The 72,089-nt window shown below is 36.8% G+C and overlaps 1 protein-coding gene across 1 annotated transcript; it reads right to left on the reverse strand.

Annotated features, from left to right (window-relative positions):
- Positions 1-13,227: 13,227 nt before the first annotated feature.
- On the reverse strand, positions 13,228-31,563 carry LOC131220026 (condensin-1 complex subunit CAP-D2-like). The gene is made up of 3 exons (XM_058215003.1): positions 31,225-31,563; positions 30,938-31,129; positions 13,228-13,485 (listed from the first exon to the last, which is right to left on the reverse strand). The coding sequence occupies exons 1-3, from the start codon at positions 31,561-31,563 to the stop codon at positions 13,228-13,230; spliced, it is 789 nt and encodes a 262-aa protein (XP_058070986.1).
- Positions 31,564-72,089: the final 40,526 nt, after the last annotated feature.

Raw genomic sequence — 72,089 nt, forward strand, 5'->3', positions numbered from 1 at the left:
CATCTCCGTTGGATCGCGCAATTTAGAAAGATTAACAATCCATATTGAAAAATGACGATCAAAGAGTTCCAACATGCTTTTTGGATATCGAACAGTCTCTGAATTAAGCAATTTTTGTCCCATTTGGGAGCTTGAGAAGTTACTATTCCAATGACCTGAAATAGTCTAAATTTGACCTCTGAAGGGAGAGTTATGAGGGTTACTATTGGATAAGGAGATGAAGGAAACATTCAAGACCAACGACTGCGATCCCACTTACGGATGCCAAAATGGTCTCGGAATATGACGATTCTAATCGAGAATGAAAGAGCACTAAAGTACCATTCAGATGACCAAAAATTGACCCAATCCGACATCAAATGATGCAGTTATAGGCGTCTCCGTTGGATCTCACAATTTGGAAAGATTAAAAACCCATATTGAAAAATGAGGATCGAAGAGTTCAAACGTGCTTTTGGGATATCGAACGGTCTCTAAATTAGGCAATTTTGGTCTCATTTGGAAGCTTGACAAGTTACCCTTCCAATGACCTAAAATAGTCTAAATTTGACCTCTGAAGAGAGAGTTATGAGGGTTACTATTGGATAAGAAGATGAAGGAAACATTCAGGACCAACGACTGCGATCCCACTTACGGATGCCCAAATGGTCTTGAAATACGACGATTCCAGTCAGGAATGAAAGAGCACTAAAGTACCATTCAGATGACCAAAAATCTAGCCAATATGATATCAAAGGATGGTGTTATATGCGTCTCCGTTGGATCACGCAATTTGGAAAGTTTAACAATCCATATTGAAAAATGACAATTGAAGAGTTTCAACGTGCTTTAGGGATATCGAACGGTCTCTAAATTAGGTAATTTTGGTTCCATTTGGAAGCTTGACAAGTTACCATTCCAATGACTTGAAATAATCAAAATTTGACCTCTGAACAGAGAGTCATGAGGGTTACTATTAGACAAAGAGATGAAGGAAACATTCAGGACCGATGATTGCGATCCCACTTACGGATGCCCAAATGGTCTCAAAATATGACGATTCCAGTTATGAATTAAAGAGCACTAAAGTACCATTCAGATGATCAAAAATTGTGTCAATCTAACATCATAGGATGGAGTTTTACAAGTCTCCGTTGGATCGCGCAATCAAGACAGATTAACAATCCATATCGAAAAATGACAATCGAAGACTTCTAACGTACTTTTTGGATATCGAACGGTCTCTGAATTAGGCAAATTTGCTCCCATTTGGAAGCTTGACAAGTTACCCTTCCAATGACCAAAAATAGTCTAAATTTGACCTCTGAAGAGAGAGTTATGAGGGTTACTATTGGACAAGAAAATGAAGGAAACATTCAGGTCCGACGACTGCGATCCAACTTAAGGATGCCCAAATGGTCTCGGAATACAACGATTCTAATCAAAGAATGAAAGAGTACTAAAGTACCATTCAAATGAGCAAAATATCGACCGAATCCGACATCTAATGATGGAGTTATAGGCATCTCTGTTAGATCTCACAATTTGGAAAGATTAACAATCCATATTGAAAAATGACGGTCGAAGAGTTCCAACGTGCTTTTGGGATATCGAACAGTCTCTGAATTAGGCAATTTTGGTCTCATTTGGAAGTTTGACAAGTTACCATTCCAATGACCTGAAATAGTCTAAATTCGACCTCTGAAGAGTGAGTTATGAGGGTTACTATTGGGCAAGGAGATGAAGGAAACATTTAGGACCGACTACTACAATCCCACTTTTAGATGCGCAAATGATCTGGGAATGCGACGATTCCATTCAGGAATGAAAGAGCACTAAATTACCATTCAGATGACCAAAAATCCACCCAATCCGACATCAAAGTATAGAGTTATAGGCGTCTCCGTTGGATTGTGAAATTTGGAAAGATTAACAATCCACATTGATAAGTGACGATCGACGAGTTCCAATGTTCTTTTGGGATATCGAACGGTCTATGAACTAGGTAATTTTAGTTGGATTTGGAAGCTTGACAAGTAATTGGACAAAAACATGAAGGAAACATTCAGGACTGATGACTGTGATCTAACTTAAAGATGCCCAAATGGTCTCGCAATATGACGATACCAATCAAGAATAAAAGAGCACTAAAGTACCATTCAGATGACTAAAAATTGACCTAATCCGACATCAAATGATGGAGTTATAGGCCTCTCCATTGGATCGCATAATTTGGAAAGTTTAATAATCCATATTGAAAAATGACAATCGAAGAGTTCCAACGTGCTTTTGGGATATCAAAGGTCTCTGACTTAGGCAATTGGAAGCTTGAGAAGTTACCATTCCAATGACCTGAAATAGTCTAACTTTGTCCTCTGAAGAGAGAGTTATGACAGTTACTATTGGACAAGAAGATGAAGGAAACATTCAGGACTGACGACTGCAATCTAACTTAAAGATGTCGGGCTTCTAAAGCAGCTCGATCACCATCGCGCACCTGTGTAGTAAGAGGAGAGCCCTCGTCAGTGTCCTAGGCCTCCTCTTCCTCCTCCTGCTCTCCTTCTTCCTCTATCTCATTTTCTTCCTCTTCTCCATCACTCTTCTCTTCCTCACTCCCTTCATCTTCTTCACTGCCTTCCTCATCCTCAAACGCATCACGTTATGGTCGCGGCCCAATCTTCATGTTGGCGAGTGTGGTGTCATTGATAAAGTAAATCGACGCCACCGCATCAGGGCAAAATCTGTAGCTGAACTCATGAGCAAGCTTGCATATGAGTCAGCCAAAGGGAAGTGTAGTAGCCGTCCTAGTAGAACGGGCGGTTAGGACTATCTCGCATAGGACGAAGGTAGGCAAGCACAAGTTATCTCCCTGCCCGATACGGTACAAGAAGTCTACCATCAAGCGCATGCAGTCAGTGCGGTTGCTCCACCTGGGATACACATTGTATGTGAATATATAGTGGAGAAGTTGGAAGTCAGAAGTCATCTTGATCGCTAGGAGGCAAGTGCCTCGATTGCTCTAGTGGACTAAGAAGCCTCAGAGGTATCGCCTGCGGCTATCTCTTTCATGCGCACTCTTGAAATACTTCTCATCAGCATGCACCTCACCATGCTATATCCTTATGACCCGAGCTCTCAAACCGACATCGATGACTGCTTCCCGCCTTGCCACGGGAATCTTGAACTGCAGAGGCTCCAGCGATGGGTCCCATATATGGGCATAGAAGGCTCGGACAGCGTCCACAGTCACACGTGACTTGCCTTCGAATACGGGCCCCCATCCTGCGTCTGAGAGATGGTCCATCTGCGGATAAAGCCTAAATAGCTTCTCGTCCGCATGCACTTCGAAGAGGACCCTATGGCCTTGAAATCTTCCATGCGACAGGTCCGTTAGTAGAGCTCTTCCGAGAGGAGCCTGGGGATCGAGGTCCCGTTTTGTCCTTAGCTCATGTGCGGCGCTCGAACTTGGCTCTGTGCCCGATATCTTCTTTGGACAGGTTGGACGGTTAGGCCCGGCTTCATCCGCGGGAACCCTCTTCTTTCCCATGAGGGAAAGAATTGTGGAGAGAGAGAAAATGGTGACCACAAGCTCAAAAAGAGCCATGGAAACCAAATAGCCTTATAATGAAGGTGGATTTGGAGGGTTCTTGAAAGATGAGACACAAAGCTATGAACTTCGTGTCCAAACATGTAGGGAATAGAGAAAATGGGAGTTGTAGATGATAGGTTTTTGTTTTCCTTCGAAGAGGATGATGGAAAGAGAGTAAGTGGTGAAGGAAATGAAGAAGATGGTGGAATTGAGGGGGGATTTGAGGGAGAAGGACAAGGTTTTGAGGGATTTGGAGAGCTTGGAGTGGTGTGAGGGAGGGAAATGAAGCATAAAGGGGAAATGGAAGAGGTCCCACATGATTTCATGGGCCCCACAGCCACCCACACACGTCAGCCCGCCCGGACCAGTGCTGCCCGGCAGGCCCGCTGGCCAAAATCGGGGATGCATCCCCGATTCAGGGATGCCATCCCCGGTCGCTGGACAGTTGGGGATGCCTCCCCAATTCGGGGATGTTATCCCCCCTGGGGACACCGGATGTGCATGGGACCCACCTCGGATCCCTCTGATTTGCGTCGTTTAGGCCCCCGAGTCTGTTCAAAGCATTTTCGGGTCACACCTAAAGTTCCTCCTATATTCACACCTATTAGGTTCTTTAAGTGCAAAATGCACCAAATCCTCATCTAAAGTTATTGGTTAACGGTCTAAGAAAGGATTTGAAGCCATCTCTCATGATCACCGTGGCCTATGGGCCTGGTTTCAATGGTCAATTTTGGTCACTTCCTTTGATTGGCGAAACTTTACATCCTATGATTGTTTCTACATTTCATCACACCCTCCTAAGTCAAAGTTCGTCAGTGTGCATCATGTTACCATAACTCAGGTCCAGTTTAATCCAAATCATGCTTTGATACCAACTTGTAATGCCCTGAAAATCGGGGATCGATCAGAAGCTCAACTCCCGAGTTCCAACGCATCACTTATACAACATAGATGATGATGATTAAATATTGTCTGTATTAGTGCATTAAACATGAGTGGGAGTATACCAAAACAACATATCATACTTCAAAGACAATTTACGTAAGCAGAAGACTGTGATATGTATATAAAGCATATAAGTGATTGTAAGTCCTCAGAGTATGAACGTCACCAGGTTAAATAGTTACATGTATAGTTCCAAAATATACAAAATGGTGAAGTGTAATGTCCTCTATCCATATCCCTGTACCCCCGATATGCAACTCCAAGTCTACATAGACCCTCCAGAGAGTTGCATGTAAGAGAACTCCCCCTCGTCATCATAAAAGTCAGGCTCCACTTCGTAAGTATCGCCACCATCTGTAACTAAAACAGTGTCTAGTTGGTGTTTTAAAACACCATCCCAGAATGTGGGAGTGAGTGATCAACTCAGTGGAGCTATAAAGCAAAGGTTAACATGTTAACAATTCAATCAAGCAGTAATGATAAAGCAATACAACAAGCATTCCTAAGTACTCTGGTTAATGCAAGGATGATATGTGTTTATGATGCATGCCCTCGCCTACACTCCCTCTACAACATCATCTCACGATCGCGGCATGCACCCCTTCCTCTGTGCTCAACTCCAATGCCAAAGGCACATGCAAATGCAGTGCATGTACGTGATTAGCCAACTTCTTAATTAGACTTATTCATACAGCAGGTTTGGAAATCTAAGGCACCTATCTTATATCATTACCGAAACAATGATCCATCTAGGGTCGTCAATCCTAGTCAATCACATACGATAGGCAAGTTCAGGTTACTATGGGAGGCTCGTCACCATCCACGTAGGCCTGTTTATACTTGAGGTCACTATGGAAAGGCTTGTCACCTTACGGTAGTCCTAGTGTATACTTGAGATTACTCCACCGATGCCCTACCAACTAGCAGTATATTTTCAAAGGCTCGTCACCAACCCGACTGGGGACCACAGCCAGGCTGCGCCGAGGTAGGCCGACAGCTCGAATACAGTGTCCCATAGCACCATATTCGGCTCACTAGTTTGGGTTACTCACTAGACACTATGGGGAGGCTCACCGCCCCAGCGTAGGCCGACAACTCGACCACAGTGTCCCATACCACCATGCCCGGCTCATGAGTTTTAGCAGATCGTGGTACCAAGGTTAAATTGGCTTTGCACTAGTAAGTTGGCACCTTAGATTCAAGCAGTAGTATCCATACATGGTAAACACACAATAGGCCAATCGAGTTACTTGACAAGTTCGATTGGTATGAGCGTACACGGAATTAGTCGACATGGTACCACTGTCGACAATCATCGTACGACTCAGATTCATCGAACTTATCCAATGTGGCAAAACTAGTTCGATCACTCATTCCGAAATCATTACCAATTGTCTGGACTACGTAGTAGTCCCAATCACATTCAAATGCAGCATATGGAGACATGTGATAATCATATATGCATTTAACAAACATTCCCAACACGAATCTCATTCAAGCATTTCATCGTATACATTGCACATATTGTCATATATTGCATTTCATCCATAAATTGCATAATTGGAATTTAGGTTACATGAAGGAAAATATGCATATAGATAAGGTGGTTGAGAATTCTATCTCAACACCCTTATTAAATGCAGTTCATCAAACGATATCTCATTCAGACATTTTATCAACCACATAGAACATGTCATTATACATATGCACTTTATACATAAATCACATAGTTGAAATTAAGACTACATGGAGGAAATTATATATCTAGATAAGGTAGTTGAGAATCCTATCTCAACGCCCTAAATACATACAATTCATCGGACAATTTCTCATTCAAACATTTTATCGAACACTTAGTCTACACATTCCATCATACATGAAATAAATTAGTTATAACCTATATTATAGCAAATCCTTTCACAAAGGAGTTACCACACATACGACAATCATGTATTCTCAACCAATACCCATGGCGGGCACAAATCATAATTCCATGTTCATTCAGACATTTCAACAAACACATAGAATACATTATTTCTAACATCGTTCATATATATATGCATAATACATGAAAATCATCGCATCTAAGCACATGTGACAGCAATCAAGTCAGTCATAAATCATTAACTGACTTTGAAAGCCTTGAAAACCATAACCTAAACATTAATAGTCTGCATCTTTCGCTGGTAAACCCGTACTGAGCTCAGTTCGAACACTACATCTTTGTCCACAACACAATGGCAACCTATAGCATGAAATAGGTTAGCTATTTACCAGTTACTCTATTTGAATTCCTAAAACAGATTAGGGTTAGGATTCCTCACCCAAAAATGGAATCGAAATCACCGGTATAGCGACACGGAAGCGGTGGTTAAGCACGTGGAGTGGTGGGATCGAATCCCGGGAACGATCTCCCACTTTCTCTCTCTTCTCCTCTCTCTTCTCTTCTCTTTCTTCTCTCCTCTCTCCTAGGGTTTGAAATTCGTATGGAATGAGAGAGAGATGGGTTAAGGCCCTTTTATAGGCCCAGAACTGATGGAAATGGCCCCAGGGTCATGGTATACTTAGGTTATAGCCAAATGGTGGCCGTTTCGGTCCAACGGAGCACATCTGGAGGCCCCTTTTCTGCATACAATCCGGGGGAAGTTCTCTGACATTGGATCTAGGTTAGGCTAACCTTTCGGTCCGATCGGATTCACAGATCGACTGCGGAGGACCAGTTTCGGTTCAACGGTCACCAATACTCGATCAGGGTCACAAGTACACTGACATGTGCTGGAAATTTTTCCTGATCTGAGGGTGTAATTGGGTTAGATTATGATGGTCTGAATCCTTAGATTTGGCCTGCAAGCGAACAATTCAATTTACTTAAGTTTTAGTTCATTTTCTAAAGATATTCGCGTTTCTCACACACTTCGCTCCGAGCTCAAGTTGTGCGCTTCTGGATACTATTAGGACTTGATTTCTTAGATGATTGTCAAGCCCATTAAGGCGGTCATAACCGTATAATTTCACGGTAATCGGACTTTCGACGCCCGGTCCAGGTCCGATACGGAGTTTCAATGCGCCCCTGAGGGCAACTGGGTTTTGAGATCGATCCTAAGTTTTTAGATAATGTAGCATTAGCGATCCTACTAGTTTTGGGCTTTATAGTTAATATTAAAAGCAGTTCAATCTAATTCCATTTATTATTTCGTTTAGCACTTAATAATTTTCGTCTAATTTCTAAAGGATTCGGTCCTTAGTGATTTCTGCCTGAGGTGGTACTCGGGTCTTTGTACGGATTTTTCCGGGATGTTACAATAGACCTAATAGCTTGGCTCGAAGCTTCTTTTAGCCAGGCTTTGCTTTACCCATGGCTAGGGTCGAGATTCATAACGACGCTGATTACGTCGGGATGGAAGAAAGCACAACATTTTCCGTGGCACGGATCTTATGTGAGCCCCATAATGTATGTGTTAGATTCACACCGCCCATCCATGTTTCCAGATCATTTTATTGCATGACACAAAAAATGAGACAAATTTGTAGGTCAAGTGGACCACACCGCTTTACTTCTTGGGACCACAAAAAGGCTTAGATCATTTGGTTTCTTTAGTGTGGCCCACCTGAATCACAAGTCAGCTTGAGGGGCCTAGGTAGGACGATGTGTATCTAACACGTACATCATGGGGCTCACTTAATGAATGGTTTCGATGATGTGTACAATATATAGTACAATGGGTCTCTTATAGAAACCAAGGACAAGCTAAATGACAACCATACATGGTAATCCAATTGTTTTCTTTGGAGTGGCCCACCTGAATCACAAGTTAGCTGATTTTTTGGCCTTGGGCTTAAACTAGGATTAGGCATCTAATGATGGGAGTGGATTTTTCATACACATCATGGACCCTACCAAAATTCAAGTCTCCAACCATAAAGTTCGTTTAGAAAAAAAGGGAATTGCAGGCACAAATCTTGATTTTGATGGGTCCCAGCATGATGTTAATGTAAGATCCACTCAGACCATTAGATATTTAGTCCCATATTAAAAACTCACAACAATTGGATGGTCGAAGCCTTGAATCACCGGGATTTTTGGTAGAGTTGATCCACACCATGGCCCACTAGATCAACAGTCTTGATCAGCCCATGTTTGCCACTTGCACCATGCAGTCCCTATGCATCGCACCACATACAAGCATTCTTCAAGGAAAATAGAACTGAACTCGGATCATGTGTTGCGTGTGTATAACCAAATTGGTTTAAAAAATGGGTGGTTGCAGGCACGACACATGCATGCCTATGACGGAATGTGGTTGTGCATACCTCTCTTGTGCATGTTAGAAGTGTTCCATAGCAAAGGAGAAAAGATCACCATTTTCTTCCCCACACTGTTAAAAACAAAGTTGAGCAGAATCTATGACTCTAAAGGAACACTGCAATCCAAGGATAAAAATTAAGCAGAATCTATGACTCTAAAGGAAGACTAGTAGTACTGTTAAAAACAAAGTTGATAAGGCAATAAAACCAAACTGCATTTTATCCGTAGAATATTACTGAAAGGCCAATTTCATTGTGCTGGAAATAGCCACATTGGTTGTAAAAATCAAGACAACTTACTAGATAAGATCTGAAAACAAAATCATGCACTCACCAGTAAACATATTAAGCTCTTTTGTGTTATGCTTGCAATTCAAGATGAAAATATCCTTCACATTCTCAAGTTTAAAGTACTCGAGAAGAATTGTAAAAAGAAAAACCATCCTATCCATGTCTATTTGCCAGAGAACACCTTCACTGTCACTGTGCATTATGGACAAAATAAACTACTCACCAGGGCAGGACATCCATATCAAAGTTGCATAAAGATCAGCTACACACGTTAATCTTAAAAGTTTCATAACCAGAAAAGCCTGTATTGATAGATCTACAAACAAGCATACTGACCATAAAACTGAAAATAAAATCAGTTTACCCAAAATAAAATATACATTAGTTACCATTATTGTGTCAGTTTATGTTAGAGACTCAATTTACATCAAACAGAATCAGCATAATAGATCATCATAATCCATACAGTTGAAAGCTTAACCAAGTAAATAAATTTTAGTGTGTCTATCTTTTGAATCTATCTTTTAATTTTGAAAAGGCAAACTATTTATTGAGTATTTTTGAAAAGACAAACTTGTATCAGCCATCTAATCCTTAAAGAGAGAAAATATAATTATGTATCGCCATGTCTATTTTTCAGCCGTCCATTGACATTTTCTTTAGTTGCTCATATATCCATACCGACAAGCTAAAATACCTGCATAATGATAAAGGCACACCAAAAGCACAACTCTTTGCAAGTGATACCAAGAACATACATTGGTAATTTGGCAAGCTAGCATGTTTCTGATGTAGTGAACTGCATCAACAAAGAAAAAAATCTCCTCATCATTTTGACTTAGCAACTCCAACTGACTCATTTGGTCCAGATTCCAGACGAGACTTGGATGAGTCGCATGCAACTTGGGCAAGTCATCAATCATATTATTTTTTGGTACACTACCTGATGAGTGAGCCGAATGTTTTTACCTTGGTTGTTCAATAGGGTATTACACTTATTAAGCATCCACATAAGGAAAAAAAAAAAAAAAAAACAAGGTTGTGCACTCCTGTGTGGGTAGATCCAGGGTTGTGCACTCCTATGTGGGTAGATCCATTTTTGGACATGACCCCATACGAAATTTCTTGAGAATGGAAACAACAAGGCCTAGATGCTATTTCAGAAGTATACAAAAATTTGTACTTGAAGATGGTAGTGGAAATTGTTTGTGTTTAGTACCATCTGCATACGAGCATGATGTGTTAGTGGAACACAAAGCAAGGGAGAAAATGGATTGTATGACACAATAGTATAAGGTTTGCAACTTGTTCTCTAGATATTCCATTGAATTCTACTAAGTCCACACGTCTATACAACCATGCCTATCACACCAGCACACATTAATGTAGCACGCATTTGCATATCTAAGAACTTGTTCCTTTATTTATAGTTTTTGCATTAAACCCCATCTAGCTTCCCATTGCAGGAGCTTCCTGCAAAGGCTTTGGAAAGAAATTCGTTTGCAAGGCGGATTTCCTAACATGGCACCTCCATCGATACCGTGTTGATGTAACAAAGTTCTATGGGCCCCACCATAATGTTATGTGTTAGATCCATACCATTCATATTTTTTTGGGTCGTGAGCCCAAAAATTTTTGGGTCGTGAGCCCAAAAATGTGGTAGACCCAAAGTTAAAGTAGACCGCACCACGGAAATCATTGGAGATTGATCGCATACAATTGAAAACTTCTTGGGAGCCATGAAAGTTATGGATCAAGCTGATATTTGTGTTTTCCCTTCATCCAGGTCCGTGTGACCTCATGAACAGGTTGGATGGCAAGAAAACATCATGATGGGCCCTAGGAAAGTATTATCCCCACAGCTTTATGTGGTGTGGAAACTGTAGTCTACTTGAGCTTAGGGTCTGCATCCTTTTTGGCTAATGCTTTGAAATGATGTGGCAAAATGCATGGACATGGTGGATATAACACATACATCATGATGGGCCCAAAGAACTTTGCCATGTCCACACAACAACTATGCAATTACCCCTAAAAGCTTTCATGGAAAGTTACTTCGAAGAGGGCAGAGTAGTCATTTAGAAAAAAAAAATGTGTAACTTAAATTCACTTACCTCTTTCGACACATACACCACCCTTGAATTAATTCCGTGATTAATTTCCATTAAGGACTTTTACTAATTGTGTTAAACAAACACCCAAAATAGCATCTTAAGTGGCTGAAATATGATTTTAAGAGTTCGGTGACATATTAAGTGGTAAACAAACAACCCCTCTAAGCCTTACATTTTGGGTTCAGCTAGATGAATCATGTTCTATTTAGGTTAGCTATAAGAATCCTATTACACAGATAATGCAGCAATTTTGGTACACATGTCTAAGAAAAAGAAATGTCTAATGAGATCATGATAACGATACCAAACTTGGCTAGTTGGCTAGTTTGCTAAGCAAAAGGTCTGGGAGTGCAGTCTGTAGGGCAAGAAAAGCACAAGTTACAACATGATTAGCATACCTTGTAGAAAGGAGCACCAATGAAGTGAAATGCACACTGGAGTAGGAATAATTGCAAGCTGTGTAACTTGAAATGAGTGCACCCAGCTTCAAACAACTTATTCACATTAATAAAAGCATAAGGTGTAGAAAAACTATTGAAATGAACAAAAATATGTTAGAGGTATATAACTAGTACGTATAAAATGTAAAAACAAAGGCGTTTTTAAATGGGTCCAAGGATGAAACCTGGTAATCACGGATACCACCAGAAACGGAGATGACAACAAAAAGAGAGAGTGTAGGATCTGACACCCTACCTCTATGAGTTCTTTAGACCTCATAACCCTTTTCCCATTCTCTATTGACTTGTGAAAAGAAATGACCCAAAGACGGCCACAATGCTAGAGGAGGTAACCTATATAAGTTGTTCAATTTTGTTAAGCATGTAGTGACTGGAATAAGAAGAAGAAAGATTTATAACTACAATGAAGAGAGTAAAGAAGCTAACATGGCGTCAACTTAAAAGAGTGAGAACAGTCTCAACTGCTGACTTCCTTAAATGTGGGTGGACAACTGCAGCTCTGGCAACAAAACCACCCATAGAATAGCTGACCAAAGTTGCACTTCAGGCAAGTTTCCAACACTTAGCACCTTCCATGGATCGAGCATCACATGACTCTTGATATTGATCCAAAATCTTCAGACATACAAGAAGGATCAGACAACATACTTACAGTATGCATCAGAAGTGTAGAGAAAGAGAACAAAATACATGAATAGATTAGTGGAAGAAAATCTGTAACATGTACACGAGTAGATATTAATGTGGAGTGCATGCCTTCAATAACATAAGAGTCTAATACTTATACACAAAATTGTGCTCCAATAACATAAGATATTGATAGGCAAGTAAATTTCTTGTCCATGTTTAATAATATATATAATGCCATTACATTCCTCATGTAGCGTATTCATATGATAATCCGAACCGCTCTTACATCGTGACAATCATGAACTGGTCATGGGCCCAGATTTTAGGTAATTGGACAATCCTAAGTATTAAAAATGATCTGCATATCATCATATACCTCACATATGGTGTAAACAAGGAGAAATTTTCCATCCACCCAAGTGTGGACTAGATCTCCTTCCTGTTATAGGTGCATGTTCGTGATATAGTAGTGGCAGTGTCTGACAGTTTCCTAGATTCACAGTAGAGCCTGCATATATCATAACAGTCCAAGTTAGCCAGGATACCACCAGCCAGTGCAAATACTACAAGAGCTGTGCTAAGAAGGAAGACTTCTCTTTAAGAAAATTCAGTCCCTTGCTTACAAATGCAAATGAATAGTTGACATGATAGAGCCTCTGGAAGTAGATATTGCAGAGTAGATAAAATTATGTAGAAAGATGAATCCAAATAAGCTACAAGAAGTTCATGACATATTGGAATAAGAAACAGTTTGGACAGAGAACTTGAAGAAAAAGATTCCTTTTTATTTTTTATTTTTTATGTTTTGAGTAAAACTCATCAAACAAAGATCCAAAACTGAGTTTCTAGAATTCATGGAAATTAAATAAAAACAGAGTGCCAAGATTACACCCGAAACAACTGTTTTAATGCATTAAAACGAAGCAGCAGCAGCGCTCTTCCTTAGAGCTGCTTGGGCACCTTCTCTGAAATTGCTCTTGAATCTGCGAGGCAAGTGACGGAGATACCTCATCCTTCCAGTTCCAGTAGTCTTGCGCCAGATTTCCTTCACACTCCAGTTATATTTGCGGTTCCTGGCAGCAGGATAGCCACAAGCGGCGCATCTGCTCTTCTGCAGATGGTAGCTACCGCGGCCGCAGCGCATGCAGAGGTTGTGGGTCTTGTTCCTAAGCTACAAGAAGTTCATGACATATTGGAATAAGAAACAGTTTGGATAAAGAAGTTGAAGAAAAGGATTCCTTTTTAATTAAATCATATGAGCATGATGCTACCTTAGGGTGCAATTTGGGTAGATTAAGTTGGGTTGAAGTCAACCTGGGCCCATTCATACTTGAAAGGATCCAATCCACAACCCGACCCGACTAGAATTCTAACCCAAGGTGCCCAGCCTGAACCCAACTCAATTCGGCCCAAATGAATGCGAAATTCAACCCTTCCAATGGGTTGGCCTCACCATAAGGATCAACTAGTGCAAAATATTAAACCAGAAGGGCTACAACATAGGACAATGTATTAAAACTCACAACAATTAGATGGTCGAAGCCTTGATTCACTGAGATTTTTGGCAGAGTTGATCCACACCATGGCCCACTAGATCAACAGTCTTAATCAGCCCATGTTTGCCACTTCTACCATGCAGTCCCTGTGCATCACACCACATGCAAGCATTCTTCAAGGAAAATATGACTAAACTCGGATCATGTGTTGCGTGTACACAACCAAATTGGTTTTTAAAAAATGGGTGGTTGCAGGCACGGCACATGCATGACTCTTTATGCATGTGCGGGCATGTGCATGCCTGTGATGGAATGTGGTTGTGCATACATCTCTTATGCATGTTAGGAAGTGTTCCATAGCAAAGGAGAAAAGATCATCGTTTTCTTCCCCACACTGTTTGTTAAAAACAAAGTTGAGCAGAATCTATGACTCTATAGGACGACTGGAATACAAGAATAAAAATTATGCAGAATCTATGACTCTAAAGGAACACTGGAAATACTGTTAAAAACAAAGTTAATATGGGAATAAAACCAAACTGCATTGTATCCATAGAATATTACTGAAAGGCCAATTTCATTGTGCTCGAGACAGCCACATTGGTTGTAAAAATCGAAACAACTTATTAGAAAAGATCTGAAAACAAAATCATGCACTCACCAATAAACATATTAAGCTCTTTTTGTGTCATGTTTGCAATTCAAGATGAAAATATCGTTCACATTCTCAAGTTCAAAGTACTCGAGAAGAATTGTAAAAGAAAAACCAACCTAAAGAAAATATGATAATTCATTTTTAACTTGCACCAAACAGGCCTTGGACTTTCCCTAAATAATATTTTCAGGGATTGTAATAACCAAAATAGCCTTTACCTATTTTATCTAAATAGGTGGAGTCAAGCATTGTGAGGCATACCATATGTCATTCAACCCATCCACCATGTCCATCACCATGTTGATTAGACACCCAAAAAAAAAGGCATTTTTTTTATGAGTGACTTCTTAATCCAACTAGTGTCCTTATCCAAGCCTAACTTCATCTTCAGGTAAGAGTCTGACTGTTCTTATTTGTCTTGATCCTAATTAAAGATCGACATTTATTACTTTGATTCCATGGCTAATCAACCCTTGTGTAAAGTGGTGTGTGATTTTACCTATTGAAGATAGTCTAATAAAAAGTAAGTCGTGTTCACATTCATGGGACCTTACCCCATCATCTAGGACAAACCAAAACCTGAAAATGATCATGGGAAGGAGTGAAGTGATAAGAGGCAAGGCAGGATTTCTAATTCGAATGGGGGATGTAGACTGACTTTTTGGTCGAGAGAACATATTATAGGCAATAAGAGCCGATCAACTAACACCAGATGTTAAGCCATTTTGGGGGGTCAGGCAGGCTTGGCCCCTAATAAATCCACTTTGAAGAAAAAAAGAGATCTATATATTGAAGTTCGGGCTAAAGGCTTTGACAAGAAAAGCCATGTTGTTCATGTAATTCCGCTGGTCTAGGAGTAGCTCCCATGCTTTGGGAGTCACCACTACAAAATACGACGACCTAATCAAGAGAGCAATAAGCCAAGGCCGCCCGAATTGCGCTATAGTGAGCCCTACTGGATTGGGGCTCCATTTTTCAGTAGATATGACGTCCCCCTATTAGTGACAGTGTGCATCGGAACTCGCTGATAGGAAAGGAGAGAAAAATAGAGCAATGCCAACAACGGAGTCAATCCATTATTCATTGACAGACGAAGCTCTCGTTCAGTCGTTAAGCATCACTAGCGTGCATCACTAGTGTACCCCTATAAGGGCTGAATGAATATTGAAAGGAATGGTTGGGCGTAGGCTTAATAGTGAACATAGAATTGAGAGTTTTAGGAGTCTCCAGATGCGAGGATTATAAAAAAAAAAAAAAAAAACTTCCCCTATTACACCATGTGCATCGGGTAATCCACGGGAAGGGGAATCAAACTTATGTCTGTGGGGAGCAAACCCACAACCAAAGTTATTCACCCAAACTCATGACGGGTAATCCACAGGAAGGGGAATTGAACTCGTGTCTATGGGGAGGAAACCCACAACTAAAGCCATTCTCCCGAACTCGTGTCTGTGAGGAGCAAACCCATGACCAAAGACGTTCTCCCGAACTCGTGACCGATAACCCATGAAGAGGGGAAATGAACTCGTGTCTATGGGGAGCAAACCCAAGACCAGAGCCATTCGCCCAAACTCGTGACAGGTTTTGAGAAAGTTTTTTTTTTTTTTAAGACAGGGTGTCCTCGACCATTCCCTGCAAATGCACGTAATCACTCACCAACCACGAGCATCTAAAAAACCACAGGGAGGAAATTGAACTCAGTCCTTAAGCGTCATGAGCATACACCTATAGGGGCGGGATCAAGGTTGAAAGGAATGGACAAGCGTAGGCTTAATATTGAACACTGAAATTAAAAGTTTAAATTTCAAGAATATCCAAATGTGAGGATTAAAAACAAAAACTTTCCCTAATACACAACGTGTAGAACAGGGCAACGAGTCAAGTCGGAGCAAGTAAGGGTTGAAGGGCTGAAAGGCTAACCTGACTCGACCTATTTTTGAAATAGACCTAACCTGAACTTGACCCAACTCGGTACCAAGTCCAGTATGCTTGACCCGATCTGAGTCCGGGTCTGGCCTGGACTAACCAAACTAAGTCCGACCTAGTCACAGGTACGAAGTCGGGTCGAGTCAACACCAAGTCGGGTCAGGTGTGGCGGGTCTCCAGATGTGTGGCTTATATAAATTATAAAATAATAATAAAAAATAAATAATAAAAATAAAAACTTCCCCTTTTACACCACGTGCATCGAATAATCTACGAGGAGGGGAATCGAACTCGTGTCTGTGGGGAGCAAACCCACGACCAAATTCGTTCGCCCAAACTCATAACACGTAATCCACAGGGAAGGGAATTAAACTTATGTTTTTGTGGAGCAAACCCACAACTAAAGTCGTTCGCACCAACTCGTGATAGGTAATCCACGGGGAAGGGAATCACACTCGCCTCTATGGGGAGCAAACCCACGACCAAAGCCATTTGCCCAAACTCGTAATGGGTTTTGGGAAGAATTTTTTTTATAAAGACAGGGTGTCCCCGTCCATTTAAGGCGAGACCATTCCATGCAGATGCACGCATTCACCTGCCAACCACGTGCATCAAAAAATCCACGGAGAGGGAATCGAACTTAGTCATTAAGCATCATGAGCATACGCCTATTGAATGTTAAAATTTAAGGAATATCCAAATGTGAAGATTAAAAATAAAAAACTTTTCCTAATACACAACGTGTAGAACATGGCAACGAGTCGAGTCGGACCAAGTTAGGGTTGAACCGACTCAACCCGATTTTGAAATAGTCCTGACCCAAACTCGACCCAACTCGGTACCAAGTCCAGCATGTCTGACCCGATCTAAGTTCGGGTCTGGCCTGGACTAACCCAAACTGAGTCCGACTCGGTTGTAAGTACCGAGTTAGGTCGAGTTAGCACCGAGACGGGTTGGGTGTGGCGAGTTTACAAATGCGAGGATTATAAAATTTAAAAAAAAATCCCCAGTTACACCACATGCATCGAGTAATCCATGGGGAGGGGAATCGAACTCGTGTCTATGGAGAGCAAACCCACAACCAAAGTCGTTCACCCAAACTCATAACAGGTAATCCACGTGGAGGGGAATAAAACTCATGTCCGTGGGGAGCAAACCCACGACCAAAGTCGTTTACCCCAACTCTTGATAGGTAATCCACGGGGAGAGGAATCACACTCGCATCTATGGGAAGCAAACCCATGACCAAATCCATTCGCCTAAACTCGTGACGAGTTTTGGGAAGTGAAACCTCACATCTTTCTAAAATCCAAGTAAAATGAGAAAAAAGGATTGAGGTAGGCTCATCCTTGAGCATGTATTTGACTATCCTTCTATTGGAGGTGAATGATATTTAGCATATAGTGAAGTTGTGTATTGTGTGCTTAGGATGTAATTAGTTATATGTGTAAACTATCAAACCCTATTAAGATCAAGAGTATCCCAAAATAGGAAAGACCCTTAACATGAAGATTAGTTTGCCTCGAACAAAAATATCATTCAAAAGTGGTACCCTTAGCATGAAGATTAGTTTGCCTCAAACAAAAATATCATTCATAAGTGGTATTTTCAAATAATCTATTTTTTAGAGATCAAGAAGTTAATCTGTATATGGAGTTTCATTAATTGATAAAAGGTCGTTCCAACAAAAAATTTAGGGCATTTACTTTTCACATAATAGGAGATCTTGCTCAAAAAACATCTTTAGTTTAGATTCTTCATACTTTTTTACTTTTTTACATTTCTTCTTTTTTATGTCCTTCCAACTTGTTTTTCGTTTTGTATTTTTTGTCTAAGTAAAGATTAAAACCACCAACAATAGAATTTAGCTATGGCTCATTTCAAATTGCCTTCTCTTTTTTTTTTCTCTTTTTAAGAGAGCTTCATTAAAAGCCCACATAATGAGCAAAAGAAAACAACCCACCTATACAATTGAAAAACATATGAGAGATTAGCGGGATTAACTGGCTTCACATAAGAAGCCCAACCCAAAAAAAAATATATGTTTAATTTCCCTAACGACCACATCCTATTCTGAAAACATCTCCTATGAAAAATCAATCTTCACAAAGCTTTCCCCACTTTTCCCACCCCTCCTGAATACCAAGAGCACAGAAGGTCCACAATAGAATTCAGCTTTGCCTAATCTTTTTATGGAGAGCATTGAGAAAGTAGTCTCACATCTTCAAGCTAACATGGAATGAAGAAAGAGGTGATTAATTGACTCTGCATCTCCCATACACATTATACATATGTTAGGAAGGATAAGGGATCTTCTTTGCAAATTATTGATTGTCAATACCCTCATTCTTCCCACGAGTCAACCAAACCTCATCGCCCATGGTGGAGCTCTGTATGACCATATGAATAAGAATAAATGTGGTAAATGATCATCTTCCCCATAGTTTCTTTCCCATTAACAATTGAAGGGCATTATCATTGTACATATTGTATCACCTATTGGAATTTTTGGTAGACCTCGTCGATATATTCATGTATATCTTCATACATCTCGTTCATTGAAATTAACCTCCATTTAAAAACATCCACCACAATGAACAATTAAAAGGCACTATCGTTGTACATCATGTATCACCGAAAACGACCTCAATTATATTTAGAACATAGATCACTAAAAGCAACCCCAATCATATGAAGCGTTGGGTCACTAAGTATAAGCCCAATCATATTAATGGTTCAAATCAATTGAAATGGCCCAAGCATGTCAAAGGTTTGCATCACCGGAAACCAGCAAATCATAAGAAGGGTTTGGATCAACCGTGGTAGGGTTTATTAACAATTTGGATCATTGAATATAGGCTAGCCAGATGAACAATTAGTCAAGAAAAGTAACTACGCTCCACACTTAACTATAAAAGGTCAAAATATTATATGTCATGATTGCTTCACTAACAATTTTTGTCCTTACCACATCCAATGAGGGCTATTAATAATCAACGGAATTGATTGGTGAACACGAGCCTCAGCATATATTGGTTCAAATCATTAAAATGGCCTCAATTAGATGAAGGGTTTAGATCACAAAAAATGCCTCAATCATATAAAGGTTCCGATCACTTACAACAGGCCCAATCAAATGCAGATCCACTGAAATGACCCAAGCACGTCAAAGGTTTCGATCCATTGAAATGGCGTAGGCATGTTAAAGGTTTGGATCACTGGAAATGGGCCAAACCATATGAACAGTTTTGATCATTGTAAAATGAAACCATATCATTTGAATCGTTTATATAATAGAAGAGGGTCCTAAAAAATTAATGGTTTGGATAACTATGAACCAACCTCAATAATATGAATAAGATGGATCAACTAGACATATTAGCATGTGTCATGGAAGGCAACTTCAATCATATAATGGGTTTGCATCACTAAAAGCAGCATGAATCATATGATGTATTTGGATCATCGAATGAACTGAATCATATGAGCAGCTTGGATCTGCTAAAATGGCCAAAGCAGGTCAAAGGTTTTGATCCATTGAAATGGCCCAAGTGTGTAAAAGGTTTAGATCACTAGAAATGGACCAAATCATATGAACAGTTTGGATCATTTGTACAACTACAAAGGGTCCTACAAATTTTACAGCATCAATCATCTTAGCATTTCCATTGCCATGTATCATGAAAACCAACTTTAATCATATGATGAGTTTGGATCATGAAAGAAGCTTCAATCATATGAATTTCGATCACCGAATGAGCCGAATCATATGAACAATTTGGATCCATTTAATGGCCCAAGCATGTCAATGTTTTTTATTCATCGAAATGGCCCATGTCATAGGTTTGGATCACTAGAAATGGGCCAAATCATATGAATTTGGATCGTTGTAAAAAGAAACATGACCGTTTAAATTGTGTGTAGAGCTGAAGAGGGCCCTACTAAATTAACGATGGGGATCACTGAGAACCAACTTCAAATATTATGACTAGATGGATCACCTTAACATATCCATTGGGATGGGTCATGGAAAGAAGCTTCAATCATATGATCAGTTTAGATCACTAGCAGTAGCACTAATCATATGTGCATTTGGATAGCTGAATGGGCTGAATCATATAAGAAGTTCAAATCCGCTGAAATGGCCCAAGCACGTAAAAGGTTTTGATCCATGGAAATGGCCCAAGCATGTCAAAGGTTTGGATCACTAGAAATGGGCCAAATCATATGAACAGTTCAGATCATTTGTAAACCTAAAGAGGGTCCCAAAAAATTTAGCACATGGATCAACTTAACATATCAATTACCATGTACCATGAAAAGAAGCTTTAATCATACTATGAGTTTGGATGGCCGAATGAGTTGAATCTTATGGACAATTTGGATCCATTGAATGGCCCATGTAAAAGGTTTCGATCAACTAAAAATGGGCCAAATCATATGAATTCGGATCATTGTAAAAAGAAACATGATTCGTTGAATTGTGTATAGAACTGAAGAGGGTCCTACCAAATTAACGATGTGGATCACCGAGAACCAAACTCAAATATTATGAATAGATGGACCAACTTAACATATCCATTGGAATGGGTCATGGAAAGGGGCTTCAATCATATGATGATTTTATATCATTAACAGCAGCACGAATCATATAAGAATTTCAAATCCTTTGAAATGGCCCAAGCACGTCAAAGGTTTGGATCACTAGAAATGGGCCGAATCATATTAACAGTTTGGATCATTTGTAAAGCTGAAGAGGGTCTTATAAAATTTAGGGCATGGATCAACTTAACATTTCCATTGCCATGGATCAAGAAAAGCAATTTCAATTATATGATGAGTTTGGATCATGAAAAGCAACTTCAATTGTATAATGAGTTCGGATCACTAAATGATCTGAATAATATGAACAATTTGGATCCACTGAATGGCCCAAGCATGTCAATATTTTTTTATCCATCGAAATGGCCCATGTCAAAGGTTTGGATCACTAAAAATGGGCATAATCATATAAATTTGGATCGTTGCAAAAAGAAACCTAATTGTTGGAATTGTGTACAAAATTGAACAAGATCTTACAAAATTAATAGTGTGGATCGCTGAGAACCAACTTCAAATATTATGAATAGATGGATCAATTTAACATATCCATTGGGACGGGTGATGGAAAAATGCTTCAATCATATGATCAGTTTAGATCAGGAAGAGCAGCAGGAAGAGCAACACGAACCACATGATGTATTTGGATTACTGAATGGAACGAATCATATAAGAAATTCAAATCTGCTGAAATGGCCAAATCACGTCAAAGGTTTTGATTCAATGAAATGACTCAAGCATGTCAAAGGTTTGGATCCATGAAATTGGTCAAATCATATAAACAATTTGGATCATTTGTAAAGATGAAGAGGGTCCTACAAAATTTAGGGCATGAATCAACTTAGCATATCCATTGATATGGATCATTAAAAGCAGCTTCAAACATATGATGAGTTTGAATCACCGAATGAGCCGAATCATATGAACAATTTGGATCCACTGAATGGCCCATGCATGTCATTGTTTTTTATCCATCGAAATGGCCCATGTCAAAGATTTGGATCACTAGAAATGGACCACGTTATATGAATTTGGATCGCTGTAAAAAGAAACCTAATTGTTTGAATTGTGTATAGAACGAAAAAGGATCCTACAAAATTAATGATGTGGATCACTAGGAACCAACCTCAAATATTATGAACAGATGGATCAACTTAACATATCCATTGGGATGGGTAATGGAAAGAAGCTTCAACCATATGATGAGTTTTGATCACTAACAGTAGCATGAATCATAAGATGCATTTGGATCACTAAATGGGCTGAATGGGCCAAATCATTTAAGAAGTTCAAATCCGTTGAAATGGCCTAAGCACGTCAATGCTTTTGATCCATTGAAAGGGCCCAAGCATGTCAAAGGTTTGGATCACTAAAAATGGGTCAAATCATACAAACAGTTTGGATCATTTGAAAAGCTATAGAGGGTCCTATAAAATTTACAGCATGGATCAACTTAACATATCCATTGTCATGGATCATGAAAAGCAACTTCAATCATAGGATGAGATTGGATCATGAAAAGCAGCTTCAATCGTATGATGAGTTTCGATTGCCGAATGAGCCGAATCATATGAACAATTTGAATCCACTAAATGGCCCAAGCATATAGATGTTTTTTATCCAAGGAAATGGCCCATGTTAAAGGTTTGGATCACTAGAAATGGACCAAATCATATGAATTTGTATCGTTGAAAAAGGAAACCTAATTGTGTGAAGTGTGTATAGAGCTGATGAGGGTCTTACAAAATTCACAAAATGGATCATTGACAACCAACCTCAAATATCAAGAATAGATAGATCAACTTAACATATCCATTGGGATGGGTCATGGAAAGAGGCTTCAATCATATGATGAGTTTAGATCCCTAACAGCAGCACGAATCATATGATGCATTTGGATCGTTAAAAAGGCCGAATCATATAAGAAGTTCAAATCCGTTGAAATTGACCAAGCAAGTCAAAGGTTTTGATCCATTGAAATAGCACAAGCATGTCAATGGTTTGGATCACTGAAAATGGGCCAAATCATTATAACAGTTTGGATCATTTGTAAAGCAGTAGAGGGTCCTATAAAATTTGGGGCAAGGAATAACTTAACATATCCATTCTCATGGATCATGACAAGCAACTTTAATTATATGATGAGTTTGGATCATGAAAAGCAGCTTCAATCCTATAATGAGTTTAGATCAACGAATGAGCTGAATCATATGAACAATTTGGATCCACTTAATGGCCCAAGCATGACAATGTTTTTTATCCATCGAAATGGCCCATGTCAAAGGTTTGGATCACTAGAAATGGGCCAAATAATATGAATTGGATCATTGTAAAAAGAAACATGATTGTTTGAATTGTGTATAGAACTAAAGAGGGTCCTAGAAAATTAACGATGTGGAAAACTGAGAACCAACCTCAGATATTATGAATAGATGGATCAACTTAACATATCCATTAGGATGGGTCATGGAAAGAGTCTTCAATCATATGATGAGTTTAGATCACACTAACAGAAGCACAAATCATATGATGCATTTGGATTGCTGAATGGGTCGAATCATATAAGAAGTTCAAATCCATTGAAATGGATCAAGCAAGTCAAAGGTTTTGATCCATTGAAAGAACCCAAGCATGTCAAAAGGTTTGGATCACTAAAAATGGGCCAATTTATATTAACAGTTTGGATTATTTGTAAAGCTGCAGAGGGTCCTATAAAATTTAGGGCATGGAATAACTTAACATACCCATTGTCATGGATCATGAAAAGCAGCTTCAATCATATGATGAGTTTGGATCATGAAAAGCAGCTTCAATCGTATGAAGAGTTTAAATCACCGAATGCGCCGAATCATATGAACAATTTGGATCCACTTAATGGCCCAAGCATGTCAATGTTTTTTATCCAAGGAAATGGCCCAGGTCAAAGGTTTGGATCACTAGAAATGGGCCAAATCATATGAATTTGTATCATTGTAAAAAGAAACCTGATTGTCTAAAGTTTGTATAGAACTAAAGAGGGCCCTACGAAATTCATGAAGTGGATAACTGAGAACCAACCTCGTATATTATGAATAGATGGATCAACTAAACATATCCATTGGGATGGGTCATGAAAAGAGGCTTCAATCATATGATGAATTTAGATCACTAGCGGTATCACTAATCATATGATGCATTTGGATCGCTGAACGGGCTGAATCATATAAGAAGTTCAAATACTTTGAAATGGCCCAAGCACCTCAAAGGTTTTTATCCATTGAAATGGCTCAAGCATGTCAAAGGTTTAGATCACTAGAAATGGGCCAAATCATATCAATAGTTTGGATCATTTGTAAATCTGAAGAGGGATCAACAAAATTTAGGCCATGGATGAACTTATCATATCCATTGCCATGGATCATAAAAAGCGGCTTTAATCATATGATGAGTTTGGATCATGAAAAGCAACTTTAATCATATGATGAGTTTGGATCATGAAAAACAGCATCATTCGTATGATGAGTGTCGATCAACAAATTAGCAAAATCATAGGAACGACTTGAATCCACTGAATGGCCCAAGCATGTCAATGTTTTTTATCCATCGAAATGGCCCATGTCAAATATTTGGATCACTATTAATGGGCCTAATCATATGAATTTGGATCGTTGTAAAAAGAATCCTGATTATTTGAATAACGTATCTAACTGAAAGGGGTCCTACAAAATTAACGATGTGATCACTGAGAACCAACCTCAAATATTATGAATAGATGGATCTAACTTAACATATCCATTGAGATGGGTCATGGAAAGAGGCTTCAATCATATGATGAGTTTAGATCACTAAAAACAACACAAATCATATGATGCATTTGGAACGCAGAATGGGGCTGAATCATATAAGAAGTTCAAATCTGCTGAAATGGCCCAAGCACGTCAAAGGTTTTGATCCATTGAAATGGCCCAAGATGTCAAAGGTGTGGATCACTAGAAATGGGCCATATCATATGAACAGTTTGGATCACTTGTAAACCTGAAAAGGGTCCTAAAAAATTTAGCACATGGATCAACTTAACATATCCATTGCCATATATTATGAAAAGCAGCTTTAATCATATGATAAGTTTGGATCATGAAAAGGAGCTTTAATCGTATGATGAGTTTGGATCGCTAAATGTGCTGAATCATATGAACAATTTGTATCCACTAAATGGCCCAAGCATGTCAATGTTTTTTATTCATCGAAATGGCTCATGTTAAAGGTTTGGATCACTAGAAATGGGCCAAATGATATGAATTTGGATTGTTGTAAAAAGAAACATAATTGTTTAAATTGTGTGTAGAACTGAAGAGGGTCCTACAAAATTAATGATGTGGATCAACTTAACATATCCATTGCCATGAATCATTAAAAGCAGCTTTAATCATATGATAAGTTTGGATCATGAAAAGGAGCTTTAATCGTATGATGAGTTTGGATCGCCGAATGTGCCGAATCATATGAACAATTTGTATCCACTGAATGGCCCAAGCATGTCTATGTTTTTTATTCATCGAAATAGCCCATGTTAAAGGTTTGGATGACTAGAAATGGGCCAAATGATATGAATTTTGATCGTTGTAAAAAGAAACATGATTGTTTGAATTATGTGTAGAACTGAAGAGGGTCCTACAAAATTAACGATGTAGATAACTAAGAACCAACCTAAGAGATTATGAATAGATGGATCAACTTGACATATCCATTGGGATGGGTCATGGAAAGAGGCTTCAATCATATGATAAGTTAGGATCACGAAAAGTAACTTCAATCGTATGATGATTTTGGATCGCCGAATGAGATGAATCATATGAACAATTTGGATTCACTTAATGGCCCAAGCATGTCAATGTTTTTTATCCATCGAAATGGCCCATGTTAAAGGTTTGGATCACTAGAAATTGGCCAAATCATATGAATTTGGATAGTTGTAAAAAGAAACATGATTGTTTGAATTGTGTATAGAACTGAAGAGGGTCCTACAAAATTAACGATGTGGATAACTAAGAACCAACCTCATATATTATGAATAGATGGATCAACTTAACATATCCATTGGGATGGGTCATGGAAAGAGTCTTCAATCATATGATTAGTTTAGATCATTAACAGTAGCACTAATCATATGATGCATTTGGATCGCTGAATGGGCCGAATGGGCCAAATCATATAAGAAGTTCAAATCCATTGAAATGGCTCAACCACATCAAAGGCTTTGATCCATTGAAATAGCCCAAGCATATCAAAGGTTTGGATCACTAGAAATGGGTGAAATCGTATCAACAGTTTGGATCATTTGAAAAGCTGAAGAGGGTCTTACAAAATTTCGCGCATGGATCAAGTTAACATATCTCCATTACCATGTATCATGGAAAGTAGCTTTAATCATATGATAAGTTTGGATCATGAAAAGGAGCTTTAATCGTATGATGAGCTTGGATCGCCGAATGTGCCAAATCATATGAACAATTTGGATCCACTTAATGGCCCAAGCATGGCAATGTTTTTTATTCATCGAAATGGCCCATGTTAAAGGTTTGAATCACTAGAAATGGGCCAAATCATATGAATTTGGATTGTGATAAAAAGAAACAAGATTGTTTGAATTATGTGTAGAGATGAAGAGGGTCCTACAAAATTAACAATGTGGAATACTGAGAACCAACATCAAATATTATGAATAGATAGATCTAACTTAACATATCCATTGGGATGGGTCATGGAAAGAGGCTTCAATCATATAATTAGTTTAGATCATCAAGAACAGCACTAATCATATGATGCATTTCGATCACTGAATGAGACGAATCATATAAGAAGTTCAAATCTGTTGAAATGGCTCAAGCACGTCAAAGGTTTTGATCCATTGAAATGGCCCAAGCATGTCAAAGGTTTAGAATGACAGAAATGGGCGAAGTCATATGAACAGTTAGATTTTTTATAAAGCTAAAGAGGATCCTACAAATTTTAGCGCATGGATTGACTTAACATATCCATTGCCATGGATCATGAAAAGCAGCTTCAATCATATGATGAGTTGGGATCGTGAAAAGCAGCTTCAATTATATGATGAGTTTGGATCACCGAATGAGCATAATCATATGAACGATTTGGATCCACTTAATGGCCCAACCATGTCAATGTTTTTTATCCATCAAAATGGCCCATATCAAAGGTTTGGATCACTAGTAATTGGCCAAATCATATGAATTTGGATAGTTGTAAAAAGAAATATGATTGTTTGAATTATGTATAGAATTGAAGAGGGTCCTACAAAATTAACAATGTGGATAACTGCAACCTCATATATTAAGAATAGATGGATCAACTTAACATATCCATTGGGATGGGTCATAGAAAGAGGCTTCAATCATATGATTAGTTTAGATCACTAACAGCAGAATAAATTATATAATGCATTTCCATCGCTAAATGGGACGAATCATATAAGTTCAAATCCGTTGAAATGGCCCAAGCACACCAAAGGTTTTGATCCATTGAAATGGCTCAAGCATGTCAAAGGTTTGGATCGATAGAAATGGACCAAATAATATGAACAATTTGGATTATTTGTAAAGCTGAAGAAGGTCCTACAAATTTTAGGGCATTGATCAATTTAACATATCCATTGCCATGGATCATGAAAAGCAGCTTCAATCATATGATGAGTTAGGATCATGAAAAGTAGCTTCAATTAAATGATGAGTTAGGATCATGAAAAGCAGCTTCAATCGTATGATGAGTTTGGATCGCCGAATCATATAAACAATTTGGATCCACTTAATGGACCAAGTAAGTCAATGTTTTTTATCCATCGAAATGGCCCATCTAAAAGATTTGGATCACTATTAATGGGCCAAATCATATGAATTTGGATCGTGGTAAAAATAAACATGATTGTTTGAATTTTGTATAGAACTGAAGAGGGTCCTACAAAATTAATGATGTGGATAACTGAGAACCAACCTTATATAATATGAATAGATGGATCAACTTAACATATCCATTGGGATGGGTCATGGAAAGAGGCTTCAATCATATGATTAGTTTAGATCACTAACAGTAGCACAAATCATATGATGCATTTGGATCTTTGAATGGCCCGAATCACATAAGAAGTTCAAATCTGCTGAAATAGCCCAAGCACGTCAATGGTTTTGATCCATTGAAATGGCCAAGCATGTCAAAGGTTTGGATCACTAGAAATGGGTCAAATCATATGAAGAGTTTAGATCATCGAAAAAAGAAACCCAACCATATCAAGAATTTAGCTTACTAAATACGGTTCAAACATTTGAAACAGTTTGAACTTAATAAAATGAGCCCCCACATTGACAATTTCAAATTAGACCAAATTATAAAAATAGATTGGATCACTAGAAATGGTCCTACTGATACTTTATGTTTTAGACAACAAGAAAAAAAACCACTGTAGCCAACTCTTGTACCAAAGTCTCTAAAAAGAGAAAAGTCGCCATTGTACCTCCCAAGGGCCAAATCAGTTCAACTAACTAGATTAATGAATATGGGCCTGAACATATTGATGGTTTGGCATAAAAAATTGAAATTCTATAATCCTCCAACCCAAAGGGTATGGGTCATTCAAAACAAGCCACACATATGAACGGCTAGGATCACTTAAAATTGCCCAAGAACATCAATGGCTTTTCTCACTAAAAGTGAAAATGAGCCCAAACATTAGTACTACTTGAATCACTAACAACTTTGGGGCATGCAACGAACTAATTGATTTGCTAAGCACATGCCTCATTATATCAATGGTTTGGATCATGGTAACGAGGCAATCTTGTCCATGGTTTGGATCATGTTAATGAAGCAATCTTATCAATGGCTTGGATCATGGTAACGAAGCAATCTTATCAATGGTTTGGATAATAGAAAACAGGTGCAATCATTTGAATGGTTTATAAAATTGATAGGGCCTTGAAATGTTAATAGCGTAGATCATTGAGAACCAACCTCGATCATATGAATAACATGGATCAACTTAATAAATCGATTGGCTTGGTCATCAAAAATAGCCTTAATCATAAGATGAGTCGGGATCACTAACTCATATGAACAGTTCATATCCACTAAAATGGTCCCCGTGAAACAGAATTTTGGATCACAAAAAAATGGACCCATTGTAGCCGACTCTTGTATTGTTGTCTATAAAAAGAAAAGAAAAGAAAAACTCATCATTGTACATCCCCCAAGGGTCAAATCACCTCTAACTAATTTGACCATTGAATACATACTTACATATATCAATAGTATGGCATCCAATATTCAACATCTAGATTCCTCTTTCCTTAGTGAATTTTGGTGCATTTTGCATCCAATTACAACTATAAAACATCTACGTATTTCAATATCTCAATTTGTCCAACTTACTAAAAATGGCTTCTAGATCCAATCAACATATCTGATTACATCAAACTGATCTAGATCCAATCAAATGAAGGGTTTAGATCACTGAAAACAACCCCAAAATATTAAGTGTTGTATTAATGAATAGAGGTCTATGTATCAAAAGATGAACTTAATGGATTGGTGAAAAGATGCATAAGTATACCAACTGGTTTGGATCACTAAAAAAGGCCTCAACTAATGAAGGGTTTACGTCACCGAAAAAAACTCAAATCATATGAAGGGTATGGATCACATAAAACAAGACTAAGCATATGAACCTTTGAGATCACTTGAAATGGTTCAAGCACATCAAAGGTTTGTGCCACTAAAAATGAGCCCAATCATTAGCAAAATTTGAATCATTAATAACTTTTGGTTCATGCAACATTCACAGATAGATTCATTAAGTGAATGCCTTAATACAAATGGTGTGGATCACTAAAATAGCTTGAATTATAAAATGGACCAACTATAGCCGACTCTTGAACCAAAGTCTCTAAAAATGGAAAATTCATCAGTGTACATCCCCCAAGAGTCGAATCACCTCAACCAATTATGTTGGATCCAATAAGATGAAGGATTGACGAAATCAAGCCCGATCATTTCAATTGTCTGTAAAGTTAAAGAGGGCTCTACAACACTAACAGTATGGATCACTGAGAATTGATCTCTATAATATGTATAATAAATTAATATAGATCAACTTAACATATCTATTGGCATGGGTCATTGAAAATAGCCTCAATCATATGATGATTTTGGATCAATAAAGAAGTGAAAATAAGATAAAGGATTGAATCACCTCAATTAACTAAACTAGAAGCAATAATGAAGGATCAACAAAAATAGGCCCAATCATTAAAATTGTTTGTAAAGTTAAAGAGGGCTCTACAAAATTAGCAACGTTGATCACTAAGAATTGATCTTAATAATATGAATAATATAGATTAACTTAACATATCCATTGGCATTGGTCATTGAAAGTAGCCTTAATCATATGATGAGTTTGGATCACTTAAAAAGCACAACTCAAGCATTTAGATCACCAAATGAGCTAAATCATATGAACGGTTCGGATCCACTAAAATGGCCCAATCATGTCAACGGTTTCTATCCATTGAAATGATCCCAATCAATATGTAATTACTATAAAAATTTCGAATCCAAACAGCAACATCAGTGTATTTTGGTGGCGATTTGACATTCAGGCAATGTAAAAATGCCATCATTTCAATTTACCACAGCAATCAGTGATCAAATGCAGATGTTGTCAGGAGGCAGGTAAAGCAATTTGTAATTATTGCACATTTTCTTTACATTACCATGGTAATTGGTGAAAAAAAAAAAAAAAAAAAAAAAAAGAAATCAGCACTCTTAGTTCTTAGTCTAAGTGTCTAACTATTCATGTCAAAGAATGCCAAAAGAACACCAATGCATAACTTCTATAGCAAAGTGAGTGAATTATATTGATGGAAGCAGCACCAGAAATTATGACAATCAAATAAACATACCGTGCTTGTAGAAATATCCCCCTTAGATACTAAGGAACCAACTATAAATTCTAGAGCTGCTAAATTGCCGATACTAGATTCTATAGCAATGCTCAATAGATTTGCAGCAGTTTCTGTAGGGTTTCTCGTCAAATAGATTGTGATGAATGCATCCTTAACGGTTGCATGGATAGACTTGTCCTGCGAAAATACCTACATAAATCCAATGCAAACACACCCTTAAATGCTTGCCAAGATTCCTTTGGAAGTCTAGAAGAATTGTAACACAAATCAAAGAGGATGCTTACAAGTGGCAACATTTTTCGGAGATAGGTCTCAGAGTCATCAATTTGGAACTGTCTGCACCTCATTAGCAAAAGAAGAATCGTGTTCTTAACTTCAGTGGCAGAAGATGGAGCCAGCAATTGGACCAGAGTCGGCATTATGGAGGATATGCACTTTGAGAACCTCAAACATGTCTCAAGTGATGCAACCAAGGCCCTGGTCTGCTCCAGGTTCCCAAAATCCAGCGTGGAAGAATCCTTGTTGACGCCATCTTCCACACCAGGCAAACAACTATCAGTAACACTGTCTTGCTGCTCTGACTTCAGCCTGATAAACCTTTCCAGTTGCTTCACACATCTCATTATCTGAAGGTATCCCGTCCAAAAACGCTCTCAAAAGGTGCATTGGGTTCCATCTCTTCCAGTTTCTCCTTGTATTTGTCCAAGGGCGCTCCAAATGATGCAATGCGAAGTTGTGGACCAAACAGGTTATGCTGCAACATCATGATGAGTCGATTCAATGCCGCTTTCCTCAAGAATGCACTCTTATCCTCCAATCTCCCAGAAGTAACCGAAGCAACCTTGTTCCACAGACCAATTGAATCAGCGTGTTCTTCGCATAGTTCTGCCCACACCTGAAGAACCTTACTGCTCGAATAGGCTGAAACACCCCGACACCGCTCGAGCAAGATGTCCAGCATATCTTGCTTGCTGCACAATCAGATGAACATGGCACTTGAATCACCATCTACATCCTTAAATGCCTTTGAAACCAACTTCCCCAAAACCCCAAGAATAGATGGAGAATACAAATGGGGAGATGACCTGATGGAGAATCGATTTTCCAAAGGCCAATCAATAGATCAAATCAAAAGAATAGAGACAAAATACATCTATCTGCCCTAGAAATCCCTAAATCGCAGATCAAAGAATAGGAGATTAAAGGACATTCGACCAGAGAGAGAGATGACTTGGCGATTGTTGTCGGGGTTTGGCTGCCATGAAAATGCAGATAACGGACCAGATCATATCATCATCTTCTCACCATCATCGCCATTATAGATAGGAGAGAGATCGAGGGTTTCATGGGGCGAGAGGAGACCGGTGAGAGAGGGAGGAGGGGGTTGGGTTAGCAACATGAGTTGAAACAAAATCGAATTTGTGGATTAGTTGCATTGCATCATTTGGGGAGAAGGAGGAGATGGAAATTGAGGATTCAAAGAGAGGCGGATGATGTCGTCACATCCATCGAATTCGAGGTCGTGGAGGTTAGATGGGAAGGTGAGAGGTGGGCCATCGACTGATATCGATCAAGAGAGCTCCGAAACCCTAGAAAAAAGCAGAGAGCGAGAGAGAGAGAGAGAGAGAGAGAGAGAGAGAGAGAGAGAGAGGAGGAGGAGGAGGAGGAGAGGAGAGACACTTCTTGAGACTGAGTCAGGAGAACGAAAAAAGAAAGTGGAATGTAATCGGTAGAGAGACGACCGTTACAGGCCTATTTCTTGCGTATTAAGCAAGATTACTTAATAACCAAGATTAGGTGGGCAACCGTGATTTTTGAAATCGAATTGCATACTGAGTAAACTCAGTTGGGCGCACCCTGAATGTATATAGTCCATCCACACCATCCATATGTTTTTCCAAATAATTTAAGGGGTTGATCCCAAAATGACACATATCCAAAGATTAAGCAGATCATACCACATGAAACAGTGAGAATAATGATTTCCACTGTTGAAACCTTTCTAGGCCCCATAGTGATGTTTATTTGTCATCCAATCTGTTCATAAGATCATACAGACATGGATGAATGGAAAACATAAAAATAAGCTTAATCTAAAACTTATGTGGCCCCAAGAATTTTTCAACGGTAGATATTCAATTCACACTGTTTCCTATTGTGTGATCCATTTGAGTGTTGGATATGCTTAATTTTTGGGTTCAAGTTCTAAAATTATCCACTAAAATGGATGGACGGAGTGGATCAAATATATAAATCATGGTCTACCTCATAGAGTTTACTCGCTTCCATGATTTTTTTTGGGAATCCTTTGGATGCGGGTAATCCTGCCAAAACCTTTTGCTGGAAGTTCCTATGCAAGAATGTTGGGTGGTCCACCATCATGTAAGTGAGAAATCTATCCGTTCATCCATTTTGCGAGCTCATTTTAGGATTTAGACAAAAAATGAGGTGGTTCCAAAACTAAAGTGGGCTGCCGAAAGGATACAGTGGGGATTCAGTGAGAACCGTTGAAACATTCTTATGCTCGTAAAAGCTTTCCGTCTGGCTAATTTTTTTTATTTCCACTTCGTCCAAGTGATAATGACCTTATAAACGGTTTGGATGGGGTATAAACATCAAGGTGGAGCCTCGGAAGGTTTCAACGGTAGTTATTTCATAACTTATTATCTTCGTGCTCTTGGATAGCAATGCTGAAAAAATGAAAATAATAATAATAAATAAATAAGAGTTAAGCATGAGATACCAACAACATATATTGATTACGTGGCATGAAATTTCTTAGGCAATTGTAGGGCTTTTTTTCCCTTTTTTTTTACCATGCACACCCACCGCCGCACACTTACACCATAGTGGGATTTCGCCACCTATGGGTACTCAAACCTTTGACCAAGTGGAAACTCCTAAGAGTCTACCACTAGAGCAAGAGCAAGGACCCAGGCAATTGTAGGGCTTAATCTCTCAACAAGTGCGGCTTGCGATGCATACACGTGGAGCCCATGTTTGGGTTATCTAGAACATCAATCTGATGAACACCACCATGAATTCCAAATTGAGTAAGAAATTCTAATTATGGGTCATTTCCCAATACAAATTGCTATTTTTAATGACCCATTATCAATGTAACCTTGACCTCCCTGATTGGAAGACCTTACCCTTCAATCAATGGCCTAGAAACTAGATAAGGGAAATCTACCAAATTCAATGAGAAATGGGCCAACAATCAAACATTTTTAAGGTATCAGTACAGTGGCCCGATCACTATGGCTCCCATGTGTGCCTTGATCAATGGCCATACTAAAATAGAAATGCAGAAATAATACAGATTCAACTAAAAAAAGGTTGAAGAATGATGTAGCCAGGGTCCTTCATTCTACCATGTTTTTGGGTGACTAGAGTATTAAACAATGATAGCAAACTCCTGATTGTCCAAATGAGTCTATGATTTTAAGGGTCTTCATATGCGTAATGTATGCTACATCTACCATTACTCATGAGCCTCTCTACATAGCCACCTGGCATGCATTGGATGTCCAACCTTGCATGCATTAATTGCTTCTTAGCATGCTATAGAGAGAGAGAGAGAGGAGGCAAAGGTCCACATTCTCCCTAAACACATACCTCCCACAATAAGGTTAACGGTACCACCTTTTTAGGTTAAGTTACCTGTAGAATAGAACCACCTAATCCACAACTTGGATGTCCCCCACATGCCTGCATAACCGCATATGAACCTGATCAAATTGGTTAAGAGGGTTGGAATCTTCCTCTTTCATAAATTTTTTAGAAGTCTCCCACCTATAATGTGCATAATCAAATCAATGATCTAGATCATTAAACAATGGGGTGCCCATGTATTTGTTGAGACTAAGGACCTCCTAATTTCTTTCAATAATAAGTCCAAAAATGGAAAGTTAAATAAATATTTCCAACAAAAGAATAAAGCATTAATATCTATTTACACACATTAAGTGGTTTTATAATTGAAGTATGAGAATAACATCTCAGACAAGTTTCCTAAGATACATTTTATACTTCCAAAATAACTTATTAATGGATTGTGGAAAACTAATCAAAGCAAATATTCACTACACCAAATTCCCTCTTTAGGAACAGTTGAAAACCATTAAACCATTTTAGGAATGGTTTTCAATTGTGGCTAAATAGGGCGTCGCAAAAAATTAGGGATGGTTTTGTTTATAAATAGGGTGTCACAAAAAATTAGGGACGATTAAAAACTATCACAAAATTTTCAATTTCCAGCACAATACTAAATCCTTCTTAATTTTTGGGAATGGTATTTTTTTCTTTTTTAGGAACGGTTTTTAACCAAAAAAATCATGCAACTACGAGCAAAATCCAATAATAGCAACACATTATACAATTTTAAACACATGAGAAAAGTCCACATCAATAATAAAGATTCACCAAAATGCACAAAAAAAAAAAAAAACATCCAAGTTGATATAACCTCTTCTCCAAAACAGGCATGTATTTAAAGTCAATTTGACTATATACCCCGAGAGGGGACAATATTCCCAATTTCAACCCATGGATTAGGCCATGTTCAGATGACGGGCATCAGTTGTAATGGCATTGTAACCATCTATGAGCTCAAGATCTTGGTCCCAATATGATGTGGGCCACATGCGACGATCTGAGACCATAAAATGTATAATATTTTCAGAGGAACTTATGTACATGTCGCATGTGGCCCACATCATATTGGGACCAAGATCTTGAGCTCATAAATGGTACAATGCCATTAAAACTGATGCCTATCATCTGAACATGGCCTAATCCATGGGTTGAAATTGGGAATATTGTCCCCTCCCGGGGTATATAGTCAAATTGACTTTAAATACTTCCCTGTTTTGGAGAAGAGGTTATATCAACTTAGATGTTTTTTTTTGTGCATTTTAGTTAATATTTATCATTGATGCAGGCTTTTCTCATGTGTTTAACAACTTGTATAATGTGTTATACAATTTTATTGGATTTTTCTTATAGTTGCATGGTTTTTTTGGTTAAAAATCGTTCCTAAATAAGAAAAAATACCATTCCAAAAAATTAAGAATGATTTAATATTGGGTTGGATATTGAAAATTTGTGACGGTTATCAACCATCCCTAATTTTTTGCGACTCCATATTCAAGCAACTTGTCTGAGATGTTATTCCCATACTTCAATTATAAAACCACTTAATGTGTGTAAATAGATATTAATGCTTTATTCTTTTGTTGGAAATATTTATTTAACTTTCCATTTTTGGACTTTATGGAGAGAAATTAGGAGGTCATTAGTCTCGACAAATACATGGGCACCCCATTGTTCAATGATCTGGATAATTGATCTAATTAAGCACATTATAGGTGGGAGACTTCCAAAAAATTTATGAAAGAGGAAGATTCCAACCCTCTTAACCAATTTGATCAGGTTCATATGCGGTTATGCAAGCACGTGTGGGACATCCAAGTTGTGGATTAGGTGGCTCTATTCTACAGGTAACTTAACCCAAAAAGGTGGTACCATCAACCTTATTGTGGGAGGTACATGTTTAGGTAGAATGTGGACCTTTGCCTCCTCTCTCTCTATAGCATGCTAAGAAGCAATTGATGCATGCAAGGTTGGACATCCAATGCATGCCAGGTGGCTATGTAGAGTGGCTCATGATTAATGGTAGATGTAGCATACATTACGCATATGAAGACCCTTAAAATCATAGACTCATTTGGACAATTAGGAGTTTGCTATCATTGTTTTAAGCTACATGAGTTATTTAATACTCTAGTCACCCAAAAACACGGTAGAATGAAGGATCCTTGCTACATCATTCTTCAACCTTTTTTTAGTTGAATCTGTATTATTTCTGCATTTCTATTTTGGTATGGCCATTGATCAAGGCACACATGGGAGCCATAGTGATCGGGCCACTGTACTGATACCTCATAAATGTTTGATTGTTGGCCCATTTTTCATTGAATTTGGTAGATTTCCCTTATCTAGTTTCTAGGCCATTGATTGAAGGGTAAGGTCTTCCAATCAGGGAGGTTAAGGTTACATTGATAATGGGTCAATAAAAATAACAATTTGTATTTGGAAAATGACCCATAATTAGAATTGCTTACTTGATTTGGAATTCATGATGCCGTTCATCAGATTGATGTTCTAGATCACCCAAACATGGGCTCCACGTGTATGCATCGCAAGCCGCACTTGTTGAGAGATTAAGCCCTACAATTGCCTGGGTCCTTGCTTCTGCTCTAGTGGTAGACTCTTAGGAGTTTCCACACCTAGTCAAGCCTGCCATTGCCTAAGAAGTTTCATGCCACTTAATCAATATATGTTGTTGGTATCTCATGCTTAACTCTTATTTATTTATTTATTTATTATTTTTTTTCATTTTTTCAGCATTACTATCCAAGAGCATGAAGATAACAAGTTATGAAATAACTACCGTTGAAACCTTCCTGGGCTCCACCTTGATGTTTATACGCCATGCAAACTGTTTATAAGGTCATTATCACTTGGACGAAGTGGAAATAAAAAAAAAATAGCCTAACGCAAAGCTTTTATGAGCATAAGAATGTTTCAACGGTTCTCATTGAATCCCCACTGTATCCTCTCTGCAGCCCACTTTAGTTTTGGAACCACCTCATTTTTGGTCTAATATCCTACAATGAGCTCGCAAAATGGATGAATTGGATAGATTTCTCACTTACATGACGGTGGACCACCCAACATTCTTGTGCAGGAACTTCCAGTAAAAGGTTTTGGCAGGATTACCCGCGTCCAAAGGATTCCCAAAAAAAAAATAATCACGGAAGGGAGTAAACTCTATGAGGTAGACCATGATTTATATATTTAATCCACTTCGTCCATCCATTTTATTGGATAATTTTAGCACTTGAGCCCAAATTTTAAGCATATCCAACACTCAAATGGATCACACAACATGAAACAGTGTGAATTGAATATCTACCCTTGAAAAAGTCTTGGGGCCACATAAGTTTTGGATCAAGCTTATTTTTATGTTTTCCATTCATCCATGTTTGTATGATCTTATGAATAGGTTGGATGACAAATAAACATCACTGTGGGGACTAGAAAGGTTTTAACGGTGGAAATCATTATTCTCACTGTTTCATGTGGTATGATCTGCTCAATCTTTGGATATGCGTCAATTTTGGGATCAACCCCTTAAATTATTTGGAAAAACGTATGGATGGTGTGGATAGACTATATACATTCAGGGTGGGCCCAACTAAGTTTAGTCAGTACGCAATCCGATTTCAAAAATCACGGTTGCCCACCTAATCTCAGTTTTTAAGTAATCTTGCTTAATACGCAAGAAATAGGCCTGTAACAGTCGTCTCTCCACCAATTACATTCCACTTTCTTTTTTCGTTCTCCCGACTCAGTCTTAAGAAGCGTCTCTCTCTCTCTCTCTCTCTCTCTCTCTCTCTCTCTCTCTCTCTCTGCTTTTTTCTAGGGTTTTGGAGCTCTCTCGATCGATATCAATCGATGGCCCACCTCTCACCTTCCCATCTAACCTCCGCGACCTCGAATTCAACGGATGTGACGACATCATCCGCCTCTCTGTTGAATCCTCAATTTCCATCTCCTCCTTCTCCCCAGATGATGCAATGCAACTAATCCACAAATTTGATTTTGTTTCAACTCATGTTGCTAACCCAACCCCCCTCCTCCCTCTCTCACCGGTCTCCTCTCGCCCTATGAAACCCTCAATCTCTCTCCTATCTATAATGGCGATGATGGTGAAAAGATGATATGATCTAGTCCATTAGTTTGCATTTTCATGGCATCCAAACCCCGGCAACAACCACCAGGTCATCTCTCTCTCTGGTCGATTGTCCTTTAATCTCCTGTTCTTTGATGTGTGATTCAGGGATTTCTAGGGCAGATAGATGTATTTTGTCTCTATTCTTTTGATTTAATCTATTGATTGGCCTCTGGGAAATCAATTCTCCATCTGTATTCTCCACCAAGTCATCTCTCCATCTGTATTCTCCATCTATTCTTGGGGTTTTGGGGAAGTTGGTTTCAAAGGCATTTAAGGATGTAGATGGTGATTCGAGTGCCAGGTCCACCTGATTATGTGGAAAGCAAGCTATGCTAGACATCTTGATAGAGTGGTGTCGGGATGTTTCAACCTCTTCGAGGAGTAAGGTTCTTCAGGTGTGGGCAGAACTATGCGAAGAACATGCTGTTTCAATTGGTCTGTGGAACGAGGTTGCTTCGGTTGCTTCTGGGAGATTGGAGGATAAGAGCGCATTCTTGAGGAAAGCGGCATTGAATCGACTCATCATGATGTTGCAACATAACTCGTTTGGTCCACAAATTCGCATTGTATCATTCGAAGCACCCTTGGAGAAATACAAGGAGAAACTGGAAGAGATGGAACCCAATGCACCTTCTGAGAGCATTTTTGGACGGGATACCTTCAGACAATGAGATGTGTGAAGTAGATGGAAAGGTTTATCAGGCTGAAGTCAGAGCAGCAAGACAGTGTTACTGATAGTTGTTTGCCTGGTGTGGAAGATGGGGTCAACAAGGATTCTTCCACGCTGGATTTTGGGAACCTGGAGCAGACCAGGGCCTTGGTTGCATCACTTGAGACATGTTTGAGGTTCTCAAAGTGCATATCCTCCATAATGCCGACTCTGGTCCAATTGCTGGCTCCATCTTCTACCACTGATTTGAGAACACGATTCTTCTTTTGCTGATGAGGTGCAGACAGTTCCAAATTGATGACTCTAAGGCCTGTCTCCGGAAAATGTTGCAACTTATAAGCATCCTCTTTGATTTGTGTTACAATTCTTCTAGACTTCTAAAGGAATCTTGGCAAGCATTTAAGGGTGTGTTTGCATTGGATTTTTGTAGGTATTTTCGCAGGACAAGTCTATCCATGCAGCTGTTGAGGATGCATTCATCACAATTTATTTGACGAGAAACCCTACAGAAACTACTGCAAATCTATTGAGCATTGCTATAGAATCTAGTATCGACAATCTAGCAGCTCTAGAATTTATAGTTGGTTCCTTGGTATCTAAGGGGAATATTTCTACAAGCACGGTATGTTTATTTGATTGTCATAATTTCAGGCGCTGCTTCCATCAATATGATTCACTCACTTTGCTATGGAAGTTATGCATTGGTGTTCTTTTGGCATTCTTTGACATGCATAGTTAGACACTTAGACTAAGAACTAAGAGTGCTGATTTCTGCACTCTTAAGGGCCTGTTTTTTTTTTTTCACCAATTACCATGTAATGTAAAGAAAATGTGCAATAATTACAAATTGCTTTACCTGCCTCCTGACAACATCTGCATTTGACCACTGATTGCTGTGGTAAATTGAAATGATGGCATTTTTACATTGCCTGAATGTCAAATCGCCACCAAAATACACTGATGTTGCTGTTTGGATTCGAAATTTTTACAGTAATTACATATTGATTGGGATCATTTCAATGGATAGAAACCGTTGACATGATTGGGCCATTTCAGTGGATCCGAACCGTTCATATGATTTGGCTCATTTGGTGATCCAAATGCTTGAGTTGTGCTTTTTAAGTGATCTAAACTCATCATATGATTAAGGATACTTTCAATGACCGATGCTAATGGATATGTTAAGTTAATCTATATTATTCATATTATTAAGATCAATTCTCAATGATCAACATTGCTAATTTTGTAGAGCCCTCTTTAACTTTACAAACAATTTTAATGATCGGGCCTATTTTTGTTGATCCTTCATTATTGCTTCTAGTTTAGTTAATTGAGGTGATTCAGTCCTTTATCTTATTTTTGCTTCTTTATTGATCCAAAATCATCATATGATTGAGGCTATTTTCAATGACCCATGCCAATAGATATGTTAAGTTGATCTATATTAATATATTATACATATTATAGAGATCAGTTCTCAGTGATCCATACCGTTAATGTTGTAGAGCCCTCTTTAACTTTACAAACAATTTAAATGATCGGCCTGATTTCATCAATCCTTCATCTTATTGGATCCAACATAGTTGGTTGAGGTGATTCGACTCTTGGGGGATGTACACTAATGAATTTTCCATTTTTAGAGAATTTCGTTCAAGAGTCGACTATAGTTAGTCCATTTTATAATTCAAGCTATTTTAGTGATCCACATCATTTGTATTAAGGCATACACTTAACGAATCTATCAGTAAATGTCGCATGAACCAAAAGTTATTAATGATTCAAATTTTGCTAATGATTGGGCTCATTTTCAATGGCACAAACCTTTGATGTGCTTGAACCATTTCAAGTGATCTCAACGGTTCATATGCTTAGTCTTGTTTTATGTGATCCATACCTTCATATGATTTGAGTTTTTTTCGGTGACGTAAACCCTTCATTAGTTGAGGCCTTTTTTAGTGATCCAAACCAGTTGGTATACTTATGCATCTTTTCACCAATCCATTAAGTTCATCTTTTGATACATAGACCTCTATTCATTAATACAACACTTAATATTTTGGGGTTGTTTTCAGTGATCTAAACCCTTCATTTGATTGGATCTAGATCAGTTTGATGTAATCAGATATGTTGATTGGATCTAGAAGCCATTTTAAGTTGGACAAATTGAGATATTGAAATACGTAGATGTTTTGTAGCTGTAATTGGATGCAAAATGCACCAAAATTCACCGAGGTAAGAGGAATCTAGATGTTGAATATTGGATGCCATACTATTGATATCTTTAAGTATGTATTCAATGGTCAAATTAGTTAGAGGCCCTTGGGGGATGTACAATGGTGAGTTTTTTTTTCTTTTCTTTTTAGAGACATCGATACAAGAGTTGGCTACAATGGGTCCGTTTTTCTGTGATCCAAAATTCTGTTTCACGGGGACCATTTTAGTGGATATGAACCGTTCATATGAGTTAGTGATCCCGGCTCATCTTATGATTAAGGCTTTTTTTGGTGACCAAGCCAATCGATTTATTAAGTTGATCCATGTTATTCATATGATCGAGGTTGGTTCTCAATGATCTACGTTATTAACATTTCAAGGCCCTATCAATTTTATTAACCATTCAAATGATTGCACCTGTTTTCTATTATCCAAACCATTGATAAGATTGGTTTGTTACCATGATCCAAGCCATTGATAAGATTGCTTCGTTACCATGATCCAAACCATTTATATAATGAGGCATGTGCTTAGCAAATCAATCAGTGCATGTTGGGCTCATTTTCACTTTTAGTGAGAAAAGCCATTGATGTTCTCGAGCCATTTTAAGTGATCCTAGCCATTCAAATGTGTGGCTTGTTTTGAATGACCCATACCCCTTTGGGTTGGAGGAATATAGCATTTCAATTTTTTATGCCGAACCATCAATATGTTAAGGCCCATATTCATTAATCTAGTTAGTTGAATTGATTTGGTCCTTGGGAAGTACAATGGTGACTTTCTCTTCTTAGAGACTTTGGTACAAGAGTTGGCGACAGTGGCTTTTTTCTTGTTGTCTAAAACATAAAGTATCAGTAGGACCATTTCTAGTGATCCAATCTATTTTTATAATTTGGTCTAATTTGAAATTGTCAATGTGGGGGCTCATTTTATTAAATTCAAACTGTTTCAAATGTTTGAACCGTATTTAGTAAGCTAAATTATTGATATGGTTGGGTTTCTTTTTTCAATGATCTAAACTCTTCATATGATTTGGCCCATTTGTAGTGATCCAAACCTTTGACATGCTTGACCATTTCAATGGATCAAAACCATTGACGTGCTTGGGCTATTTCAGCGGATTTAAACTTCTTATATGATTCGGGCCATTCAACAATCCAAATGCATCATATGATTTGTGCTACTGTTAGTGATCTAAACTAATCATATGATTGAAGCCTCTTTCCATGACCGATCTCAATGGATATGTTAAGTCGATCCATCTATTCATAATATCTGAGGTTGGTTCTCAGTTATCCACAACGTTAATTTTGTAGGACCCTCTTCAGTTCTATATACAATTCAAACAATCATGTTTCTTTTTACAACGATCCAAATTCATATTATTTGGCCCATTTCTAGTGATCCAAACCTTTGACATGGGCCATTTCGATGGATAAAAAACATTGTCATGCTTGGGCCATTAAGTGGATCCAAATTGTTCATATGATTTGGCACATTCGGCGATCCAAGCTCATCATACGATTAAAGGTCCTTTTCATGATCCAAACTTATCATATGATTAAGGCTACTTTCCATGATACATGGTAATGGAGATATGTTAACTTGATCCATGTGTGAAATTTTGTAAGACCCTCTTCAGCTTTACAAATAATCCAAATTGTTCATATTATTTGGCCCATTTCTATCGATCCAAACCTTTGACATGCTTGGGCCATTTCAATGGATCAAAACCTTTGGCGTGCTTGGGCCATTTCAACGGATTTGAACTTCTTATATGATTCGTCCCATTCAGCGATGGAAATGCATTATATGATTTGTTCTGCTGTTAGTGATCTAAACTAATCATATGATTGAAGCCTCTTTCTATGACCTATCCCAATGAATATGTTAAGTTGATCCATCTATTCATAATATATGAGGTTGGTTCTCAGTTATCCACATCGTTAGTTTTGTAGGACCCTCTTCAGTTCTATACATAATTCAAACAATCATGTTTCTTTTTACAACTATCCAAATTCATATGATTTGGCCAATTTCTAGTGATCTAAACCTTTGACATGGGCCATTTCGATGGATAAAAAACATTGACATGCTTGGGCCATTAAGTGGATCCAAATCGTTCATATGATTATGCTCATTCAGCGATCCAAACTCATCATACGATTGAAGCTGCTTTTCATGATCCCAACTCATCATATGATTGAAGCTGCTTTTCATGATCCATGGCAATGGATATGTTATGTTGATCCATGCCCTAAAATTTGTAGGATCCTCTTCAGCTTTACAAACAATCCAACTATTCATATGACTTGGCCCATTTCTATCGATCCAAACCTTTGACATGCTTGGGCCATTTCAATGGATCAAAACCTTTGACATGCTTGGGCCATTTTAACAGATTTGAACTTCTTATATGATTCGTCTCATTCAGTGATCGAAATGCATCATATGATTAGTGTTGTTGTTAGTGATCTAAACTAATTATATGATTGAAGCCTCTTTCCATTACCCATCCCAATGGACATGTTAAGTTAGGTCTATCTATTCATAATATTTGATGTTGGTTCTCAGTATTCCACATTTTTAATTTTGTAGGACCCTCTTCATCTCTACACACAATTCAAACAATCATGTTTCTTTTTACAACGATCCAAATTCATATGATTTGGCCCATTTCTAGTGATTCAAACCTTTAACATGGGCCATTTCGATGAATAAAAAACATTTCTATGTTGGGCCATTAAGGGATCCAAATTGTTCATATGATTTGGCACATTCGCATATCCAAGCTCATCATACGATTAAAGTTCCTTTTCACATCCAAACTTATTTATATGATCGAAGTTTACTTTCATGATACAGGTAATGGAGATATGTTAACTCGATCCATGTGTGAAATTTGTAAGACCTCTTCGCCTTACAAATGATCCAAACTCGGTTGATACGATTCACTCCATTTCCCTTAACAATGGATCAAAGCTCTCATGTGCTTGGGCCATTTCAATGGATTTGAACTTCTTATAATATTTGGTCCCATTCCTACCATTCAAACATCCAAATGCATTATAATGACACGCTGTTAGTGATCTAAACTAATCATATGATCAGCACTCTTTTCCATGACCCATCCCAATGGATATGTTGTTGATCCATCTATTCATAATATGCTGTAACTCTCTATTCAGAGGACGAATTTAGACTATTTCAGGTCATTAGAATGGTAACTTGTCAAGCTTCCAAATGGGACCAAAATTTCCTTATTTAAAGACCGTTCGATATCTCAAAAGCACGTTGGAACTCTTTGATCGTCATTTTTCAATATGAATTTTTAATCTTTCCAAATTGCGCGATCTAAAGGAGACGCCTATAACTCCATCCTTTGATGTCGTATTGGGTAGATTTTTGGTCATCTAAATGGTACTTTAGTGATCTTTCATTCCTGACTGGAATCGTCGTATTTCAAGACCATTTGGGCATTTGTAAGTGGGATCGTAGTCGTTAGTCCTGAATGTTTCCTTCATCTCCTTGTCCAATAGCTACCCTCATAACTCTCTCTTCAGAGGTCGAATTTAGACTAATTTTGGTCATTGGAATGATAACTTGTCAAGCTTCCAAAAGGGACCAAAATTGCGTAATTCAGAGACCGTTCGATATCCCAAAAGCACATTGGAACTCTTCAATCTTCATTTTTCAATACGGATTGTTAATCTTTTTATATTGCAAGATATAATGGAGACGCCTATAACTCCCTTTTTAATGTTGGATTGGGTCCATTTTTGGCCATCTAAATGGTACTTTAGTGCTCTTTCATTCTTGACTACTATTGTCATATTCCGAGACCATTTGGGAATCTTTAAGTTGGATCGCACTCGTCGGTCCTGAATGTTTCCTTCATCTTCTTGTCCAACAGTAACCCTCATAACTCTATCTTCAGAGGTTGAATTTAGACTATTTCAGGTCATTGGAATGGTAACTTTCAAGCTTCCAAATGAGACCAAAATTGCCCAATTCAGAGACCGTTCGATATCCCAAAAGCACGTTGGAACTCTTCGATTGTCATTTTTCAAAATGGATTGTTAAACTTTCCAAATTGCACGATCCAATGGAGACGCCTATAACTCTATTATTTGATGTCGGATTGGGTTGATTTTTGGTCATCTGAATAGTACTTTAGTGCTCTTTCATTCCTGATTGGAATCGTCATATTCCGAGACCATTTGGGCATCCCTAAGTTGGATCGCAGTCGTCGGTCCTGAATGTTTCCTTCATCTCCTTGTCCAAAAGTAACCCTCATAACTCTCTCTTCAGAGGTCGACTTTAGACTATTTCAGGCCATTGGAATGCTAACTTGTCAAGCAACTAGATGGGATTAAAATTGCCTAATTCAGAGACTGTTCGATATCCCAAAAGCACGATGGAACTCTTTGATCTTCATTTTTCAATATGGATTGTTAATCTCTCTAAATTGTGCGATCCAACGGAGACACCTATACCTCCATCATTTGATGTCGAATTGGGTCAATTTTTGGTCATCTAAATGGTACTTTAGTGCTCTTTCATTCTTGAATGGCATCGTCATATTCCGAGACCAGTTGGGCATCTTTTAGTTGGATCGCAGTTGTCGGTTCTGAATGTTTCCTTCATCTTCTTGTCCAATAGTAACCCTCATAACTCTCTCTTCAGAGATTGAATTTAGACTATTTCAGGTCATTGGAATGGTAACTGGTCAAGCTTCCAAGTGGGACCAAAATTGCCTAATTCAAAGACCGTTCGATATCTCAAAAGCACGTTGGAACTCTTCAATCATCATTTTTTGAAATGGATTGTTAATCTTTCCAAATTGTGAGATCCAACGGAGACATATAACTCCATCATTTAATGTCACATTGGGTCAATTTTTGGTCATCTAAATGGTACTTTAGTGCTCTTTCAGTCTTTAATGGCGTCATCATATTCCGATACCACTCGGGCATCTTTAAATTGGATCGCAGTCATTGATTCTGAATGTTTCCTTCATCTTCTTATCCGATAGTAACCTTCATAACGCTCTCTTCAGAGGTCAAATTTAGACTATTTCAGGTCATTGGAATGGTAACTTGTCAAGCTTCTAAATGGGACGAAAATTGCCTAATTCAGAGACCGTTTGATATCCTAAAAGGACGTTGGAACTCTTAGATTGTCATTTTTCAATATGGATTGTTAATCTGTCCAAATTGTGCGATCTAATGGAGACGCCTATAACTCCATCATTTGATGTCTGATTGGGTCGATTTTTGGTCAACTGATTGGTAATTTAGTGCTCTTTCATTCCTGACTGAAATCATCTTATTTCGAGACCATTTGGGCATCCATAAGTGGGATTGTAGTCTTCGGTCCTGAATGTTTCCTTCATCTCCTTATTCTATAGTAACCCTCATAACTCTCTCTTCAGAGGACAAATTTAGACTATTTGAGGTCATTGGAATGGTAGCTTGTCAATCTTTCAAATGGGACTAAAATTGCCTAATTCAGAGACCGTTCGATACCCCAAAAGCACTGTGGAAATCTTTAATTGTCATTTTTCAATATGGATTGTTAATCTTTCTAAATTGTACGATCCAATGAAGACACCTATTTCTCCATCATTTGATGTCGGATTGGGTCAATTTTTGTCATCTAAATGGTACTTTAGTGCTCTTTCATTCTTGAATGGCATCGTCATATTCCGAGACCATTTGGGCATCCCTAAGTTGGATCACAGTCGTTGGTCCTGAATGTTTCCTTCATCTCCTTGTCCAATTGTTACCCTCATAACTCTCTCTTTAGAGGTCGAATTTAGACTATTTCAGGTCATTGGAATGATAAATTGTTGAGCTTTCAAATGGTACCAAAATTACCTAATCCAGAGACCGTTCCTTATCACAAAAGCATGTTGGAGCTCTTTGATCGTCATTTTTCAATATGGATTGTAAATCTTTCCAAATTGCGCTATCCAACGGAGACGCCTATAACTCCATTATTTGATGTCAAATTGGCTCGATTTGTGGTCATCTAAATTTTACTTTAGTGCTCTTTCATTCCTGACTGGAATCGTCGTATTCCGAGACCATTTGGGCATCCCTAAGTTAGATTGTAGTTGTCGGTCCTGAATGTTTCCTTCATCTCCTTGTCCAATAGTAACCCTCATAACTCTCTCTTCAGAGGTCGAATTAAGACTATTTCAGGTCATTGGAATGGTAACTTGTCAAGCTTCCAGATGGGACTAAAATTGCCAATTTCAAAGACCGTTCGATATCCCAAAAGCACGTTGGAACTCTTCGATCGTCAATTTTCAATATGGATTGTTAAACTTTCCAAATTATGCGATCCAATGGAGTCGCCTATAACTCCATCATTTGATGTAGAATTGGGTCAATTTTTGGTCATCTGAATGGTACTTTAGTGCTCTTTCATTCCTGACTGGAATCATCGTATTCTGAGACCATTTGGGCATCCGTAAGTGGGATCGCAGTTGTCGGTCCTGAATGTTTCCTTCATCTCCTTGTCCAATAGTAACCCTCATAACTCTCTATTCAGAGGTCGAATTTAGACTATTTCAGGTCATTGGAATGGTAACTTGTCAAGCTTCCAAATGGGACCAAAATTGCCTAATTCAGAGACCATTCGATATCTCAAAAGCACGTTGGAACTCTTTGATCGTCATTTTTCAATATGAATTTTTAATCTTTCCAAATTGCGCGATCCAAAGGAGACGCCTATAACTCCATCCTTTGATGTCGTATTGGGTAGATTTTTGGTCATCTGAATGGTACTTTAGTGATCTTTCATTCCTGACTGGAATCGTCGTATTTCGAGACCATTTGGGCATTCGTAAGTGGGATCGCAGTCGTCGGTCCTGAATGTTTCCTTCATCTCTTTGTCCAATAGCTACCCTCATAACTCTCTCTTCAGAGGTCGAATTTAGACTATTTTTGGTCATTGGAATGGTAACTTGTCATGCTTCCAAATGGGACTAAAATTGCCTAATTCAGAGACCGTTCGATATCCCAAAAGTAAGTTGGAACTCTTCGATCGTCATTTTTCAATACGGATTGTTAATCTTTTTATAGTGCGAGATCCAACGGAGACGCCTATAACTCCTTCATTTAATGTTGGATTGGGTCTATTTTTGGTCATTTGAATGGTACTTTAGTGCTCTTTCATTCTTGACTAGTATTGTCATATTCTGAGACCATTTGGGCATCTTTAAGTTGGATCGCACTCGTCGGTCCTGAATGTTTCCTTCATCTTCTTGTCCAACAGTAACCCTCATAACTCTATCTTTAGAGGTTGAATTCTGACTATTTCAGGTCATTGGAATGGTTACTTTCAAGCTTCCTAGTGAGACCAAAATTGTCCAATTCAGAGACCGTTCAATATCCCAAAAGCACGTTGGAACTCTTCGATTGTCATTTTTCAAAATGGATTGTTAAACTTTCCAAATTGCGCGATCAAATGGACACGCCTATAACTCCATCATTTGATGTTAGATTGGGTCAATTTTTGGTCATCTGAATGGTACTTTAGTGCTCTTTCATTCTTGACAGGTATCGTCCTATTCCGAGTCCATTTGGGCATCTTTAAGTTGGATCGCATTTGTCGGTCCTGAATGTTTCCTTCATCTTCTTGTTCAATAGTAACCCTCATAATTCACTCTTCAGAGGTCGAATTTAGACTATTTCAGGTCATTGGAATGTTAACTTGTTAAGCTTCCAAATGAGAACAAAATTCCCTAATTCAGAGACCGTTCGATATCCCAAAAGCACGTTGGAACTCTTCGATCGTCATTTTTCAATATGGATTGTTAATCTTTCCAAATTGCGCTATCCAACGGAGACGCCTATAACTCCATTATTTGATGTCAGATTGGGTTGATTTTTGGTCATCTGAACAGTACTTTAGTGCTCTTTCATTCCTGATTGGAATCCTCATATTCCGAGACCATTTGGGCTTCCCTAAGTTGGATCGTAGTCGTCGGTCCTGAATGTTTCCTTCATCTCCTTGTCCAAAAGTAACCCTCATAACTCTCTCTTCAGAGGTCGACTTTAGACTATTTCAGGCCATTGGAATGCTAACTTGTCAAGCAACTAGATGGGATTAAAATTGCCTAATTCAGAGACTGTTCGATATCCCAAAAGCACGTTGGAACTCTTCGATCGTCATTTTTCAATATGGATTGTTAAACTTTCTAAATTGCGTGATCCAATGGAGTCACCAATAACTCCATCATTTGATGTCGAATTGGGTCAATTTTTGGTCATCTAAATTGTACTTTAGGGCTCTTTCATTCTTGCGGGAATCGTCAGATTCTGAGACCGTTTGGGCATCCGTAAGTGGGAATGCAGTCGTCGGTCCTAAATTTTTCCATCATCTCCTTGTCCAATTCTAACCCTCATAACTCTCTTTCCAGAGGTCAAATTTAGACTATTTCAGGTCATTGGAATGGTAACTTGTCAAGCTTTCAAATGGGAACAAAATTGGATAATTCAAAGACCGTTCGATATCCTAAAAGCATGGTGGAACTCTTCGATCTTCATTTTTCAATATGGATTGTTAATCTCTCTAAATTGTGCGATCCAACGGAGCCGCCTATACCTCCATCATTTGATATCAAATTGGGTCAATTTTTGGTCTTCTAAATGGACTTTAGTGCTCTTTCATTCTTGAATGTCATCGTCATATTCCGAGACCAGTTGGGCATCTTTTAGTTGCATCGCAGTCGTCGATTCTGAATGTTTCCTTCATCTTCTTGTGCAATAGTAACCCTCATAATTCTCTCTTCAGAGGTCGAATTTAGACTATTTCAGGTCATTGGAATGGTAACTTGTCAAGCTTCCAAATGGGACCAAAATTGCCCAATTCAGAGACCGTTCGATATCCCAAAAGCACATTGGAACTCTTCGATTGTCATTTTTTAAAATGGATTGTTAAACTTTCCAAATTGTGCGATCAAATGGACACGCCAATAACTCCATCATTTGAAGTCAGATTGGGTCAATTTTTGGTCATCTGAATGGTACTTTAGTGCTCTTTCATTCTTGACAGGTATCGTCGTATTCCAAGTCCATTTGGGCATCTTTAAGTTCTATCGCATTTGTCAGTCCTAAATGTTACCTTCATCTTCTTGTCCAATAGTAACCCTCATAATTCTCTCTTCAGAGGTCGAATTTAGACTATTTCAGGTCATTCGAATGGTAACTTGTCAAGCTTCCAAATGGGACCAAAATTGCCTAATTCAGAGACCGTTCGATATCCCAAAAGCACGTTGGAACTCTTCGATTGTTATTTTTTAATATGGATTGTTAAACTTTCTAAATTGCGTGATCCAATGAAGTCGCCTATAACTCCATCATATGATGTCAAATTGGGTCGATTTTTGGTCATCTAAATAGTACTTTAGTGCTCTTTCATTCCTGACTGCAATCATCGGATTCCGTGACCATTTGGGCATTCGTAAGTGGGAACGCAGCCGTCGGTCCTGAATTTTTCCTTCATCTCCTTGTCCAATAGTAACCCTCTTAACTCTCTCTTCAGAGGTCGAATTTAGACATTTTAAGGTCATTGGAATGGTAACTTGTCAAGCTTCCAAATGGGACCAAAATTGCCTAATTCAAAGATGTTCGATATCCCAAAAGCATGGTGGAACTCTTCAATCGTCAGTTTTCAGTATGGATTGTTAAACTTTCCAAATTACGCGATCCAATGGAGACACTTATAACTCCATCATTTAATTTCGGATTGGGTCAATTTTTAAATATCTGAATGGAACTTTGGGTCAATTTTTGATCATTTGACCGGTATCGTCGTATTACGAGACCATTTGGGCTTCTTTAAGTTGGATCGCACTTGCCGGTCCTGAATCTTTCCTTCAACTTCTTGTACAATAGTAAACCTCATAACTCTCTCTTCAGAGGTCAAATTTATAATATTTCATGTCATTGGAATGTTAACTTGTCAATCATCCAATTGGGACCAAAATTGTCTAATTTAGAGACCGTTTGATATCCCAAAAGCACATTGGAACTCTTCGATCGTCATTTTTCAATATGGATTGTTAATCTTTCCAAATTGCGCGATCCGACTGAGACACCTACAACTCCATCATTTGATGTCGGATTGGGTCGATTTTTGGTCATCTGAATAGTACTTTAGTGCTCTTTCATTCCTGACTGGAATCGACATATTCTGAGGCCATTTGGGCATCCCTAAGTTAGATCACAGTCGTCGGTCCTGAATATTTCCTACATCTCCTTGTCCAATAGTAACCCTCATAAATCTCTCTTCAGAGGTCGAATTTAGACTATTTCAGGTCATTGCATTGGTAACTTGTCAAGCTTCCAGATGGGACTAAAATTGCCTAATTCAGAGATTCTTCGATATCCCAAAAGCACATTGGAAGTCTACGATCGTCATTTTTCAATATGGATTGTTAAACTTTCCAAATTGCGCAATCCAACGGAGACACCTATAACTCCATCCTTTGATGTCGTATTGGGTAGATTTTTGGTCATCTGAATGGTACTTTAGTGCTCTTTCATTCCTAACTGGAATCATAGTATTCCGAGACCATTTGGGCATCCGTAAGTGGGATCGCAGTCGTCGGTCTTGAATGTTTCCTTCATCTCCTTGTCCAATAGTAACCCTCATAACTCTCTCTTCAGAGGTCAAATTTAGACTATTTCAGGTCATTGGAATGGTTACTTGTCAGGCTTCCAAATGGGACTAAAATTGCCTAATTCAGAGACCGTTCGATATCCCAAAAGTACATTGGAACACTTTGATCGTCATTTTTAAAAATGGATTGTTAGTCTTTCCAAATTGTGTGATCCAACGGAGACACATATAACTCCATTTGATGTCACATTGGGTTGATTTTTGGTCATCTGAATGGCACTTTAGTGCTCTTTCAGTCTTGAATGACATCGTCATATTCCGAGACCATTTGGGCATCTTTAAATTGGATACATTCGTCAGTTCTGAATGTTTCCTTCATCTTCTTGTCCAATAGTAACCCTCATAACTCTCTCTTCAGAGGCGAATTTAGACTATTTCAGGTCATTGGAATGGTAACTTTTCAAGCTTCCAAATGGGACCAAAATTCCCAAAAAAACCCCCCCAAAAAAATTTTTTTTTAAATTTTTTTTGGGTTTTTTTAGAAAAAAAGGGGGTTTTTTTTTTTGGGTTTTGGTTTTTTTTTTTATTGTCATTTTTCCCTTTTTTGGGTTTTGTCCCCTTTTTGGGTTTTTTTTTTTTTAATTTTTTCTCCTTGAATTCACCTCCTTTTTTTTAAGGAAATTTTTTTCCCCAAAAAAATTCTGGGAAAAAAATTTCCCCTTTTTTTAAAAAAGGGTTTTTTTTCCCTTTTTTAAATGGATTTTTTTCCCCCAAATTTAAGTAAATGGTTTTTTCCTTTAATGGTTTTGGGTTTTTTTTTTTAAAAATTTATTTTTTTGGGGTTTTTTTCCCTTTGGGAATTTTTTTCCCCCTTTCCCCCTTTTTTCCTTTCTTTGGGTCTTCTTCTCCAACGATTTTGATTGGGTAAATTTAAATTTTAAATTTAAAAGTTTAGCTATCTATTTTCCCAAAAATTTTTTTAAAAAATTTTCCTAAATTTTTTTAATTTTCCAAATTTTTTCCAAAGGGGAATTTTCCAAATTTTGGTTCCAATTGGGAAATTTTTCCCTTTTGGTTTTAATTTTTTTTGGCCAAAATTATTTAGGCCTTTTTTTGGGGAAATGGGGGTTTTTTCCTTTTTTGGGTTTTTTCCTTTTTTTGTCTAAAAACCCTTTTAAATCCTTTTAAGTAGTTGTACCAGTCAAAACTACTTGATAATTATATGATCTAATCATTCAAGGTGACTAAAAAGGTTGGTTTTTTTTTTCCAATTGGGATTTTAAACTTTAAATTTGGTTCCAATTGGGGTTTTTTCAATTTGGTTTTTTTTTTTTGGGTTTAAAATTTTTTCCCTTTTTTTTTGGGGGGTTTTTTTGGGTTTTTTTTTTCCCCCCCAAAATACCCATTGTTTAGATTTTCAAAATTGGCCCATGTAATTAATCAGGTTTTAAATTTTTTAAAAAAAATTTTTCAATCTCTGATTTTTTTATTTCAAGGTGACTAAAAAGGTTGGTTTTTTTTTTTTAAAAGGGGTTTTTTCCCAAATTAAAAGATTTTTTTTCCCTTTTTTCCCCTTTTTTTTTTTTTTTTTATTTTTTTCCCCCCGAATTTAATTAAATTTTAATTTTTTTTTTTAAAATTTTTCCCCCAGTTATGGTGAAATTTTTCAAGGGGTTTTTTTTGGAAAATTGGGAAAAATTTAAATTTTTGGGCTTTATGGAACCCCCCCTTTTTTTTTTTTTTCTTTAAATTTTTAAAGGGGTTTTTTCCCAAATTTTGGATTTTGGGGGGCCCTTTTTTCCCCTTTTGGTTTTGGGCCTTTTTTCCAAATGGTATTTTCCCCTTTTTTTTTCCCCCTTGGCATCTTTTTCCATCCTTTTTAAAAACCCCCCTTTTTTTTTTTCCAATTTAAACAAAACCATTTACAGATTTGGGCTTATCGAACCGTTGATCCAAATATGAGTTTAAAACCTTTTTTTTTTTTTCCCCCTTTAAATTTTTAAAAAATTTTATTTTTAAATTTTTAAAATTTGGGGTTTTTAAACCTTAAAATTTTTTTTTTTTTTGGTCTAAAATTTTTTCCTTTTTAATTTGGGCCTTTTTTCCCCTTTTTCCCCTAAAAAATTTTTTCTTAAGGTTTTTAAATTTTTTTAAAAAAAATTTTTTAAATGGGAAAAATTTTTTCAAGGGGAAAATTTCCCAAAACCCGGGCCCTTTTAATTTTAAAGGGTTTTCCCCAAATTGGAACCCGGGAATTTTAATTTTTTAAAAATTTTTTAATTTTTCACCGTTAAACTTTATTTTTTTTTGGGTTTTTTTCCCTTTTTTTTGGTTTTATTTTTCCTTTTTTTTTTGGGGGGTTTTTTTTTTAAGGTTTTTAAATTTTTCCCAAATTTTAAAAATTTCCCCAAAAAAAAAATTTTAATTGGAAGGTTTTCCCCAATGAATCCTACTCACCCAAATGATGATTCAAACACCTTGCCCGAAAAAACCCAATAAATTTTTTTTTTTCCCCTTTTTAAAAAAAATTTTTTTTTTTTGGGGTTAATTTTGGTTTCCGAAATTTTTTCCCTTTTTTTGGGTTCCTTAATTTTTCCCCATTTTTCCAAAGTTCCAAATTCCCCAAGGTTTTTAAATTTTTCCTTTTTTAACTTTTTTTTTAAAAAAAAATTTTCCTTTGTTTTTTCTCCTGATACAGGTTCTTTGGGTTTTTTTTAATTTAAAAAAATTTTTTTTTGACCCCCAAAATTTTTTTTTTTTTTTTAAATTTTTTGGTTTTTTTTGGAAAAGTGTAATTATTACTGGGTGGAAACCATCGACCCCACCCACTTCCTTTTGGGCCTTTCCCTAAATTTTTCTTTTTTTTAAAATAACCCTTAATTTTTAAAATTGGCCCAAATTTGGGCCAAAAAAAAAGGCTTCCAAATAAAAAAATTCCGGAATTCTTTTCCCAAAAGGATTTTAACTTTCCAAACCTTTTTAAAATTTTAATCCTTCTTCATACAAACAACTCCAATTTTTTTTTTTTTTTGGGAAAATTTCCAAAGGATTTTTGACAAGGGGGTTTTTTTTTTTTTTTTAAAAACCCCCAAATTTTCCTTCCCCTTTAAAATACCGCACTTTTCAATTTTAAATTTCCAAAAAGCGTTTTGACAGCAAAATAAAATTTTTGAATCCGGACCGTTTTTTTAAAAAAAACCCCCCCAATTTTCCCCTTTTTAATCCTTTCCCCCGGGGGGGTTTTTTCCCCAATTTATTTGGGGTTTTTTTTGGTCCTTTTTTTTCCCTTTTTTTTGGGTTTTTAAATTTTCCTTTTTTTTTTTGGTTCCCTAAATTTTCCTTTTTTTTTTAAAAAAAATTTTTTTTTTTTTTTTGGGGGGGGAAAAGGTAACATTATGATCCCATCAAATATTTTTTCCCATTTTTTAAAAATTTTGGAATTTTTTTTTTTAAATGGAAAAAATCAACCCCAAATTTTTTTATTTTTGACCTTTTTTTTTTTGGTTTTAATTTTTTTTCTTTTTAAAATTTGGGTTTTAAAGATTAGTTTTTAGGGTAGAGGGAAAGGGTTTTTTTTTTTAATTTTTCCCCCAAATTTCCCTTTTTTTTTTTAATTTTTTTCCTTTAATTTTTAAAACCCCAAAAAAAAAGTCTCAAACCCCAAAAAAAAAAATTTTTTTTTTTTTTTAATTTTTAAATTTTTTTCCCCCCCAAGGAGGCGCCAAGCCATGGGTTTTTTGGGAATTTTTTCCTTTGGTTTTTTTTTTTTTTTTTTCCCCCCCTTTTTAATTTTAAGGGGCCCTGGGGTTTTTTTTCCTTTCCTTTAAAAAATTGATTTTATTTTAAATTTGAATTTTTTTTTTTGGAATTTCCAAAAAAAACCAAAATTTAAAAAACCCCCCAAAAAAACCCCAAACCTTTTTTTTTTAAAAAACCCTAAAAATTTAAAAAAAAAATTTTTTTTTTTTTTTAAAATTTTTTAAATTTTTATTTTGGTTTTTTTTAAATTCCAACCATTTGAGAAATTTGGGGAAAATTTTTTTTTTTTTCCTTTCCCTTTCTATTAGAATTGCCTTTTTTTAATTTAATTTTTTTGTAAAATTGGAAAAAACAAATTAAAAAAAATTTTTTTTAAAAAAAACCCCCTTTTGGAACCTTTTTTTTTTTTTTTTTATATTTTCCAAAAAAAAACCCCAAATTTTTTTGGGTGATTTTTTTTTTCCTTTGGTTTTTTTTTTTTTTAAAAAAAATTTAAACCTTTGGGGTTTTTGGGTTTAAAGGGTTTTTTTCCCTTTCCCTTTTTTCAAACCCCTTTTTTTAAAAAAATTTTTTTAATTTTGTGGTTTTGGAATTTCCAAAAAAAAAATTTTTTTAAAAAAAACCCAAAAAATTTTTTCTTTTTTAAATTTTTTAATTTTTAAATTTTCCAAAGGAACCCCCTTAAACCCTTTTTTAATTCAATTGGGTTTTTTTGGGTTTAATTTTTTTTCCTTTTTTTAAAAATGGAATTCCCACATACATAAATCATGGGTTTTTTTCCTTTCCCTTTAAAAAAGAAAAGAAAATGAAAGAGAAGAAGGAAAATCAAATACTTTTTCGGGGAAAAAAAAAATTTTTAAAAACCCCTTTAAAAAAAATTTTTTTTATTTTTTTTTGGGTTTTTTCCCCCCAATAAAAACCCCCCTTTTTTTTTGGGGGTTTTTTTTTTTTTAAGGCCTTTTTCTTTTTTAAAATCTTTTTTTTTTCCCCCCCTTTTATATTACTATAGTTTTTTTCCTTCCTTTCCTTTCCAAAACCCCCCCCTTTTTTTTTTAATTTAAATTTTCAAAACAGTTTTTTCGGGGAAAAAAAAAATTTTTAAAACCCGTTTAAAAAAGGGGTTTTTCGGTTTTTTTTAAATTGGTTTTTTCCCCCAATAAAAATTTTCCTTTTTAATTGGGGTTTTTGGTTTTTGGGTTTAATTTTTTTTCCTTTTATTTAAATTTTTTTTTTAAAAAATTTTAATTCCAACGGTCAAAAAACACTCAGATTTCTAATTGTTACATATTTGTATATTTAGGAATTTAAAATTTTTTTTAAAGGGCCCAATATGAGGATTTTCATTCGTTGGTGGCCCCGGGGAAAAACCCCCTTTTTTTTTTTAAAAAACCCCCCAAAAAACCCCAAAACCCCCTTTTTCCCTTTTGGGGTTTTTGGGTTTTTTGGGATTTTTTTTTTTTTTTTTAAAACCTTTGACTCTGTAGTTGAAGGGGAATTTTTTTTTTTCCAAAACCCCCAATAAACCCCCAAATCCCTTTTAGAAAAATTTTGGGGTTTGGAAGGTTCCTTTCCCCAAAAAACCCAAAATTTTTTAAAAAATTTTTCCCCCAAATTTTTTTGGTTTTTTTTAAATTTTTTCCCCCAAAAATTAGAGAGTTTTTAAATTCCATTTTAATTTTTTTTAAAATTTTTTAAATTTTTATTTGGCTTATATACTCTTGATCCAAATTATAAGATACAGATTTTTCCCTTTTTTTTCCCAAAAAAATTTTTTTTTTAAAGGGGTAGATTGTAATTTAAAAAAAAAACCAAAATTTTTAAAAAAATTGCAACAACTCCAAATGGCCCCCAAAATTTTTTTTAAATGGGTTTTTTTTAAATTTTAATCCCAAAAAAACCCCCCTTTTTTTTTTTTTATTTTTTTTTTTTTTTTTTGGTTTTTTTTCCCATTACGAATTTTGGGGGGGGTTTTTTTTTTTTCCTCCCCTCTTTCCCTTTTCCCTTTCCCTTAAATTTTTTTCGGGGTTTGGAATTTAACTTTTAAGGTTTTCGTCAAAATCAAGAGCAGTCCAATACAATTCCCCCCCTTTTTAAATTTTTTTTTTAAATTGGTTTTAAAAAATATAACCTATCTTTGGAATTTTTTTTTTTTTTGGGGTTTTTTGGTCTTTTTTAAATTTAATTCTTTTTCCCCCCTTTTTTGAGGCAGATAAAATTTTTCCCATTTTTTTTTCCCTCCCCCCCCCCCCCCCTTTTAGGACTTTTTAAAATTTTTGGAAAAATTTTTTAAAAACCCAAATTAAAAATTTAACCCAAAAGCCGTTCCCCAAAATTTTTTTAAATGGGTTTTTTTTAAATTTTTTTAAATTTAAACCCAAAAGGGAAATTTAATTTTTGGATTTTGGTTTTTGGTTCTTTAATTTTACAATTTTTTTAAATTTCTAAATTAGGTCCCCCCCTTTTTCCTTCTCCCTTTTTTTTTTCTCCAGAAGGAAACATAGTTAAGGGTCAAAATTAATTTTTTAAAAAAAAAAAGGGAAAAATTTTTAAAAATACCTTCCTTTTTCCCTTTTTTTTTCTTTAAATTTTTTCCCATTTTATATCAGCCCTTTTTAAAATTTTAATTTTTGGGTTTTTTTTTTTTTTTTTTTTTTTTTAAATTTAACCTGTGCGGTTGAGGAATTTTTTTCCTTTTTTTCCCTTTCAAGATTTTTAAAACCCTTTTGAAAAGAAAAGGGGGAAAATTTTTAAAACCCCAAAAAAAAAATTTTTCAAAACCCAAAAAAACCATTGGAACCCTTTTTTTTTTTTTTTTTAAATTTTTTGGGGGGTATAATTTTTTTTTTTGGGTTTTTTGGGTTTTTGGATTTAAGGCCTTTTTTTTTTTTTCCAACCCCCTTTTGGGCAATTTTCCCCCCCCTTTTTTTTTTTTTCCTTTAAAAAACCAAGCTTTTTTTTTCAATTTAATTTTTTTGGGGTTTGTAACCCCCAAAAAAAATATTTTAAAAAAAAAAAAAATTTTTCTTTTGTTTTTTTTTTAAATTGGTTTTTTTCCAAGAAAAAAAAAATTTTATTTTTGGGTTGGGTTTTTTTTTTTTTTTTTTTTTCCCCCAAAAATCGTCATATTCCCCTTTGGGGAAAGGGGGCCACCGGTCCTTAAATTTTCCTTTTTCCTTTCCAAAAACCCCAAATTTTTTGGAGGTCGAATTTAGACTATTTCGGTCATTGGAATGGTAACTTGTCAAGCTTCCAAATGGGACCAAAATTGCCTAATTCAAAAACCATTTCTGTAACAACCCTTTTTTTTTTAAATTTTTTTTTTCCAAATTTTCCCAATGGAGACGCCTATAACTCCATCCTTTGATGTCGATTGGGTAATTTTTGGGGTTTTTTTTTTTTCTTTCTTTTTTTTTTAAAAAAAAACCCCAAGTTGTTGTTCCTTTTTTTTTCCTTTCCTTTAAAAAAAAAAACCCTTTTCATTTTCAAATTTAAATTTTTTTTGGAAATTGTAAAATTTTTTTAAATAAAAAACCAAAAAAAAACCTCATGACTCAGCAAAAATTTTTTTAAAATTTTTTTAATTTTAATTTTTTTTTTCCCCCAAAAGGGAAACCCTTAAACCCTTTTTGGTGGGGTTTTTTTTTTGGGTTTTTGGTCTCAGTTCATTATGTTTGTGCTTTAGGCCTTTGGGCCAAGGGTTTTTTTTTTTTTCCTTTTCCCTTTAAACTTCTCCCCCTTTTTTAAATTTCTTTTAAATTTTTTTAAAAATTGGGAAAAAAAAAAACCCCCCCCAAAATTCGTAATAGGGCGGTTTTTAAATTTTTTAATTTTTTTTTCCCCAAATTGGGGGTTATGACTGAGTATGACTTTTTGGTTTTTTTGGGTTTTTTTTTTTTTTTTTTTTTTGGAAATTTGGATTAAAGATTCTGAGAGGATCAGCCCCCCCTTTTTTTTTTAAAAACCCCCCCCCCCCCCCAAATTTTTTTTTTGGGGTTTTGGTTTTTTTAAAGATTATTTTAGGCCTTCATCTTTTTTTTTTTTAAAAGGGGTTTTTCCGTGACCATTTTAAAAAATTTTTTTTTTCCAAATTTTGTTTATTTTTTCCCCCTTTTTCCCTTTCCCTTATCCGTATTGGGTTTTTTTTTCCCTTTTTTAGGTTTTTATCTGCTACTAATATCCGGGGTTTTTTTTTCCCTTCCTTTCCCAATTTTCCCCCTTTCCCCAAAACCCAATTTAAATTTTCAAGGGGGAATTTGGAAAAATTTTTTAAAAACCCAAATTGGGACCCCTTTTTTAAAAAAAACCCCCCGCCGTTTTTCCCAAAATTTTTTCTTTAAATTTTTTTAAAAAAGGCATTTAAAATTTGGGAAATTTTTTGGGTTCAATTGGGTTTTTTTTTTTTGGTTTTGGGCCCTTTGGGGTTTTTGGGCCGGCCGGGCCCAATTTTTCCCAAAGTTCCCCAAATTTTCCTTATTCCTTTAAAATTTTTTTTTTAATTTAAAACCCGATTCAGAAAAACCCCCTTTTTAAAAAAAATTTAATTTTCCCCTTTTTTTAAAAATTTTTTTCCTTTTCCTTTTCCTTTATGGTTAATTCTTCCAAATTTTGATTTTTTTTTCCCAATTTTTTGCTGTCTTTTTTTTAAAAATTTTTTTCCCCTTTTTTCCCTCAATGGGATCCACCATTTTCCCCAATGTTTCCCCAAATTTTCCTTTTTTTTTAAAAAATTTTAATTTTGGGCTTTAAGTTTTTGGCTTTCATAGTGATCATCTATCGCTTTATGCTGTGGCTTTTTTCCCAAAAGGGTTTTTTAAATTTTTTTAAAGGTTACATTGCCTTTTAAGGTGGTATTTTAAAATTTAATTTTTTTTTTTCATCAATCAGGGTGTTTGGGCCTTTCCTTTTGGGGGGGAAAAAAAATTTTTTTTTTTTCCCCCCCCTTTTTTTCCCTTTCCCTTTTTTTAAACCCAAATTTTTTTTAAAACCAAAAAATTTATTTATGCACAAAAATTGGTTTGAAATTTTTTTTAAAAAATTTTTTCCTTTTTTTTAAAAATTTTAAACCCCAAGATGATGATGTACTTTTTTCCCCTTTTTTTTTTTTTTTTTGGCCCCTTTTTTTTGGTTTTTTTTTTTAATTTATGTTTTTGGAAGTTTTTTTCCCCTTTTTTTTTCCCCTTTTTTTTAGTTTTCAAATTTTTAGTTTATACTAATTTGGGCCAAAAAACATTTTCTAACTTCCTTACTCCTGATTTTAATTAAAAGGTTTTTCCACGTTTTAAAATTTTAAATTAAAAATTTTTTTTTTTGGTTAGAAAAAGATGAAAAAATTTTTTTTTTTAAATTTTGGTCCCAATGAACCTTTTGGGTTTTTTTTTTTTTTTGGTTTTTCCTTCCTTTTAAAAACCCCTTTCCTTTTTTTTTTTTTGGGAAAAATTTTAGCCACGGTGCACTTGTGTGGGGCCCTTGAACCCAAAAACCCAAAGAATTTCCAAAAATTTTAAAAATTTTAAATTTGGGATCCCCCCTTTTTTAAATTTTTCCAAATTGGGAAATTTTGGGAAAATTTTTTTCCTAAAGTATAGTTTCAAATCAAAACCCCCCTTTTTTTTTAAACCCTTTTTAAAGAAAATTCTCATAGGGTCTAGGTTTTTGAAAAGTTTTTAAATTTTTTAAATTTTAAAAACCCTTTTTAAAAAAACCCCTAAACCAGGAGGGTTGGAATTTAATTTTTTTAAAAATTGAATTTTAAATTTTTAAAAAAATTTCCCTTTTTTTTTTTTTTTTAAAAAATTTTTTCCCCTTTTTTTAAATTTAATTTTTTGGCTCATGCTTAGCTTTCGTTCCCCTTTTTTTCCTTTTCTTTTTCCCAAATTTTTTCCCTTTTTTTTTGTTTTTTAAATTTTAATTTTTTTTTTTCCAATTTTAAAAGCAGTTTTTAAAAATTTCCCAAAAATTTGGAATTTAATTTTTTTAAAAATTTTTTTAAAAAACCCCCAAAAAAAAATTTCCATCTTTTTTCTTGGGTTTTTTTCCAAAGGGCCCGGGAAATTTTAACCTTTTTGAAATTTTTTTTTAATTTTTTTGGGGGGGTCTTGAACAGGTGGAACCTTTTTTTGGGGGGGGCATCGGTTTTTTAAATTTTTTTAAAGCCTCCCTTTTTTTCCTTTAAAAATTTTTTTAAAAATTTGCAATTTCCTATTAGATTTAAAAATTGAATTTTAAATTCAATTATAAAGCGGGTTGCCCTTCTTTTTTTTTAATTTTTTCTTTAAAAAAACCCCCTTTTTCCCCATTTTTTTTTTCTTCCTTTTTTATGTCAACAATGCCTTTAATGTTTTTTCTTTTAAAAACCAAAAATTTTTTTCCCAAAATTTCCCTTTTTTGGGGGGGAAAAAAATATCATAAAATTTCTCCAAATTTTTTAAAAATTTTTTTTTTTCCAAAATTTTTAAATTTTTGGGGGTTTTTTTTTTCCTAATTAAACCCTTTTTTTAAAAAATTTTGGAACCCTTTTCCCCTTTTTTTTTTTTTCCCCCCAAAAATGTCACATCATCCTTTTCAATATGGATTGTTAATCTCTCTAAATTGTGCGATCCAACGGAGACGCCTATACCTCCATCATTTGATGTCGAATTGGGTCAATTTTTGGTCATCTAAATGGTACTTTAGTGCTCTTTCATTCTTGAATGGCATCGTCGTATTCCGAGACCAGTTCGGCATCTTTTAGTTGGATTGCAGTCGTCGGTTCTGAATGTTTCCTTCATCTCCTTGTGCAATAGTAACCCTCATAACTCTCTCTTCAGAGGTCAAATTTAGATTATTTTAGGTAATTGGACTGGTAGCTTGTCAATCTTCCAAATGGGACTAAAATTGCCTAATTCAGAGACCGTTTGATATCTTAAAAGCATGTTGGAACTCTTCGATTGTCATTTTTCAATATGGATTGTTAAATTTTCCAAATTGCGCGATCCAACGGAGATGCTTATAACTCCATCATTTGATGTCGGATTGGGTCGATTTTTGGTCATCTAAATGGTACTTTAGTGCTCTCATTCTTGACTGGCATCGTTGCATTCCGAGGCCATTTGGGCATCTTTAAGTTAAATCATAGTCGTCAGTCCTGAATGTTTCCTTCATCTTCTACTCCAATAGTAACCCACATAACTCTCTCTTCAGTGGTCAAATTTAGACTATTTTAGGTCATTGGTGTGGTAGCTTGTCATGCTTCTAAATGGTTCTAAAATTGCCTAATTTAGAGACCATTCGATATCCCAAAAGCACCTTGGAACTCTTCGATTATCATTTTCCAATATGGATTGTTAAACTTTCCAAATTGCGCGATCCAATGGAGATGCCTATAACTCCATCATTTGATGTCGGATTGGGTCGATATTTGGTCATCTGAATGGTACTTTAGTGCTATTTCAATCTTGAATGGCATCGTCATATTCCAAGACCATTTTGGCATCTTTAAGTTGGATCGCAGTCGTCGGTTCTTAATGTTTCCTTCATCTTAAATGTTTCCTACATCTCCTTGTCCAATAGTGGGATCGCAGTCATCAGTCTTGAATGTTTCCTACATCTCCTTGTCCAATGGTAACCCTCATAACTCTCTCTTCAGAGGTCAAATTTAGACTATTTTAGGTCATTAGAATGGTAACTTTATCAAGCTTCCAAATGTGACTAAAATTGCCTAATTCAGACACCGTTCGATATCCCAAAAGCACGTTGGAACTCTTAGATCGCCATTTCTCAATATGGATTGTTAATCTATCCAAATTACGTGATCCAATGGAGCCGCCTGTAACTCCATCATTTGATGTTGGATTCGGTCAATTTCATTCTTGATTGAAATCATCTTATTCTGAGACCATTTGAGCAACCGTAAGTGGGATCATAGTCGTCGGACCTGAAAGTTTCCTTCATCTCCTTGTGCAATAGTAACCCTCATAACCCTCTCTTCAGAGGTCAAATTTAGACTATTTTAGGTCATTGGACTGGTAGCTTGTCAATCTTCTAAATGGGACTAAAATTGCCTAATTCAGAGACCGTTCGATATCCCAAAAGCACGTTGGAACTCTTCGATTGTCATTTTTCAATATGGATCGTAAAACTTTCCAAATTACGCGATCCAACAAAGATGCTTATAACTCCATCATTTGATGTCCGATTGTGCCGATTTTTGGTCATCTGAATGGTACTTTAGTGCTCTCATTCTTGACTGGTATCGTCATATTCCGAGGCCATTTGGGCATCTTTAAGTTAAATCATAGTCGTCAGTCCTCAATGTTTCCTTCATCTTCTTGTACTATAGTAACCCTCATAACTCTCTCTTTAGAGGTCGAATTTAGACTATTTTAGGTCATTGGAATGGTAACTTATCAAGCTTCCAAATGGGACCAAAATTGCCTAATTCAGAGGCTTTCAATATCCCAAAAGCATGTTGGAACTCTTCGATCGTCATTTTTCAATATGGATTGTTAATCATTCCAAATTACGTGGTCCAACGGAGATGCCTATAACTCCATTATTTGATGTCAGATTGGGTAGATTTTTGGTCATCTGAACAGTACTTTAGTGCTCTTTCATTCCTCACTGGAATCGTCGTATTCCGAGACCATTTGGGCATCCCTAAGTTGGATCGCAGTCGTCGGTCCTGAATGTTTCCTTTGTCTCTTTGTCCAAAAGAAACCCTCATAACTCTCTCTTCAGAGGTCGAATTTAGTCTATTTCAGGTCATTGGAATGCTAACTTGCCAAGCAACCTGATGGGATTAAAATTGCCTAATTCTGAGACTGTTCGATATCCCAAAAGCACGTTGGAACTCTTCGATCTTCATTTTCCAATATGGATTGTTAAACTTTCTAAATTGCATGATCCGATGAAGTCGCCTATAACTCCATCATATGATGTCGAATTGGGTCAATTTTTGGTCATCTGAATAGTACTTTAGTGCTCTTTCATTCTTGACTGGAATCATCACATATCGACACCATTTGGGCATCCCTAAGTTGGATCGCAATCGTCGGTCCTGAATGTTTCCTTCATCTCCTTGTCCACTAGTTAACCTCACAACTCTCTCTTTAGAGGTCAAATTTAGACTATTTCAGGTCTTTGGAATTGTAAATTGTTAAGCTTCCAAATAGTATCAAAATTGCCTATTTTAAAGACCGTTCGATATCCTAAAAGCACGTTGGAAGTCTTTGATCGTCATTTTTCAACATGGATTGTTAAACTTTCCAAATTGCGGAATCAAATGGAGACACCTATCACTCCATCCTTTGATGTCGTATTGGGTAGATTTTTGGTCATTTGAATGATACTTTAGTGCTATTTCATTTCTGACTGGAATCGTAGTATTCTGAGACCATTTGTGCATCTATAAATGGGATCGCAGTCGTCCGTCTTGAATGTTTCCTACATCTCCTTGTCCAATAGGAACCCTCATAACTCTCTCTTCAGTGGTCGAATTTAGACCATTTCGGGTCATTTGAATGGTAACTTGTCATGCTTCCAAATGGGACTAAAATCAGCTAATTCAGAGACCGTTCGATATCCCAAAAGCATGTTGGAACTCTTCGATCTTCATTTTTCAATATGGATTGTTAATCTTTCCAACTTATGCGATCCAATGGAGACGCCTACAACTCCATCATTTAATGTCGCATTGGGTCAATTTTTGGTCATCTAAATGGTACTTTTATGCTCTTTCATTCTTGAATGGCATCGTCGTTTTACGAGACCATTTGGGCATCTCTAAGTTGGATCGCAGTCGTCGGTCCAGAATGTTTCCTTCATCTCCTTGTCCAATAGTAACCCTCATAACTCTCTCTTCAGAGGTCGAATTTAGACTATTTCAGTTCATTGGAATGATAAATTGTCAAGCTTCCAAATGGTACTAAAATTTCCTAATTCAGAGACCATTCAATATCCCAAAAGCACGTTGGAAGTCTTCGATCATCATTTTTCAACATGGATTGTTAAACTTTCCAAATTGCGCAATCAAATGGAAACGCCTATCACACCATCCTTTGATGCCGTATTGGGTAGATTTCTGGTCATCTGAATGATACTTTAGTGCTCTTTCATTCCTGACTGGAACAGTAGTATTCCGAGACCATTCATGCATCCGTAAGTGAGATCGCAGTCGTTGGTCTTGAATGTTTCCTTCATCTCCTTATCCAATAGTAACCCTTATAACTCTCTCTTCAGAGGTCGAATTTAGACCATTTCAGGTCATTGAAATGGTAACTTGTCAAGCATCCAAATGGGACCAAAATTGCCCAATTCAGAGACCGTTCGATATCCCAAAAGCATGTTGGAACTCTTTGATCGTCATTTTTCAATATGGATTGTTAATCTTTCCAAATTATGCGATCCAATGAAGACACATATTACTCCATCATTTGATGTTGGATTGGGTCGATTTTTGGTCATCTGAATGATACTTTAGTGCTCTTTCATTCTTGACTGTAATTGTCGTATTCCGAGACCATTTGGGCATCCCTAAGTTGGATCGCAGTCATCGGTCCTGAGTGTTTCCTTCAACTTCTTATCCAATAGTAAACCTCTAACTCTCTCTTCAGAGGTCAAATTTAGACAATTTCAGGTCATTGGAATGGTAACTTGTCAAGCTTCCAAATGGGACCAAAATTGCCTAATTCAGAGACCGTTTGATATCCCAAAAGCATGTTAGAACTCTTCGATCGTCATTTTTCAATATGGATTGTTAATCTTTCCAAATTGCCCAAAGCAACGGAGACACCTACAACTCCATCATTTGATGTCAGATTGGGTCAATTTTTGGTCATCCGAATAGTACTTTAGGGCTCTTTTATTCCTGACTGGAATCGTCATATTACGAGACCATTTGGGTATCCCTAATTTGGATCGCAGCCGTCGGTCCTGAATGTTTCCTTCATCTCCTTGTCCAATAGTTACCCTCATAACTCTCTCTTCAGAGGTCGAATTTTGACTATTTTATGTGATTAGAATGGTAACTTGTCAAGCTTCTAGATGGGACTAATATTGCCTAATCCAGAGACCGTTCCTTATCACAAAAGCATGTTGGAAGTCTTCGATCGTAATTTTTCAACATGGATTGTTAAACTTTCCAAATTGCGCAACCAAACAGAGACGCCTATAACTCCATCCTTTGATGTCGTATTGGGTAGATTTTTGGTCATCTGAATGATACTTTAGTGCTCTTTCATTCCTGACTGAAATCGTCGTATTCCGAGACCATTTGGGCAACCGTAAGTGGGATCGCGGTCGTCGGTCCTGATTGTTTCCTTCATCTCCTTGTGCAATAGTAACCCTCATAACTCTCTCTTTAGACGTCAAATTTAAACTATTTTATGACATTGGAATGGTAGCTTGTCAAGCTTCCAAATGGGACTAAAATTGCCTAATTCAGAGACCATTCGATATCCCAAAAGCACATTGGAACTCTTCGATTGTCATTTTTCAATATGGATTGTTAAACTTTCCAAATTGCACGATCCAACGGAGACGCCTATACCTCCATCATTTGATGTCGGATTGGGTTGATTTTTGGTCATCTGAATGGTACTATAGTGCTATCATTTTTTACTGGTATCATCGTATTCCGAGGCCATTTGGGCATCTTTATGTTAAATCGCAATCGTCAGTTCTGAATGTTTCCTTCATTTTGTGATCTAACGGAGACACCTATAATCTTTCTAAATTATGTGTTCCAACGGAGACACCTATAATCTTTCTGAATTGAAAACCAGACCCTCAACATGAATCCCATGAAAAGAAATCCAAATTTGGTTATTTCCACCTTATTAGACCATCCAATTATAATTTAACTCAATCATGCAGGAATGGATGAATTCAGTTAATTTTGTCTTTTGTCACAGGAATGGATATATTACTTGAACGAGGGGTCTCAAATAAATGTTTCTTACAGTGTGAAATCAAAAAGCTCCTCATTAGCCCTCATAATTTCCCAAGGTACTTTTGCCTAATGTGAGCTGAGTTTTTTCATTTTCTTTTGTCTTGTTGTGATTATTATAATACTTATTCTGGTCCACTAATTCCCTTTAAGATTGTGGACCTTGGTGCGCACTCCTCTTTTGTTTGGACCTCATTGTGCTCCCCTCCTTTGTGCAGATCTCATTGTGCAGGCCTCCTTTGTGCGGACTTTGTTGTGCGCACCAATTATCTGCGCACAATGACTATTTTCGTACAATGACCCTTTTTTCGCACAATGATATTTTGTTCGGCACAATGCTCTTTTTTTTCCACACAAAGCTCTTTTTGAACATATTATTTGCACAGAACGCTTCTTCTATTGTCTTCCTCACTTTTTAGGCCTCAATAGGGCATCTTTAAGTTGGATCGCAGTCGTCGGTCCTAAATGTTTCCTTCATCTTCTTGTCCAATAGTAATCCTCCTAACTCTCTCTTCAAAGGTCGAATTTAGACTATTTCAGGTCATTGGAATGGTAACTTGTCAAGGTTCCAAGTGGGACCAAAATTGCCTAATTCAGATACCGTTCGATATCCCAAAAGCACGTTATAACTCTTTGATCATTATTTTTCAATATGGATAGTTAATCTTTCCAAATTACACGATCCAACGCAGACGCCTATAACGCAATCATTTGATGTTGGATTGGGTCAATTTTTGGTGATCTGAATAGTAATTTAGTACTCTTTCATTCCTGACTAGAATCATCATATTTTGAGACCATTTGGGCATCTCTAAGTTGAATTGCAGTCATCGATCCTGAATGTTTCCTTCATCTCCTTGTCCAATAGTAACCCTCATAACTCTCTCTTCAGAGGTTGAATTTAGAAAATTTTAGGTCATTGGAGTGGTAACTTGTCAAGCTTCCAAATGGGATAAAAGTTGCCTAATTAAGTGGCCTTTCGATATCCCAAAAGCAAGTTGGAACTCTTCGATTGTCATTTTTCAATATGGATTGTTAATCTTTCCAAATTACGCGATCCAATGGAGATGCCAATAACTCCATCATTTGATTTCGGATTGGATCGATTTTTGGTTATCTGAATGGTATTTTCGTATTCCGAGACCATTTGGGCATCTTTAAGTTGGATCGTAGTCGTCGGTCCTGAATGTTTCCTTCATCTTCTTGTCCAATAGTAACACTCATAACTATCTCTTCAGAGGTCGAATTTAGAGTATTTCTGGTCATTGGAATGTTAACTTGTCAACCTTCCAAATGGGACCAAAATTACCTAATTCAGAGACTGTTCGATATCTCAAAAGTGCGTTGGAACTCTTCGATCGTCATTTTTCATTATGGATTGTTAATCTTTCCAAATTGCGTTATCCAACGGAGATGCCTACAACTACATTATTTGATGTCGGATTGAGTCGATTTTTGGTCATCTAAATAGTACTTTAGTGCTCATTCATTTCTGACTGGAATCATTGTATTCCGAGACCATTTGGGCATCCCTAAGTTGGATCGCAGTCGTCGGTCCTGCATGTTTCCTTCATCTCCTTGTCCATTAGTAACCCTCATAACTTTCTCTTCAGAGGTCGAATTTAGACGATTTCACGTCATTGGAATGCTAACTTGTCATGCTTTTAGATGGGACTAAAATTACCTAATTCAGAGACCGTTCAATTCCCAAAAGCACATTGGAACTCTTCGATTGTCATTTTTCAATATGGTTTGTTAAACTTTCCAAATTACACAATCCAATGGAGTCGCCTATAACACCATTTGAGGAAGAATGGGGTCAATTTTTGGTCATCTGAATGGTACTTTAGTGCATTTTCATTCCTGACTGCAATCATTGTATTTCGAGACCATTTGGGCATTCGTAACTGGGATCGCAGTCGTCGGTCCTGAATGTTTCCTTTATCTCCTTGTCCAATAGTAAACCTCATAACTCTCTCTTCAGAGGTCGAATGTAGACTATTTCACGTCATTGAAATGTTAACTTGTCAATCTTCCAAATGGGACCAAAATTGCCTAATTCAGAGATCGTTTGACATCCCATAAGCACATTGGAATTATTTGATCGTCATTTTTCAATATGGATTGTTAATCTTTCCAAATTGCACGATCCGACGGAGACATCTACAACTCCATCATTTGATGTCGGATCGGTTCAATTTTTGGTCATTTGAATAGTACTTTAGTGCTCTTTCATTCCTGACTAGAATCGACGTATTCCGAGGCCATTTAGGCATCCCTAAGTTAGATCGCAGTCGTCGGTCCTAAATATTTTCGACATCTCCTTGTCCAATAGTAACCCTCATAAATCTCTCTTCAGAGGTCAAATTTAGACTATTTCAGGCCATTGCAATGGTATCTTGTTAAGCTTCCAGATGGGTCTAAAATTGCCTAATTCAGAGACTGTTCGATATCACAAAAGCACGTTGGAAGTCGTCGATCATCATTTTCAATATGGATTGTTAAACTTTCCAAATTGCGCAATCCAACGGAGATGCCTATAACTCCATCTTTTGATGTCGTATGGGGTAGGTTTTTTTTCATCTGAAAGATACTTTAGTGCTCTTTCATTCCTGACTGGAATCATAGTATTCCGAGACGATTTGGGCATTCGTAAGTGGGATTACAGTCGTCAGTCTTGAATGTTTCCTTCATCTCCGTGTGCAATAGTAACGCTCATAACTCTCTCCACAGAGGAAAAATTTAGACTATTTGAGGTCATTGGAATGGTAGCTTGTCAATCTTTCAAATGGGAGTAAAATTGCCTAAATCAGAGACCGTTCGATACCCTAAAAGCACCTTGGAACTCTTTGATTGTCATTTTTCAATATGGATTGTTAAACTTTCCAACTAGCACGATCCAACAGAGACACCTATAACTCCTTCATTTAATGTCGGATTGGGTCAATTTTTGGTCATCTGAATGGTACTTTAGTGCTCTCATTCTGGACTGGTATCGTTGTATTCTAAGGCCATTTGGGCATCTTTAAGTTAAATCACTATCGTCAGTCCTGAATGTTTACTTCATCTTCTTGTACAATAGTAACCCTCATAACTCTCTCTTCATTGGAATGGTAACTTGTCAAGCTTCCAAATTCGACCAAAATTGCCAAATTAAGAGACCATTCGATATCCCAAAAGCACGTTGGAACTCTTCGATCGTCATTTTTCAATATGGATTGTTAAACTTTCCAAATTGCGAGATCCAATGTAGACGCCTATACCTCTATCTTTTGATGTCATATTGCGTAGATTTTTTTTTCATCTGAAAGATACTTTAGTGCTCTTTCTGTCTGGAATCTTAATAGTCCGAGACCATTTGGGCATCCGTAAGTGTGATCGCAGTCGTCGGTCCTGAATGACTCCTTCATCTCCTTGTCTAATAGTAACCCTGATAACTCTCTCTTCAAAGGTCGAATTTAGACTCTTTTAGGTCATTGGAATGGTAACTTGTCAAGCTTCTAAATGGGACCAGAATTGCCTAATTCAGAGACCATTCGATAACCCAAAAGCATGTTGGAACTCTTCGATCGTCATTTTTCAATATGGATTGTTAAACTTTCCAAATTGCGAGATCCAATGTAGACGCCTATACCTCTATCTTTTGATGTCATATTGCGTAGTTTTTTGATCATCTGAATGGTACTTTAGTGCTCTTTCATTCCTTACTGGAATTGTCAATTTTTGATACCATTTGGGCATCCGTAAGTGTGATCGCAGTCGTCGGTCCTGAATGTTTACTTCATCTTCTTGTACAATAGTAACCCTCATAACTCTCTCTTCAATGGTCGAATTTAGACTATTTCTGGTCATTGGAATGGTAACTTCTTAAGCTTCGAAATGGGACCAAAATTGCCTAATTCAGAGACCGTTCGATATCTAAAAGCACATTGGAACTCTTCGATTGTCATTTTTAAATATGGATTGTTAATCTTTCCAAATTGCCCGATCCAATGGAGGCACCTACAACTCCATCCTTTGATGTCGGATTGGGTCAATATTTGGTCATCCGAATAGTACTTTGAGGCTCTTTCATTCTTGACTGGAATCCTCATATTACGAGACCATTTGGGCATCGTTAAGTTGGATCGCAGTCGTCGGTCCTGAA

The sequence above is a fragment of the Magnolia sinica genome, chromosome 12 (assembly GCF_029962835.1).
Source record: "Magnolia sinica isolate HGM2019 chromosome 12, MsV1, whole genome shotgun sequence".
NCBI lineage: Eukaryota > Viridiplantae > Streptophyta > Magnoliopsida > Magnoliales > Magnoliaceae > Magnolia > Magnolia sinica.

Excerpts from the sequence above, each read along its gene's own strand:
- LOC131220026 (XM_058215003.1), bottom strand. The coding sequence starts at position 31,563 with ATGAGATGTGTGAAGCAACTGGAAAGGTTTATCAGGCTGAAGTCAGAG. Across the intron at positions 31,130-31,224 it reads TCCGAAAAATGTTGCCACTT|GTATTTTCGCAGGACAAGTC; the intron begins GTAAGCATCCTC and ends GGATTTATGTAG. Across the intron at positions 13,486-30,937 it reads GGGATATTTCTACAAGCACG|CTTAGGAACAAGACCCACAA; the intron begins GTATGTTTATTT and ends AACTTCTTGTAG.